The sequence below is a fragment of the Magallana gigas genome, chromosome 9 (genome assembly GCF_963853765.1).
Source record: "Magallana gigas chromosome 9, xbMagGiga1.1, whole genome shotgun sequence".
Taxonomy (NCBI): Eukaryota; Metazoa; Mollusca; class Bivalvia; order Ostreida; family Ostreidae; genus Magallana; species Magallana gigas.
The window spans coordinates 31428239-31500327 of NC_088861.1; the positions used below are offsets into that span (position 1 = coordinate 31428239).

The following is a 72089-nucleotide window of genomic DNA, read 5'->3' on the forward strand; positions in this document are numbered from 1 at the left end:
CGATATCAACTGTATCACTTTTACGGGCATTTGTATTTTTATTAAAAATCATCAAAAAGTAATGGAAGCAATACAGACTACAAAAGCTAAGTTTAATAAAGCATTGTTTGATATAGAAATACATTAATTGGTTATGTGTGGCCATGGGTAGACTGATAATACGTAATAATTAAAGTGACTAAGATATATTTATATCATATGCATACTGTTTGCATTGATATCGATATAACTATTTTGCAATTGCAAGGCACAGCCACATAAAGGTTGACATACTTTTTAAGAAATAGTTGTCCGAATTAAACCACTATATACAACCGTTTACAAAGTACATTGTACAACTAACTCTGGGTTTAAACAATAGCGAATTGCAATTTGATAGTTACCTTTATGATTAAACTAATCCCCCTGTCAAGTCACCACGCTTTTCTGTTTAGCAGTATCTAAGGACATCGAAAATGAAAGTGAAACTGTTGTTAGGTAGACAAAGTTATTCAATCCCGACTTCTTGGACCTATCCGGTAGGCTCGTTTTTTTAACAGAAAGGAAAGACATACTTATATTTACTTAAAAAAAATCATTTAATTTTACATAGAACTCTAAAGTTACCCCTATTAAGACATGGAGACATATGTATTCCGGAGGCCGATTTGGGATTTTTTTTTTTTTTTGGAAAACTACCATAGCAAAACTCGTGATTTTTCAACAATATGTCATTTAATTTAACTCTAGTTTATTTGCAAAAATTCAAGAAAATCGACCTTATGGTTCAATTTAGGGACCATCTAGAAATAGAGGTAATTTTACAATATAGGAAACTGTCATTTTCTGCACTTTGAAGCAGATTTAAAACAATACTACACTAGCTTATTTCTCAAATTCTTATAAATGATTAGTAATATCATTTCCTACCTTTTAGGTAAATATATTATATTCTACCATCTGGGTTTAAGCGAGAGCCATCTCAAAATAATAAAATGAACCAAATTTTGCTACATATTGGGAGCATTATTAAATAATGATGATTTGTGTAACGGATTCATTTTAAAAAAAAGTAAAACCCCCTCGAGGATAGCACCATTCTGTTATTTCTTATAACGTACTTCTACAAAGCTTCGTTATATCATAACTCAAAAAAAAAGCGCAATGGCAACGCTTCCCTACTGCACAACGAAAATTAAAACTTTCTTTAACAATTCTAAATAGTTTTATCTGTATTTTGTTTAAAGTGTTCAATTTTATAAATGATATCGAAAAAATTTCATAAGAAGTATAATGCACTGTATTATACTATAGAATGCGCAAAAACATGCGCAATTGAAACTAAAGTCGGCCTTCTTAATGCAATTTACAAGGTTGGTAAACGCGATATTAATCCCTGATAAAAGAAATCAATGTAAACTTTACAGAGGTATTGTTTCATTGATTTTTCTTTGAAGTATCATAACGGAAATTCTACACAAATTTGATGAAATTCAAGAGCATGCATTATACATATAGCATATCACTTTTTCCGCTAATGGCGAAATGGGTAATAGAGTCCAGTGATGAGCCTATTGACGCCGTTCCTAAGATATGAATAAACTTCTACCGCTGACGACGGTGCGTCAGAGCATTAGTATGGACTTGATGGCATTTACAAAATTAATATACTTATTAGGATGAGAATGTTGTAGCGCATTGTCCGTGTGTATAATTTGGGAATGACGGAAACACAGCTTTCCAGTGGTTAAATGGAAGCTGTAATACTGCCTCATCTTTTTAAACATTACACTTGCGCGCATTCTCAAATGTATGTAGAGTTAATAGATTCAAGGGGTTCAACTAATATTTTATTTTCAAAGGTTTTTGTAATGAATATTAATGTTGATAAACTTCATTGTAATTGATATTGAAACTGATTTTTAAAATTTCATATAAACATGTTATGCTTTGAATAAAGAGTTACTGTAGACAATTGGAAGCTGTCTGTCTGTTCACTCTTTTTATACCGACTGAGACACAGGCTACTCCTCATGTAGAGGAGGAGACTTTCCGTTATAACAACTTGGCTAGGGCACGCGCCAGGTGTAGACATTTTGAGAAATAAGATCTTCAGGATCAAATTGATAAATATCACAGCATGCACTCCATATGACAAACCGTAATGATATAGTCTAGATCGCTATGATAAAGGTTAAACTTAAAAACATTATTTTTAATTTCTGACCTTTTATTTCATCTTTCTGAAAACCATTCTGTTGAAAAAAATATTTTTCATGAAATACGATATATAACTAATTTGAATTTGTTGAAAAAGACATAATAGTCACTTAGGTTTACATTACCTTAATCATAAATCAATAGAAATGATTATTTTTCTATTTAGAAATTAAAAAAGCTATATTTTAGAATATTTTTAGCAGCTAGATAATTTTTTTTTATTCGAGAAGAGCTATATTCACTGAGCTCGAAGAAAAGTACATGTATAAATGTTTAAATGTTGTAGCGCAGTGCCGTGAATATAAAATTGGAGTGTGGGAAATACAGCTCTCTAGTATTCATCTAGATCTTTCTTTTTGATTCTTCTGTTTATACAGGTATGCTTTAAAAATACACTTGCGCGCATTCTCAAAGTTAAAATTATTTAATTTAGAAGGGTCCAACTTATACTTCATTTTGAAATATTTCTATTATGGATATTAATTGCTGATAAATGTTATTGTTATTAAGTGCAATATAAATTGTAATATTTTAAAGTGTTATAACTTAAATAAAGAGCTATACCGTTTCAGACCCGGGTTACTTCCCATGAAGAGAAGACTTTCTAGAGTAAAAGCTTGATTGAGGCACTATTGTTTGTGATGTTCTAAATGAAACATCAAAATGCTTATGACATTAAGTATATTTTATTGATGGCAATTAAGTACTTTGTATACCTCAAATTATTGTTGTTTGCAAAATCAGAATGAGGATTAAGTTGTTTTAACCAAAAATAAAAAGGTGGAGATCTTACTTTTAAAACAAATTAATAACTATCCATTTCTTAAAAATGAAAAAAAACATCAGTTATTTTAAACTAATTCAACCCTGAGCTATTAATAGAACATATGACTAAATTCTTCCTCCTTACAACAAACAATACAGGAAATAATAAGCATTTTCAACATTTTGTGGAAATGTTGAAACTCGTTTGTGCTATTCCTGTGCTTGTTTTGTTGTGTCTTATGAAGTTTAATGTTTTGGGATGCGATGGGTAAGATTGCCAATTTGGTTTACTTTCGATTTTGTAAAAAGCTAAATTTTTCAGTTAAATTCAATGTTAAAGGACGATTTTTAACGCTTTACTTCCTGAAACATACAGTAAATAAACAGAAGGAACTGAATGGAATTAACAAAAATGTGTTTTCTTCCGTATTATACATTGTGATCTATATGTTACTATATTGGCAATATAAATATTCACATGATTAAATTCTTTACTCTGCACATTTACTTTTTAATACAGATTTGAAAAGTGTTGTGTCGGATATATGTGGAATGAGTTTCTACAGAATTGCACAAGTATGTAATTATCATCCCAAACATATATTATAGATAGATAGATAGATAGATAGATAGATAGATAGATAGATAGATAGATAGATAGATAGATAGATAGATAGATAGATAGATATATAGATAGATAGATAGATAGATGTACGAACGTAAACTATACAAAATTGATAATTGTAAAAAAGGTAGCGGTATGTTAGGCCATGAAATCAAATGACTGTATGTATAACAAGAGGCCCATGGGGCCACATCACTCACCTGGGCAACAATGACTTTAAAGTGGCGTTCAAAAGACATGGCCCATCGGTAGAATAACAAAAAAAGGTATTGTGAAGTATTAGAATTTTCTACATTTTTGCATACACGTAATCTTTGACATTGTACCCTTATGGGTTACTTTTTTTTAAAACCGAGAATAAGAAAATCCTACGCAAGATATAAAACTAAACATTTGGTAGAGGTACACTGTTAACTTCCAATTCCTTATAATTTCGTTCTCTCCCCCCCCCCTCCCCCACTTTATAAAGCGATCAAAATATATGAGAGCATATAGGTACATGTTCTTCCTCAACTCTTTACTAGTTATTGTATGTTTTGAAAAAAAATATTATGCCTGAATAGTTATTGTATTTTATTACAAAATGCCTATAAATGTGAGGAAGAAAATTGTACCTCAATTCGCTTAATTTCTCAAATTAAAAACATTCAAAAATTTAATTTGACTTCCCCATTATAATTAAACGATTGTGTTTTCCGGGCGTAAACTCGTGTGACTTTTATAACCCTACTCACACTTGATTGAAGAATACAATGGAATGAAAAATGTTGTCACGTGACATGTTAAAGAGCTATAAAAATCAATGTATTGACAGGCATATAACTCTGTTTTACGAGGGCCCAGGCTACCCATTATTTTCATCTTTATTCCAAACTAACAAATGGCTACAAACTAGGATAATTTCCGCTGTAATATTTTCTTAGGAATAGCGAAAATGCCTTTATCACCGTAACAGAAATGTGTCAAAACTATGGAGACTGTTTTTTTAACTCGTGTCTGAAATACTTTCAAAATTAATGTAGATATCATATTATTCATTCTTTTAAGAGGGACCCCGGGAGTAGAACAGCATATCATCATTTAATTTTTTTTTCTACAAGTATTTAACGTTTAGCGAGACATTTCTAATGATCAACCAAAATTTCAGCGTCAATCGTAGAATCATAGGCAAGATACAGAGCTCACAATTCCGTTAGGTTTGAGTGATATTTTGTACACATGAAATTATTACAGTCAGCTGAAGTTGTTTACTTGGTATTAAGTTTTGTATTCATCATTTAGAATGGTAACAAAAACTAAAAACGGCCTCAAATCTGTGTACAAACATAGAATTGTGAGCAAAGCTATGTATCTTCCCTATAATTCGAAGCTTAACACTCCACTATGGTTAGTAAATAGAAATTATAACAATTAAACACAAGAAACATGCACTATAACAAATAAAGAGCACATTTTTTTTTCAAAATGAATCATATACAGGTAACTCTCGATAGCTCGAAGTCCATGGGACCAAGGAAAAAGTTCGAGGTTTCAAGAGTTCGAGTTTTCAAGAGTTCGGAATTTTCCGGGTTGACCGATGGGTTTTAAAATTAGTCTTACCGGATGTTATGATAAAGCCATTTATTTAGTGCTAACCTTATGCACGTGCTTAAACAACGTTTTCTTTTCAGTTAAATATACAGACCTGTATATTTTAAAAACTAAATAAATAAAACTAAAAAAAACAAATATTGAATTAATTCATGGTACACTGCAATTATTTGTTTAATGCATCATATTATGATCAGATTGCTCAATACTACTCTACTGCGAGACGACATGTGAAAAGTTAAATAAATGACTATCACCATGATCACCCATTGTTCCCATTGTACGAGTCCTTCACCAGTTGTAAGAACTTGTTAAGCAATAATCAATATAATGCCAATGATGCTGATAAGCATAATTTCTACAGTTTTATAATTCTAAAATTTTCACAATGGCTCAAAATTATCTTTTCGTCTCAATTAATTTCTCATTTTCACTGCGTCTCCACATTATCTCATAACGGTTCGGGTATATTATAGAAAAGGTATCGATATGGCCAATCATCAAACAATTATCACCTTGCAGGACAAGAGTCGCCTGAAGAAACAACCCGTGACACGGGTCACCCGTCTAACGCCTGGAGCCATTTAAATGACCAAGTAGGTGTTAATTGGGTAACGCTTGGATATACACAGCCACTTCGAGGTATCGAGAGTAAAAAACTATAGATTATGAATAACGGGACTGTAGTTTGACTTCGAGGGATCAAGGGTTTTGAGAGATCAAGAGTTCGAGAAATCAAGAGTAAATTTGCTTAATTATTATTGGAAAAAAATCGGGACCCTAGACTCACATCGAGCGATCAAGAACTTCGAGCGATCGAAGTTCGAGCCATCGAGAGTTCCCTGTATATAAACCTACACATTTCCGTCAGCGATATTAGCCTCTTTTTAAACTGAATAAACTCAAGAAAATGCTGAGCATCTTAACAAAACACATTTCAGTACTTTGTTAATATATCAGATGTTGCTTAATATGCGCAGGTAAACAGTCAACTATCTGATTTACCAAAGTCTATGTTTGATTTGCTACGTAAAAATTACAAAATACAGGCGATAGGTTACAATGCATAAATAATGAACACGAAACGAAAATCAAAAAAGCAAACACCACCGTCATATGTGAAAACTGGCAACGCATTGAATAATTCAACCTCAATTTACTTCACAAAATCGGTACCAATGTATGTTGCATGTTTCGAAGATTCCCTTCGCACGCGAACCGTTGCGCAACAAACAAATTCATCTTTGTCGGATCGAACCATTTATCATGCGCCGTGGCTGCTCTAAACAAATAACCTCGTTTTAGAACTTTGGAGTTAAACCTGAATTATTTAGCTTCTTCTTAAATAAATCCACAACCCCGTAAAATGTCGACCCGGGTTTGACTACCCACTTTACCAACTCCAAAATACGCATTGTTGTCTATCAATATTTACAGCGAATACAAATATAGCGGTCTGTAACATATCCTGAAAATTTTAATGATATTGGTTAATTATTATCGACGTACATATAAATTAAGAAATCTCGATCTGCCCCGGCTTTTATTTTGTCCCGGCCCGGGTTTGCTTACCCATTTTACCAAGACTCGTATGGAATACCGAACCTGAAGCTATAACCCGATTGAAACACGCCATTATTTTCGTAATAACTTATATTTGAAACAGAATAAGCCCTTTTGCAATTTATGTTTTCCTTTCCATAAGAATTATTTATACTAAATTACGTTGGATTTGATAAAGTAGTTGTAAAGAAGAAGATGCACCCACACCTTTTCTGCATTTTCAAGGTTTTCTCCGCATTGAATAAAGATCGGTCTTTAATTTTTATATCTATATTTGCCTTTCAATAAGGATGCTTTTTGCAAAATTTGGTTGAAATTGGCAAAGCGATTTTAGAGAAGAAGTTGAAAATGTAAAAAGTTGACAGACGGACAGACAGACGGACGGACGGAGAACGGACAAAATGTGACCAGGATAGCTCACTTGAGCGTTCAGCTCAGGTGAGCTAAAATCTTTAAAAAAGTAATGTTGGATGTATGTTATTAGAATGCAGCATTGGTTACACTGGAATAGATTGCAAAGAAAAATGTCCATATCCAACATACGGGGAAATCTGTCAGAAAATATGCAAATGTGAAAGTACTTTGTGCGACTTTTCAACGGGTTGCACAGCGAATCGTAAGTAGTTTAAATGACATAATGATTATTTTTCATTGTGTTTACCAAGAAATAGAGCACCTAATACACTCTATTAATCAATGCTTTTGTTTTAAAGCATCATTCTTAGAATTTATATCTCAAATATCAAAAATATGTAGGTGCCTTTTATTAACTAGATCTTGACTTCAATACAAGTTAAGCTCTTCTATTCATAGCTGAGTTTGTCATTGAAAAATCATCAATTTATTCCGTGTAAAGCTTACTTAATAAAGGATATAAAATATTAATTATAACAAAAATGTATTTGCAGGTACTCTGAGAGCAAACGTGACCATGACATCATCGATGACAGAAGTATTATATTACATCAGTACTACCGACCTCAATACATATTCAGAAAAATCATCATATAAACATCATACTGAACCTTACAACTTTTCACAATCGAAAGAAAACAACATCTTATTTCATCCGCTTGTTTTATCATTGTTTTCATTCAATGTGCTATTCATCATTATTATTTTGATATTCATATTTATAATTTCTCGAACGTTGTATTGCAAATCAGCACCGTCTGAACTTTGTGAACAAGAAGCAAAACGAAAAATTAGGATAAAGCGAAGTAGTTATGAGGGGAATACTGAAAATGAAAGTGAAGACTGTCTTTTGCATTCAGGCTTTACGTCCGTTGCTGTTACTAGCAACACATTGATTTCTAAGATAAATAATCAGTATGACAGCAGAAATCCTTCTGAGAATGCAGAATATACTGACACAAAATCTGTTTATACTGAGATGACAGCAGTGTCCCTAAGCAACCGAGGTGAGAGTTTACAGTTACTACGGCAACCGTGTCAAAGCGTGGATGACCATGTTTACAGTGCAACGGATACTCTGCGGTTTGAAAGTGAAACAGACACTAAAGAGTTCTTCAACGAATAATTCTGATGCAAAAATGATACAGTGTGCCATACCCTGACCATTACAACTTCACAAGAGAAAAACATCCACTAAACATTTAATTATGGCAGTTAAATAAAGATCTAGACTACAGATACACAAATTATTATAACATAAAATGCAAACGATTTTTTTTCATACAAGGAAATTAATACAAGGGTTTTACATCGTGTGATGAAAAAAACGAAGTACAAATTACATGTTGGTTGTTATAAATTGATTTTATTAGATTTATATCTAGGGTTTTTGAAGAGGAAGTACAACAAGTAATTGATTTAATTGAATTATTGCTAAGACCAAGGCAGCGCCAAGCACCAAATACTTAATTCTGGAATCAAATCAATTATAACACACAGAAAAGCGGATGAGTTTTGTAAAACTTTTTTGTTTATACACATATCGATGCAAATTATTTCCGCATTATATAATTTCTTATTCGTTTTATGATCAAATTACAGACTGAGTGACTAATGACTAATATACTGTCTGATGCATTAAATGCCTTTTTTAAAAAGATGCGTTGCTTTATTATGTTATTTTCTTAATTGGATAATTATGAAGTCTATATTTTCTTATATAATGAAGATTTTTTAAACATCAATTCAAAAGTAGGTGGAAAAAAACCTTAAACAAAATAGATAAGTCCAAATATCTTTTATTCCATACCACATATACATATCATAGAACCTGCATCGTAAACATGATGAGGAAATTACTTGAAAGTACTTGAAAAGGTCGAGGCTGTAAGTGTTTTAAGCAGTCATACAGTTCATTTGTTACCAGATTTGTCAAAATCTGAAACTATACTTTAATGCATAATTTACCTCCAAACTGTGTTACAATTTAGAAATGTACAATGTAAATGTAGGAATTCCATACATTTATAAACTTGTGCTATCCGAATTAAAAGTTCTATATCAGCTGGACTATTTATAAGTTATATGTAAAGATCAAAGCAAAATTGACTAATATTATTTTCATCCTATTGTCCATTACTTTTTTATGGTAATCATCTCAATGATGTCTAGTTAATCGTTGTTTCTTTGTTCCCTGTAATATTTACAAGAACGAAAAGATTTCTAACGGAGAGTCATGCGGATTAAATATTTTATGATAAATTATCTCCTTTGGGTAGTTTTCAAACACCTCGCACAATTTCTCAACGTTATCATATGAGCGTTTCATATCTATTGCAATGCAAAATATCCATTATTAAAGTTATAACTTTTATTATTTCTAGCCTCATTGTTATTTTGATACCCTTTAGTGAATCCCCTGACGCACGAAAGACAGTTCCGAGATGTTGAGATGGTGTTCGTAATCATTAATTATTTTAAATAGGGTTACTGCCCTTGCATTAGCTTCAACAAATATCCATGGTGACTTAACAAATTTAAAATCAACAGAATGATATTGAAAAATACCGCTCATTTTAGACAGCCAAAAAAAAATGTTTCGTGTTTTTAAATCGGGCAATGCTGTGACTAAACAGAGTCAGTACTAAAGGATATCAGTTAACGATTGAATGAAAAAATGACAATAACAAACCGTGAACCATCTCAAAAATCCATAAAACGAAATACAAAATTCAAAGCAGAGCAACTCGGACCTCCAAATAGATAGTGGGATGAGGTTAAACATTTTTCTAAGACCAAAATGCATCCCAAATGCATCGATATTTATCATAATAAATGAAGATACATTCAATTCTCGCCATCATCAAAAACGAATTTCTTCAAATCTGTGCCGCTCACATGTCATTTGTCATAGACTGGCCGCCGGCGCTTCCCCTATGTTGGAGTCTGCATGTGAAGTGTCCTGTACTGTGGATATGATCTGCTTCTGCGAGAAAGCGTCGGGGCGTCAGGTTTTAATTACGCAGCTCATCTGGTGCATTTCCGTAATACGTTATAAGTGTTTGGCTAATTTTCGCATACACTACTTTTAACTACCCCCAATTTTCATTTGATTGTCATTTTTCGCATGTCAAGATGCCTTCCCCTTTACATTTACTTTGTTTTGGTATGGGTTCGAAGGCAGTGGATTCTGTGAATGATTGTTTATGAAAATAACATGTAATGAAAATTAGTAAGATGTCCTCCTCCAAAGCATTCTCTTTGCCAATTGTTTATAAAATTAGATTCTTTCGAGTTTTAGTTGTGCATGTGATGCACTATTATATCAATTACATGATATCAAGAGGAATATTCTGTGAACGAGGATACACGACCAACTGCACTTGTACTGGGATGTTAAGCAGCAATCACGTGCACAAACTAGTGATATATGCAATTAAAACAGAAAATAAAGACAAAAGTTCCTTCACACGTTTGTTATATGAATTTCACTTCTCAATTCAATGGTTTATTCACATCACCATGTAAGTATACAATCAAAATGAAATCAAAAGACAAAAATATATATCATAGCATAAAGGCTATAGCATGCAAGACAGTTTTATACAATACTTCATAGGCCCTGGAATTGTTTTCTCTGCATAAAGCATTTTAAGTAGATACAGAGACGTTTTGTAGTATTTTAGTCACGTGGATTAACAATTTCTTAAATGGGATCAATACCACAGTATAATTTTTCATTGAAAATATCAATAATGAAATCGAAGATTGTCAAACTTAGGACAGTTAAATTCAAAATGATGTTCATTTTTCACTTATAATTTACGATCATTGCATAAACGTTTTTTCTTGAGGATAATTTTTTTTTAAATCCTGTTAGCTGGGATCTTTCATGCTCTTTCAAGGCAAGCTTTTAGTAATCTTGAAACTTACAATAGTTGTTATTTTACTGTAAAATTGAAGTTTTCCTAAGTTAGAGGATGAGGTTTTGTTCAATTGTTAAAAGATCATATTAACAAAATTTTAATTTTCAATTAATTCCAGGAGTTTTTGAATATGAAGTAGATAAACTCCGAGCAACTGTTTATTTAGCGTCTAAAAATTACATGGAGTTTCTTTTCGATTTTACTATACATGTATTTCAATATAGTAAACACGAGCTGATTCAAAATTTCATAATGTATGTTCATCGATAGCCTTATAGATCTTCTATCAATAATTATAACAAAATTAATGGTTATTTTCCCTCGAACTGTTTGCTTTACATAAAACATTGTATATCAAGCAGAGTGAATGAAGTTAGTAGGATTTGCTAAAAACACTGATTAGAATGTGATCTTAGTTCTACTCAAAATGAATGATTAGTTTTTCCTTATTTTTTTTTCAGATTTGATGCAACAGTAACGTAAGATTAAAATCTATATTATATTGTGTTCTTTACTAGTGTACACGTACATGGTTGTGGATTTATTTTTCTTCAGTTTTTGCAAATATTTCATTATTTTTACGAATCACACAACACCGTCTTTGACCTTTAATTTGTATTTGGTACCTCAGACATAGTTGGTTAAATATCTAGCGCGAATATAAACTCTGGCTCGTCTCCAAACTAAGATGTTATATTTATGTGAATTTGCATCTTATCTTGAAACAAGTTTAAATCACAAATATCCAACTATTTTTGTAGTTCTATTGAGCAATTCAAAGCCGTAGAGAAAACTATTAAAAGACAAATGTATTGTAGATACGATGACATAATCTATGGGCTATTTAAAATATCAAACAAATGATAAACGAAATTTACCTGCGTAAGCTCAGTAAATTGTACGAAGCTTATAAATAAACAAGATAAAACAGGAAAGTTTCTTGTATAATAAATAAAAAGACTTTGCATAAATGAATGTATTAGTTGGACAACTCTTTTTTTTTGGGGGGGGGGTGTTAGGTTTAAGTACTTTAATACAGTCTCTGATTTAACAATTCAAATAAATGACTTCTGATAATTTCAATTCATGTACTGCATTTCATGATATACAAATTTAACAAGTTAAATAGAATGATTGTATTATAAACAGCATATGGCTTAGTCATGCTAAGTTCAGTTGAACTTATAACCAATGAAGTAACATGGTTATTACCGAATTTTATACAATGTACATAAAATCGTAATAATTTTTAAAATTATAGAGAAAAGAATCCGTTGTACTGTTTAACAAATATGTAATACCTTCATTTCTATGTATATTATGTTGATGAACAAACTTTTTTGACTAGTTACATGTACATGTCCCATTTAATTCACTTTCTCGATAAATACAGATATAATTTAATGCCTTAGATAAGTCAGTAGTTTTATGTGAATGAGTTTTTTGGCAATATCTGAGGCCTTTTACTCAAAAGCGATAATTAAAAATTTCGCCTTTAGACTTTTTAAAAGAAACTATCTATAGGTAGATGATTAAGTAATTCTTTTTATCAGCATACACATGTACATACAACAGTTTTGATACATTATACACGAGTTAGAAATCCTTCACACTCTTTACAGTTTACACTGTATCATTCGCCTTGTGTACATGTTGATTGATCAACTCCAGAGATTGAACATATTTAATTTAATTTTTAAAAAAACTGGGAAAATATCAAGGTTTCTGGTTCGTTTAATATTTAAAATCCCACTAACCTTAGAAAACATTCAATGCTAAATGCTGTTGTATCATCTTTAGTTTTAACTCTTTGCTTTTGAAAGAACATAATTTGTGACCAAAAAAGAAAAAGTTGATAAATCAATGAGATAACATTTTTCATCAGAAGTTATATTTTAAATACATCACTGGTATGAGACTGATTTATATATACCATATTGTGCAAGACATTTTCATACCTTTAAGTAACTTGATTTAAAATATAGGTATATTTTTGTATTTTGCATTAATGTCTGTATCACAATTCATTCGAGAACCAAACTTGTTGAAATATTGCAGATTTATAGCGACGCAAATGGAAATAAATTTTATTGTATTTATTCATTACGCCTGTAAATTATCTCTAAGACATTGTTTTGTCGTATTTCGTAGGGATAATAAGAGAATAATGTAGTTATGCGCAAAAAGTTATACACTGACAGGAAATAAAATTAAGGATGAAATTTCACAAAGTTTTTGCAATAACAACATAAGCATCACGCAAAAAATGCAAACCTGATTATATAGTTACTTTCGTTTTGAACCAAAAAAAAAAGAAAAGAAAACTCTGCCTGGGGATTTTTTTTATAAATAACCGCTGTCACTAAGAAGTCCACATTTTCTTGCATTGTACTCACATAAATACATGCACGAGTTTAATTTAATAGGTAGGTACTTAAGGGTTTTATACATTATTTTATTTTTTTACAATTAAAAAAAAGGTTAAAAATACACGTTTTTTGCAGATGGAACAGTCAAACGAATGAAACAAATAATACCATTTTAAACGTTTCAGGTTCTTTTTAAATATATTTCAAATATTCTATATTTTTGATATTCTAGAATAAACATCCAACTTAAATTTTATTTCATGTAATAAAAACCCCGTAATATTGATCTAATACACTATCATTATGCAATAGACATATGTAGACTGCATTCTCTATTCGTTAATGAGAAATGACACTTTGAGTTTAGTATGTTATACATTGTATCTGATATATCTAAAACAATGAAACCTATTGTTCGTTAAGTCATTACCAAGTTATCGGGCCAAAAACTACATAGTGACACATTACATACCACTTCGAAAACGACGGCAGCACACTTAATTTAGACCAGGATAAAAAAATATATTAAAAATAGAAAGAATGGGTTTTGCTAAAGAACATTTCATTTTTACTATCTGTAACGTGTTGCCATTTCACGCATTTAGAGTTCACACATTGATTATCATCTAACATATATCTGATTGGCTAAATCTTGCAAGTGCTTAACGAAAACAAAATATGTTTGGTGTATCTGAAAAAGTTTAGTTTTATGTATTATGCAATTGATGAGAGTTGACTGAAGTAGCTCTCTTGTTAAATTAATGAAAATGTTGTCAAAGAAGTATCGAACAACATTTATAGAAAATAAATCCACAAACTATAAATATACGTCTCTCTCTCTCTCTCTCTCTCTCTCTCTCTCTCTCTCTCTCTCTCTCGTTTCATATTGAATATAGCTGCAGTTGATGAAGCAGTACACTATATTGTAAAAGCTGCATTGTTCATTTGTTTGGTCATAAGATATATTTTTGATCCATTTTTATTAAAAATATTATTTTGAATTAAAATTTCCTTCATGAATTTAATCTCAAACCATGAATTACAAAGCAATAATAATGTCAATACCTTAATCGAAAAAGCTGCGTCATTATATCTGTTTTGATTTCATCATTCTAATAAAATACACGATTTTTTTTTTTATAAACAACTAATTTTTATTGTACGTATCGTACGAGATCGAGCTTTAAATAACTGACATATGTCATATTATTTGATATGCATATTGAACAAATACAATGTAGCTTGCGACAAAAACCAAGCCAAAAAAACAAAATTAAAACAATTATGATACATGAACCAACCAACTTGTACACAGGTGCCTAAAAGTAATCAGTTTGTTTATCCGTCTGTTCATCTGTCCGTCTGATATCTTTTGTTAGGAGCGTATTTTTCCCATTCGCCTTTTCTAGCTACTACTTTACTCAGTGGGTGTTTTGGGGTAATAATGTGCATGCCCATAACTTAGTTATCAGGTGTTAGGTTAAGGTCATATCAGATTATTCCAAAATAATCCTTGTCAATATTTTCTTTACCTTTCCCCAATCGGGTTCAAACCTAAACCAATTCGGATGCTGGTACAAAGGAATAACTGATAATCAGCAATAAATTGAGAGTGGCGTAGGGAATCAACCTCTCCGAATCGGCGACCACAAAATTAAACCTTTCTCATATTATGCAACCAATGCTGAACTTGAAATTTTTACTATTTTAATGTATGTTTTACTTTGTATATAAGATTGAAATATGCATTACGAGTAACCAAAACACGAAACAATAACTAAACAGTGCAAACAACTACATCAAAAAAAAACACCATAATAATATATATAAAGTCATACGGAACTGGTTGGTGATAGTCTTGAGAAAAAATGCCGCCGTTAAGATTATCAATATCCTACATTTTGGAATTCCATACATGTATGCATATTATGCGAATATATAATCATAATTACATAGTTAGAACGGGATGAATTATGATTATTACATGTATAATTCCACGATGGAATGGTTTTGTCAGTTTATATACACAAGATGATATGCATCTGTTCCATTATGTTATTAATAACTTACTCAGGTTTGTAAAAATGATTAAATGCAAGTGATATGCAATACTGTCAATACTAAGCTAAATGACTGGCAAGGCTTCTACATCTGAGTATCATCTCAACGCTAAATACTTTCTAAAACACCAAATAGTTGCACCCCCCCCCCCACCTTGTCGGATATGTACAGTTCAAGAGCACGTCGATCGATTTCATAGTTTTGAGAGCATTTGATGTTTTTCCTAAAATTACCTATTACATGGCAAAGAAGAAGAATTGAAATAGCTACATTGTAAATTAATGTAAAAATCTAGCATTTATCTTTTTATATGAAAATATTTACAAGAACGAAAAATTTGTTAACGCAGGTTCATAATGAAAAATCATGACATATTACATGTATTTCCACATTTCCATGACCAACTCATTTGTGATTCAGGGTGGTCCAAAAAGATGATTGATAATCGTTAATTGAAAATTAGTCTTTCATATGGCAAAAAAATATTCAACTTAATAAAACATGAAAAACTGAAATATGCCTAAAGTTTCTAAAGTCACAAACGCATATCAAAAATTAATTTAAAATGGGTAATCCTCCTTTTCAAAATAATACTATAATGATTAACGGTGACATAATCTGGAAGCTATTTAAACGACCAGATAATTGATAAACGAATTTACCTGAGCAAATTCGGCAAGTTATATATAAACCTAAATATCCACCAACAAAAACCTTGGAAATTTTTGGCGGTACAAATATGGATATTCTGAAAAAATCAAGGTATTATTTGATTGTTTTCTTTAGATATCAGAGTAAGTACTTTTAAACATTTTCATAGTAACAGTTTTAGTATCTTTCTATAACTGTTAATAAGTTGATTCATAAAAAAACGTTTTGTGATAATTATGCAAATCAAACGAATTTACAGAAAGCAAAAAATATACCATATATTAATGTTAAATAAACTTGTAATTCAGATGCCTAATACATGTGACTTTGAATATACCTGCATTTATTAAATGGATTTATTCGGTCCATATTTCAGGACAATTTCGTCAATTACATTTCACTTTGGAAATTACTACCATAAACAAAAAGTATAAAGAGTTCACAGGTGTACAACGAAATTCTAAATGTGTTTGAGACATCTTTCGTTTTAACTATTTTCAACTTAGGAAAAACTTTATCGTATACAATTTGGAACCAAAAAAATGAAATATAATTAATCAAATAACTCATTAAAAGGATTTCATAATTTAAATTTCTGTAATAAAAAATCCTATTTTTCATTCCATCTCCATTAATCTTACTTTTAAAAGCAATATCTTAATTTTAATGATTCAGTGTTTTAAATAAATGAACAAATATCAAATAGTTATTGTTTTTATAAATCACCGATCTAGTTAAAGCTAATATCAAATTTAAAAGACGCAAATGAAATAAAAATCTTTCTATTTTTAATCTTGTAAATTACCTCTGTATGATATTGTGGGTAGTATTTCGTAATGAAAAGATAAAAATAGTTTAAATATGCACAACAATTAATATTAAATGTGTATGACAGCAAATTAAAAATAGCACTATTTGGAAATATTATTAAGATTTATTCAGTAATTATCTGATAGACATTATGTCTAAAACGAAAAGATGATTACTTTCGTTTTGTGGAGAAAAAAAAATGAAAATTATCATGCTTTGGAAATTTCTTTTTGTTCAATTACAACAATGTGGCTATGAAATTCATGCACCTTTGCATTCTATCGATATTTTTTAGAAGCACATGTAATTGGTAGGTATTGTATACTGTCTAGTAGTTGTCTTTTTTTCATCATTTTTTTAAATCTCAAATACAGATACTATCTCATTTAACGAATACAATTATTATATTGTTGTTTTTGGTTACGATATTTTACAAATAAGTTAATCAGATAAATTGTTACGACTAGGAAGCTTTCTTAACAAGAAGGAAAGCTCTTACATATATGCATGTACTATGATAATTATAAAAGCTTAAGGAAAATAACGAATAATGATTAAACGTTGTGGAAATAACAGAGTAGGTTAAGCGGATGGTAGTGAAAATTTTTAACAAGGACATCACTAAGTAGATCATCCTCTCATCAGAGTAAATAAGACATACATATTTATCTTCTTAAATTCTCTTTGAATTCATAGTATATAATACCATTTTATCCCACACTTCAAGCTCTTTTGTGTTCATGTACAAATTGGAAGGGAAAATGGGGATATACTTACATCGACAAGGACATCGCTGAGTAGATCATCTCCTCATCAGAGGAAATAAGACATACATATTTATCTTCTTAAATTCTCTTTGAATTCATAGTATATAATGCCATTTTTATCCCACATCCCAACCTCTTAGGTGTTCACGTACAAATTGGAAGGGAAAGGGGGCTATACTTACATCGTACAACTGCTACATTTACATCAGACTCAAAAGACATTTGCCTTTAAATTTAGTCATTTAGCTTTATCTAGTTGCTTTCATTTAGGATAAAGTATTTTTGGAAGCACATTTATGATTCATCTAAATGAAAAGTAGCTGAGTATCTAGCGACATGTTGTCTGCTTTCACAGAAAATTCGACTAGCATGGCATGTCGTATTTCAAAACAAATTTTTATGAAACAATAAATGCAACATTTGTTGAAGTCCCTTCTGTATCTTTCAATTAAACCATAATTTTGCCTGAAATGGGACTGTTTGTTTCGATGAAAAGGGGATGGATTTAATTTCCTATCCACATTTTTCTAACGCTACATTTCTTCAAAACCTTTGTTCCTTACTTTTCGAAAGTCTAAATCCAAAATGATATCAAGTTGTTGATTTGAACTTTTTATTTTCACTTTAGTCATACAGTGGAGAACCGGAAGTCAGTTTTGGCAAGTTGTACGTAAAGTCTATGTTTTTAAATGTTATTTAAACGATCTTTAAGAAAAAAAATTCAACCAATTGTCCCGAAAATTAAAAGGCTTTGCGCGAAAGTGTACGAAGTTTGATAAATATCTGTGCAAGGAAATTCTTTGAATATTGCCTACAAGCTGAAGTGGACACAGTCATACGCACATCAGGAATGTTATAACTTCTTCTTAACAAGTTGCATGATGGGATAAAAAAAAAGTGAATGATACTTATTTCAACACCTGAGCTCTTTATGAAGAATTACTATTTCGTTAAGTAGTCGATATCGATATACCGTTTGAACAACTTGAAGAAAGTATTCCTATGAACATGAAATCAGTCATTTATTTTAAGCTTTGATTAATATGAAGTAAATAGATAGGTCAGCTACATGTACTAATGATTAACCCTCTCTCTCTCTCTCTCTCTCTCTCTCTCTCTCTCTCTCTCTCTCTCTCTCTTCAATTCATTTTTGTTTCCAATAAGACTGTAATTTTATTATACTTTTTATTTTAGGTAAAGAATGTTACAAATTGGATCCCAAAATACCAATTTTGCTGTTTTTACATTTGTGCTGTTATGGGCTACGATCACAAGCAATGCTGTAAAATTCATGTTTCCCCTCTTATTTGATATTTAATTTAATTTATGTACAATCATCAGTATATTATAGTATTATAAATTTAAATCATTAAATCGATATATATTGTTTTTTTGTACAGCCTATGATGTCATGTGAGGCTTCACGAGGAACGGTAAAATATGTTGACAGGTGCCCCAGGAATAAGTCTGAGTGGTTGGAATCGGCAAGGAATAAGAATTGTTCAAGAATAAATCAGAATTGTTCCTCAACAGAATTTGTTTACCACTGTCTGATTAACCAATGGGAAAACGCTACAGTGGAAGTTTGTGCTCTACGTGTAAACATAATTGGTAAGGTATTTCATCTCACAGCAAATTCATAAAATGTCCCAACAAAGTACACATAAGAATCTGCATCGTAGGTTGACTTGATTTAACGAGGCCGGGTCTAATTTTTTCTGCCCTAGATTTTTTAATGAAATTTTTTACATGAATTTCTACTGATATAATTATTGTTTTAAGAAAAAAAAATCAGACATTTACCACACCGTTTGTTCAAGGGGTCATCTCAAAGTTTGTTAATCTTTAACATGGGACCCTATTGGATTTTGCCTGAAATGTATCAATTCTGCATATTTTTTACATTTTTTTTAAACTTCTGCCCTAGGGATTTCTTTTTCTGTTCTACATATTAAAGTTATTGCTTAAAGACATCAAATGGTCAAATAAAAAAAACTGTTTACCTCCTGGTTTGATCCAGGGGTCTTATCAAAGTTGTTTTTTGTATGCCCAATTTCCCAGTGTGCCATATAATGGCTATTTTTTTATTTGACAAAGGCGAAAATGGTGTTCTTTATAGTATTATTAAAACATTCAGACACATTTAATAAATAAATATATAACATCGCATATCAAGGGTCATTAATATAAAATACATGGTTACTGTCTTGAAATATAGAAATCAAGCTATATTTAGGCGGGTTAAGAAAACGTGACAGAGGGCTCGGCTTGCTGAACCCTCTTCACGTTTTCGAACCGAGCCCAAATATAGCTTATACTTCGAGACATTTATGTTTATTCCACAATATAATATCAATTTTACGCATCAATCGAGCTATTTTCAACAAATTTCTCTGAATATCTGCAGTTGAAACTATTACGCCATGGCGTCAACAAAGCAAAAAGATGACGTCACAATACAAATGAAACGCTGCGCGAAAGCGTGCGTACTCGTTCTTTACTCGGCCTCGTTAAGACAGTTATGAACGCACCAATATTTTTAAAAAGCGGTTTTTTTTTATTTTTTTTAACATGTTTAGGTAAATGTGCAGAATATAATATCAAAGGAGCAGTCGTACAGGAACATGCACGCAGAGACTGTCGATCATTTCAGAATCCATGTCCAGCCTATTACAAATCAGACCAGGCGTATCTGTGTAAATAAAAGAAAAAAAACAATTCTTCTCTCATTCTTATCATTTATGATCAAATGTTATAATACTCTACGTGTTTGATCTTAGCTACGCTATAGAAAGCAAATTATGATTTTATAGATCAAGAATGTTATGATGGAATCGCAACTACAAAACAAAACACAGCAACTTCAGCAGCAATAAACAGGTAAATCACAATAAGATAATTAAAAACTAAATTCTTAAAATCAAACTTTTAAATATTAATTTTTTTTTATTTTTTTTTTCAGATACATAATCGCAGCAAAAGAAAAACATTGTTATATTATACTGATACTAATCTTTATTCACGGTGTCATAAGATGTGTTTTGATATGACATGTCATGTTTAATTTATATTTTGTAAACATTTTTTGTAATTTAATTCATGTTATGATAATCAGCTGTTTTGTGTGTGACGTCAGAGTGCGCACGCCAGGATGAAAATGTATCATTTGCAAGCAGAGAGACGCTGGACATCGGATATGGAGGACACTGTGAGAAACATCGATAAATCGACAATGTTGTGCGAGATGTGACTGTAAATATCAACAATGCTCCATGTTCTTATGAACTGACTGTGGATATATGAGCCGTCTTTACGTACACCGTCCCATTAAACTGTCCTTTGTGTTCGATCAATCATCTCCGTCGCCAAACAGCTGAATATGATTATTTGTTAATTTTAGAGCTGGGAAAGTTGCCTCTAGCTATTTTTAGATTTACAAACGACTTATTTCCACTACGCCAACATTCTGAAATTCTAAATTCCTATCTAGCCAACATTTGAATTTAACACTTGAGTAATTATTGCGTTTACCTGTACATAGTCTGTTCTTATAACTAGCATACAATTCTGAAATTGCTAAAGATAATGAAACTGATTATTTACATTTTTTTTTAAATGTCTAACATGCATTGGGGAACATGAATTATGAAATTTTTAATAATTTTATCAATAATGAATAAACCATTATAACTGATTTCTTCACTTCGCTTCTTCTATTTTACAGTGTATGTAATTATGACTGACTTACAATTAGTAATGATATTTCAGTGATTGACCCAAGTATGTACCATTGATTATGCAACTGCGCATGAAATGTTTATTTCTCTAAAACCATGTCAATGGTACAAAAAAAACTTACAAACATACAAATGCAAGCTCAAGTTTGGAAGAGTAATTCAAATAAATCGAGCTTATATTTTTTAAAAACAGAAATGGAAAAATTCTTTTATAAATCAATTAATACATGTGGTAGTTATAAGATTGGTAAGTTTATAAGTGTTTATATTTGACAAGATGTTTTCGTTAAATAATTTGTTGCAGACTAAACAAGCCTGACATTCCATATTATAATGGTATTCGTCACCCAAAGTCTTGTTATTACATATTGAATATGTTTCAATGTCACTCCATCTTCCAGCTTAAGATCAATATACTTAGTACATGTTCTAAATCATGTAAAAAAAAAATGGCTCTAAAAATCATTTGGACAATTTTCCAAATGATTTAAGAGCAATTTGTTTTTTACAAATTTAAATTCTTAAGATAAATGTTTTGTCCCAAGCTTTTTTTTTTTAAAAACTCTGTAAACATTTGGATGTAAACGAACCCTCAGTAAAATGTCTATAAAAATAGAGACACATAACATGGTTAAGTTTACTTCATATGCCATAAAAGTTTGGCCCAATAATTACCCGATACATGAACAAATTATATATTTTACACGGTGTAAGGCGGAAATAAATTCAAACCATTGACGATAGGGCATATATAGGACGTGGTACACGAGAATTTCATTTTCTTATATTAACTAGTATGACTTAACGAGGCAGGGTCTAATTTGTTCTGCCCAAGATTTTTTAATAATATTTTTACATGAGATTCTAATGAAATAATAATTATTTGAAGATGAAAATTTACCACCTCTTATGTTTAATGGGTCATCTCAAAGTTGATTAATTTTTAATATAGGACCCTATGGGATTTTGTTTGAAATGTACTGGTTTTGCACATTTTTTTCATTTTTTTAAAAACTTCTGCCCTAGGGATTTCTTTTCTGTTCCAACTATGAAAGTTATTGCTAAAGGGCATCAAATGCTCAAATAAAAAAAACCCTTTACCTTCTGGTTTTTTCTTTGGTTCTTACCAAAGTTTTTGTATGCCCAATTTCCCAGATTTGTCGGATAATGGCTATTTTTTATTTGGAAAAAAAGCGGAAATGGCGAACTTTATAACATCATTAAAACATTCAGACATATTTAAGAAATGAATAAATATATAACATCACATATTAAGGGTCATTAATATAAAATACATTGTTACTGTCTTGAAATACATGTATTAAGCTATATTTAGGCTAGGCTTGCTGAACCCGCTTTAGCCAAAATATAGCTTATACTTCAAGACATTTCTGTTTATTCTACAATATAATATTGATTGTAAGTCTCAAAGGAGCTATTTATTTTCTACATCTACATTATTAATTAATGTGAATTTAAATTGAACTCAAACGCATATCAACTAGGAAGTTACTGTATTAATGATAAAGCGTTTTATTTTTAGTCAATCATACACATGTTTTTGTTCTTGCATATTCAATGTTTATTAAAATACACAGGTCAATCAAATTATTTAGAAATTTGCGATATATTTTTGATTTTAGTTTGTATCTTTTCATTATATATGTATATACATACATGTATTTATATCTAAAAATAAATATAAATATGTCAATTTTGCAGAATATCCGATGAAGACAAAATAATATGTACGATAAACTTTTCTTCTATTATCAGAACCAAATTCATTAAAAGATCAAAGCAATAACAAGTCAAAATATTACCAATCATCAATTTTCATCACATGATTTAATCATTTTTGTATCGTTAACTGTGCATTTGAATAATTACCAGAACATTTAAATACTTGCGTTAATTTAAACAGAGTTTTATGGAAAATGTATTAATAACATTGAAAATTTTCAGTCAAAAAGTTATCATATATTTTTAAGTACAGCGCTATTGATGTCATGTAAGATTCCAAATTTAAAAAAAAGCATTATGTCATCTTCCACAGACTACTGAATTATGTATGTTTAATTCATCTTTGTTAAGCGTTCATCATTTTCGTTTCTGCATTATTCGCATTCATAAATACCATCCACAGTATGTATACATATATGTTCAACAATTAACAGTTCTGACAGTGGATAAGAAACAATAAATCTAATATGCTCACATATACTACTATTATAATAATAAACTCATCAAACTATATGTCGAATTTAACTAACATAGTCGTATTGTTTTGTAAAGAATGCACTACGCAAGAGTTATGTTAACATTTCATCTTTAGTAATGAATATTCTAAGGAATGTAAAAATTGACATTCAAAGTTTTGTCGATTACTTCAAAATAACTCTTTATTATCTTTTGCATTTCAAATAATATTTAAATAACATAATAAAAAAGAAAAGTTAACGTATTTTTTAACTCAAATGTTGAATAATATTCTTAAAAGGCATGGTCACGATTTTTGTCAAATTCTACTTTTTATGTTTTTATTATTTACAATGTTTTAAAAATGCATTTCTAATGAGGAAATAAAATTTGAGAGTCAGTCGTAGAGTAATAAGCTAGATACAGGGATCCGATTGTTTGTCATGTAAACAAGGCTAGTGCCCTGATGTTGTTTACATAGGTTCAATATATCAGTATATAATCTTTTTCAAGCTGACTTGTCTACCTTTTTATTCATTTTAAGCATACATAAACAGTTCCTAACGTTAGATTTATTCATTTGTGGTCTAAAACTGCAATTTTCACTTCAACATCTAAAATATAAACAAAAGGTTTGTTAATATAGCGAAGAATTGTAAGCTCTGTAAATCGCTTATAACTCAACAAATGACACTGAAATTGTGGTTGCCTATTAAAAATGCCTTACTGAATAATTTTATACATTCAAATCGGGAAAATAACTTTTGAAAAAAAAACCTGTGGCCTTGCTAAGCTCTTTAAGAGTGGCATTAATCATGTAAACCATAATTATATAATTATATCCATAATTAACATTCTCTCAAACTATTATATTTATATTTCCTCATTAAAAGAACATTGATGGAAAATTTACAACAAAAAGTTAAAGTTACTGACCATACAAGTCTTTCTTAAGTCTAATTTAACTTATCTTAGTGTGCTCTTTAAAAAAAATTGTGTGTATGTTTGAAAACATTCAAGAATTGTAAAGAGCAGGTATTAACATTTAATTAAAAAATTCAGGATATTGTACACAAAAACCCATTAAAACAACATAAAAGACATGCCTACGTCTAGAACTGTACGTACATGTAAGTGTGTAGATATCATATGCCATATTGAAACATCTTTTTAAAAAAGTAATGCACGATACATACCGTTGGAATAAATTAGAGAAAGAAAGCAAGGGTATATACATAGCTCTTACACAATAAAAGAATCCACTGCCGAGTGAAACCCAGTGAAAGATTTTGAATCTGTGGCTGTGTGTCTGAATTTAAATGTTAAAGAGTTTTATGAATGAACTTAATCTAAATCGACCTATATGCGCTTGGCCTATCGCTGTAATTTTAAATGCACTTTACCATACCACGCTACTGTTCACTGTTTTAAAAAAACGATGTAACAACTATTTCATAAATTTTGATTAAAACGGAAAACACGATACTGTCACTGTAAGAATAAAATAGTCAGGTGGTTGATATAGTCATATGATCAAGAATACTCTATTAATATCATTCAAAAAATTACCTGTTCTATTTATATTTGAGCGGCAAACTCGGGATAACTAAGTCAATGTGAAAATTTACAGCTTTCAAAAGCTGATTTGCAATAAGTTGTAAAGCTTATGAGGTGTACTCTATTTAACCTAAATCTGAACAATATCGACATGTGTTGCCTTATTTCTCTTAAAGCTGTACAACAATTAAAACAATCTATAATTGCAATTCATGCAAGTAAACCATCATAACACATTGCATTTGCCATGTCTGTGGTAACTTCAAAAACTCTGCGTATATTTTGATTTATTGCAATATAAAAATATCGTTTGTTAAAATTCATTTCACCTTTACACAATACATTTTGCGTTCAAATTCCTGTATTTAAAAAGAAACGATTTCCAAGCATGTAATTGGAGTTTCAAAATATTTCAACATCAACAATTCTTATTTAGCTGCCTCTTCTTGGTAATTTTGTCATGCACATGTTAGTTTAAGCAAATGAAAATTTTCAAAGGTGTTGAGGACATTATGCAATAAAAATAGATCAATGACATCAACGTAAAACTTTTAAAGGTATATATTTTTTAGCAAACTGTTCATTTTATCATTTTGGAGAAAATATTTACAATATCAACATTGTTTCAGTTCGATAACCGCTAGACGAATAAGATGAAGAACACTGTCAACTTGCATGTAAGTTGATACTAAATCTTACATTAATGACAGTAGTTGTGTTTATGGTAGATGATATGCTTTAATGCAAAATTTCAATTATAACAAACCATTAACATATCACCTTTTCAAATGGTTGTCGACATTATAGTTTCTTTGTGTTGTTATACATGCAGTTACTGTTTTGTTGTGTTATTATACTTACTGAAGCTACATGTGATATATTTCTTTTGCTTATAGAAAAACTACATTGACCTTCTTGGATTAACTTCATGCATCTACCCTGCTGCTGTCTTCACTACTGTTTTATTTCTCATTTCTTCTTGTGGACTGACGTGCGGTGTTGACCACCACGAGGTTGGTGAAATGAGATGAAAGAACAGTTGTACAAATACATGAAAAACTAATCAAATGTCACAACTATAGTATCAAGTATATATAAAAGACTTATACTTGTTGTCTTTTTAGAATGTTTACGGCATTTGCAAGCAGTCTAAGTTCACGATTAAAGAAGTTTCAAACTGTCCCAGGAATCACTCGGAATGGACAGAGAGGGCTCAACAATTACAGTGCCATAAAATTCAGCAAACCTGCACTAGTCGACAGCGCTTTGTATATCACTGTCTTCTAAACTCTTATTGGAATAAGACAATTGAGCTCTGTGCACCACGAAAATATATAACGTTTAGTAAGTGTAAAAAGATTAAAGACAGCAATTTTCTTAGAATGTTTCTAAATCAAAATATATTATATGTACATTGCATTTAACATGGTACGTCATTTTATTTTTAAACCGAAACATGTTACATGTTCACAAACGTTGCATAAAACCCTCGTAGATTTTGCAATTGCCCATTTTATCTTTGATGACATAGTACTTATAGATGTGTAACGTAATTGATTTTTACATGTTGTTACTCAATAGATTACTGTCCAGAGTACAACGAAGAAGGCATGAGAGTACAAGAGAACTATGCACACAGATGCTCATCAGGAGTCATACCATGCCCTATTACTTATACATCAGACAAATCGTATAAATGTAAGTTAAAATATACATCTTTTTATCAAAAACATTGCAGTTATAAAATGAAAGGTTTTTTTCTTCAAACATATGAAATTATTGCTTTCTGTATTACTTTAGTCCATTGCTTTAATTGAACATTTCTATTATCGTGTATAGTAAAATGTACACGTGTAAAAACGACTTAGTTGATCAAAGCCAAGTTTTATAGTAATTTGATTATAATATCTTTATTCTTTTTTAGATCAACAATGCTACACAGATATCAAACCAAGTAAACAAAATCTATTCAAAGACCAAACAACTACCAACGGGTAACTTAGTTCAGAATATGCAATATTGAACTATATTGTTCCTTGATTTATGCGACTAACGTTTACTTAATAATTGTTTCATTTTTATCTCTTCAGATTTCCGTCCAGTGCATACGGAATGAAAGAAATGATTTCAACTACATCATGTGCTCTGACGATTTTTGTGATTATTACAATACGTGCATATATCACAAACTAGATCAACATATCGTTTTGTGTAAAATGATGTCATGATTTTTCAATTTATATGTGATTTAAAAGATTGTATTAATAAATAATGGTTGTTTTAAATAGTTCAAAAAGTTTGTTCTTTGCCTACACGTGATCTTCTCATTCCTAAATAACAAATGTATTGATTCACTGACAGGTTTTATGCTAAACATTAAAAGTTTGACATCACCTGACACGCGACGCATTTTTATTCTTATCGTGGGAATTTTCAGTCAGGTGTATTTAAGTGGGATTTAAATTTATTTTTAGCAAGAATCATCCACGACATTCCAATTTCAGTCCATTCATGAATGAACTGACTGCCCATGTTATTTTCTTTTTACGATGAAGGATTTAAATGTTCACTGTGCACAATTTTTTTAGAATACAAGCACTTACACAGTATGACCTACTCAAGGACGTCTCCTTATCGGCCCTCGGAATGTATTCAAGTTGTGTCTTTGCACGTGCTTATTATATCACAACTTAGCTGCGGTGCAACGGGGTCATTCCCTGCGGTTATTAATATTAATAAATGTTGAGTATATTAAGTTGTGGTAATAAATGATTGATAGGGTTGCGAGTGCACGATGCAGGCGTATAGTAGCCCTGCTTCCCAATAATACCATTTTAGCTTGTAAAGAAATTGAGAGCGAACAAGCATGAGATAATAGCATATAAGTTAACTCTGTAGTTGTCATTTATAATCCATTGTGTATGATAGAGTTCTGAGAGATGGAAGTGAGTAGTTCATTGAGCTATTGGATGGTGTGAGTGGTGAGAGATAATTGGTTCGACCATACCAAGGAACACATGAGAGAGAGAGAGAGAGAGAGAGAGAGAGAGAGAGATGAAAATAAACTTAGTATGGATGTCACCGAGTAAGGACGTATCTATGTATGTGAGGATATATACATGTCCTACTTGTGTGCTTTAGATACTGTGTTTGTTATACATGTAAATATGTAAAAATCCACGTTAATATAAATATTTAGTTCCTGATGATCATGAGCGTCAGAGCCAGGAAGGGCACTCGTCTTAGCAGAACTGTAGCTCCATGGTCCGTCAATCCGAATTTCTCGTTGAGCTACAGGTCCGCCAATCCGAATTTTCCTAAATCTACAGTTCTGAAGCTGGTCACAACTGAATTTATGTGCTGTTTTCGATATATTTTAATATCTGTCATGAAGATCTGTAGATTGTACAAATGTATGAAAGTGTCTAGTACTATCTACTTCATTTATTCGCATCGTTGATTTGTGTACCTCGAACAAATGTTGTTGTTTTTTTTAAATAAATAACTTATATATTATTAACACCTTTAACCATATACACATGTACTTATATTTATATTAGTATGTTCATGCTTTTTTATGTGCCACTGTTTTTTATATTTTCCCAGAACGATAATGTCATTGTTTTTCATTTCCTTTTTTATTCTCTTAGTTTGTAAGGCTATGTGGTGTACTCCCTCGTAATAAAAACTAATATTTACATTTTGTAGTGTCTTTGTCCATAAAAATATTACCAATCAATTTTGTAAAAAATTACCATTTTAATATTGAATTGTACAAATGCTGAAAAATATTAATATTAATGTAAGTAATGAGGAACTATTCTTTGAAAATTATAAGAATGAGATCGAGTGTGATCAAATCTATCATAAAGCCCTTCAGGTTTTATTGATTTTGATCACTAATACTCCCGACCGAATTTGGTCGCCTTTTAATACTCAAAGAATGGTTCTTTTGAACAACACATGCAACGTGTTAAACGTGCAACTGGAGACAACTCCATGTCTTATCGCGTACTATGAATTACGTTGTTGTTGTTCTTTAAAGATATCACATAGGATTGTCATGTTCATCACTCCTGGTTCTTGGTCACTGTGATAAAATATGAGAAACGCTATGAGTAAAATTAATTATTTATTTTCTGAAAAAAAAACAAACATAAGTACAATGTACACAAGGAATGATTCAACATTAACACTTATTTAAAAAAAAATAAAGCTTGCTCGATCTTACAAATCTAGTTTAAAGAAGTTTTGAATTACAAATTAACTTCTTTAATAAGAAATTATATAAATAAATTTAAAGCATTAGGATTCAAAACGTATCAAAAAGATTCCAGCACCAGCTTATACCCGTCACATTTAGATATAAATTAACAGGTATAAGACATATTCTTTAATGTCGTAAAATAGTTCCGGTTTTCTATTTAAAAATACAAATACAATTATAATGCACATGCACTATTTGTTTTCTTTTAAACGTGTTCCGATATGTTTTTGTGGGATGACAAATGTTTACATCATGTAAGTATCATCAAGATATAAGATGACGTCACAAATTACAGGCTACCATTTTATAAAGCCGATGGCCACAATGCGGACTTTCTTTCTTCTTCTTTTTTCGTTTATAGGCCTTTTTCTTTTAAAAAAGCAAAATGAAAGAAGAAAATAGGCAAAACGAGAATGGCACGAAAATCAAATTGAGCGTGAAAAGCTGCGGAAGAACACATCTTGCTCCCTCGTAAAATTCATTCCACGACAAATAGAATGGAAAACCTGTCACTTAAAAAATGAGCACTAAGTCGACATCCGTCATAAACAACATCACTTCGTCAATGTAATGTATCTGAGCTGAGGAACTGTTTTCACCTCATTAAAGATAGGTTTAATCATCTTCCTAAGGTGACTCATTTGGTGAGGGGACATTTCCCGCCAAAAACTGAAAACTCGCCCGGCTGATGCGTGATCCTGGACAAGTTCGTTGGAGAAGACAAACCTTATATTGCTGTTATATTGTGTGTGGCCTGTCAGCCGCTTCGATTCTTCATCATTACCGATGATCAATATCGGAACAGCTGTAGTAAGATAGTGAAAATTACTATTTACATTGTAGATATATAGGCTTAGAGAAATAACGAATGCTTTGAATACTACTATAAATTGGTGTTATCATTATGAATAAAAAATTAAATGCATGATAGATAAAAGCACTTAAAGGGTTTTCCATCTTTTACATTATCGAAATTATTCCGCAATATATTAACATAATACTTAGTACGTAAATATGCAGACAAGATAGCTTGCCGAAGAGATTAGGCAAAATTGATACTTATATGTGTTACAATATGCAAAATATGAAGTTTTCGTCTTATTTTCTAAAGGATACATGTTGTCAATTACATTATTGAATTCAAAATTTTAATTATAGGTCAATCGTCTTTAACCACAAACAGTATTATTTGATGGCTTACCTCCCCAAGTTTTGAGTACTTTTAAAGTCGCAATCCGAATATCCTTACTTCCGCTCCCGTAGTAAATCGTGCTATCACAAACTAAGATGAACAATTTCACATGAGGTATTTTACTGATGTCACTAATGTTCTCAATGACGTAATAAGGTGCTGACGCGATCTTGATCTCCGTGAAGTATGATAAAAGCGTCTCAACAACCGAATTATATATGCTAATACATTCCTTGCGAAAGAGCACAATGCACATTTCGTTTCTGAGAACGCCATGTTTCGGAGTAGAGGGCGCTGTGTGAGTTGGCGTCCCGTTCTGAAATGATGAAAAATATATACCATTATAGCTTTAAAAAAAATTATGGATTATCAATTGGTATTTACAATGAAAAAAAAACCCAACGCATCTTCTTAATGACACAAATGCCATACTCTTTACCCTGTAATCACCATAATTATACATACTAATTTAACCTCGAAAATAAAATAAATTACATGTAGTAACGTTTTCTTTACAACGTTCTCCATTTGAAAAGTTTAAGGTTTAATAATAATTAAAACAAAATTTGAATAACATGTTATTAAACGTGATTTTGGGTTTCAACTTTTAATTTTTTTATAATATTCATTTCTATGACACCTCCCCGTTCAAAAAAAAAAAATAATAATAATAAGCGCACGATTGTCAAGCAACACGTTCTAGCTGTTCAGACTGCTATATGCAAATTACCAAAAACTTATAACCAACACTGCAAAAAATAATACACAATCAATATAACCGCCAGTGCCGTACTGATAAAGTAGAAAAAATAAAATAATTTTTAAGCACCTTCTTTTCTTTTCCTTCTTTAATTATGCCGTTCGGTATGGATTCAGACCCATTGTCTGTGGCGTCATCAAGTGTAGATGCCGTACTTCCGGTCATGGCGTCAGATGGAGCCACTGTAGGCTCGGGTTTGTTTAAGTACCCTCTGATGGTGACCTCTACAGCGTCTTTCCATTCTTGTGTATGAGGTCGAACTCTCGTAAAAATCTCGAAGAGTACAATTGTTAAAAGGAAGTATAATATCATCTCTGCAAGTAAACACATTAAATTACATTTAAGTACCGTTTTAAGTGTAATAATTAACTAAATACTTTGGTTTCAAAATTATTATAAAAAGGTTGAATTTACTTTTTGAATTCAGGAATTAGAATTGCTATTTATCATGCCTAAAAATGTGTTTATGCACATACGCAAATAAAGAATTTAAAAAGGACATTCACTTTACTACTGCATGTAAAAATGGTAACGAAAGCATCAAATAAGTTATAACACACCATCGAAATATAACCTGGCATAAATGTCTGCTGCCTGGGACTCAGCTCTGCTGCAGTATAGAGTAATATTATCCAATTTCTTAAAAAACAGTTTTAATTTTTCCGTTAAAATGTAGTTCAATTCCGATTGGTTCATAAAATCTCGTTCTAGGGTTTCGCGCTGCGAGACTTGCTCTTCGTAACTTTTCTCTAGATTCTTGATCTTGTCTTTCATTTCTGTGAACACCATGAACCAGGGACACGATTCCTCGTCTCCTATCCGGCATCCTTTCGTCGGGTCATGGGTCATTACACTGGAACCGGAAGTTACGGCTGACCACAGCCAATGAAGGGAGGCAATCACACCAATCACCGAAAAAAGTGTACTGTAAAAAAAGGACAACATTGCTGGAATTAAATATCCTTTAAAATGTAGGTCCCAATGTTGAAATGTTACCCTTGAATAAGACAGTCTCCTTTCAACATTAAAAAAATATTAATTAAATATTGTGATGTAAATGCTATACAAGCAATACAAATGTGTTTAATGAGCCATACATATCTGACGAATCTGTACTTTGTGAGATGCTTATTGATTGAGACGGCGGCCAATATGCTACATGTACTTGTTCAACATAAATCGACATAATAACTCGGTATTCTTCGGGGCGTTTTACAATTTGGAAAAAACAACTGTATAGACATAAGACATGGTTCTCCTTTATTTCTAGAGACATAGTGTGTGAAAGTTGTACAAAGTATTAAGAAATTTTGGTCGGCCTGCAAATTTGAAACATGGTTTTTCATCCAATATCATAAAATCAATAATTAAACTTTCGTATTTTACGTGCATGTACGTGGTATATTTACACAACCTCGTGGACTTGATGATACACTTTATATAAATGTACGAGAAATTCAAATATCAAATTAATTAGGCAATTCATTAGTAAATGTTACCTTTGCTCCATTGTTTTATTTTATGATGGAAAAGAAGTGTTGTCAGGGAATCCAGGTAAAAATCCACTAATCATAAGAAAGCCTCCATGATGAAAAGGGGACCGTGCAATCAATAGTAAAAATAATCAGATGTAGACGAGCAGATGTTACCGCGCCGTCACAAATCATGTGTGAATTGTTACTAGCGACTCGGTCTTATAAATAATATGTGAGGCCATTACAGTAGCCCCTTTTCTTACTTTTTTTTATACTCTTGTGTACATTCTCTCTTATTTTAGTTTTATTTAAAAGAAAATTTCCTTGTCAAGGCTTCTCTCCTTCTGAACTCAAAATTAAATTTTGTAGCAAACTTGAAAACAATAATAATGGGTCTTTTCTTTCATTTTATAATTTCTTATACCTGTATTTTGTGATCATGAACATTTTTTTTTTATTTTATACATGTAAATATGAGTGAACAAGGAGTATGGAGTTAAATGATACCATGAAATCCGTCATCAGATGGGGCGTATTGACAAATAGGTTCTCATCGGCATACACAGTTACCGTAGCAATTACGGTAAGTCATTGTGTTATAATTATTGACAGGTGAGAGCGTAAATAAGAAGACAGTCTTCTGTTTACATTATCATGTTGTAGTTGTGCATTTATTGTATTAAGTTTGCATTAAAAAAAATAATTTTCTAGTGATTTTCTAGAGTGGTTATAAGAACAGTATGTGTTCGAATTTGTGCATGTACATGTACCAAGTTTTACGTTGACTAGTTTTGTTCTTTCTTTAATCATCTCACGTGTAAAATAAATCCTTACTGAAGCATTGAAAATGTTATAAGTATCTGTAGGTCAGTTCTAACTAAACAGCTATTTACTTAGAGCAACGTTTTTACCTTATAATTGGGATAGAAACACGAAAACAGGAACTAAACCAAAGTTATCTACCTTGCTATGCTCAATGGTGTTAACCTCCTTTCCTGGCCAATTTTTGGAAGCTGAACATTTACCGCATCGGTTAGTCTTTGGAAAAACCCACCCGTCCTTTGCGTTCCATCTGAATAAAAGTCGTCAGCTCTCGGCATTTCAGAATTTTCAGAAAACGGTTCCTTCATCTTTGATTCGCCATGAACCAAAACAAATCGATAGAATTATGCAGAATCATGGTTTTATTGAGTCTTTCGGAGCAAACTTGTGGCTCACAGGAGAGCGAGCAAAACCGATTCGATTATCATGAAGTGTATACACCGTATTAACTATAGCAAATATTGATCGGATAATCCCGAACTGGTTGCGTTGTTGTAGTAAAATGATTCTTATATATAAAGGTAGCGTAACAGAATACCATTGTCATATTACACTGTATATTGTTAATCGAAAAAAAGTCGTATTTGTGTTTTGTTTGCTTGCCACTTTTCTTATACGTGTAATAGTAAAATTGGTAAATTTGTGTTTGTAAAAGTTCAAATTCCAGAAGATTTAGCCCCCTCCGTAATACATGCATCACCTCTTTGAATTTGTAGAAAATAATGAAAGTTAAATACTCTCTCTCTCTCTCTCTCTCTCTCTCTCTCTCTCTCTCTCTCTCTCTCAAGAGCGTTACAGAATACCATTGTCACATTACACATTTAATTAAAAAACGTATTTGTTTCTTGTTTGCTTGCCACTTTTCTCAAACGTGTAGTAGTAAAATTGGTCATTTTTTTGCTCAATTTATTGTTCAAATTGAGAATAGTTAGCCCTCTGCGGAATTGCATGCATCAGCTCTTAGTATTTGAAGAAATTAATGTAAGTTAAATGCTCTCTCTCTCTCTCTCTCTCTCTCTCTCTCTCTCTCTCTCTCTCTCTCTCTCTCTCTCTCTCTCTTCATGAGCGTCCATTGTCACTTGTCCATATGTTTATACTCTAATACCAGCGTCATCTGTCAAACAAATTTATTACAATAAAGACAAGACAAGACAAGCATCACAAAAAGAATAACTTTATGTCCTAATAAAGAGGAACTTGTAAATATCCGTATGTTTGGAGTTTTATCAAAACCAATATTTATATGACAATATCCGTAGTTCTTCAACAAAGAATCCGCAAGATGCCGCTTTACATAGTCTCTCTGATTACTTTATGTAGAACGTGTAATGAGCCGTAAACTGACTGCGCTTATCTAAAAGAATGTAGGAACAATGTTTTCAAAAATAATGATGGTTTTTCATGCTCTTTCAGATGTAAAATAAAAACCTTGTAAATCCTTTCCCTTCAGACAAAATTTAAAAAAGAATTAATCCCTGTTAAAAATCAAATACAATGTACATGTACATGTAAGTATAATTGCAAAATTTTAATATACCAAAAAAATCTATCCATGAATATATTATAAACTGTTTATTTCCTATGTAATCTGTTTTATATGCATTTAGTATTATGCAATTGTCAATTAGTTTGTTACATTATAAACTTAAATTGGTTTTATCTGATATCAAAATTGAATGTGTTTGCTATCGAAAAAAGTTTCAATTTGTTAGTTTAATTTGAAAACAAGTAAGTTAAAAATTGAATTATTCATTTTTATGTTTTATATATTATGCTAGCAAACATAACTAGCGAATTCAGCATAATGAACGCAGATCAAAAGTATTCATTGGAAGTTGAGGTAAAATACTTTACTTCATACATGTATATAATCAATTAGGACTTGCTCTACAAAAAGGAGGTAAAAATCCTCAAGATTTTATAGAACAAAAAAAAATACATTATGTATGCTTTATTATCAATCATTGTCAACTGGTATATTCTCGAAGGTCGGGTAAAATTCTTTAGGCATGGTCTGCGAAGCTCTGTTAGGCGGTAGAGGAATCGCTGAACTCTGTCCAGCTCCATCCAGGGGTTCATTTTCATACGTCACAACAAATTTTCCAATCTCAACATCATCATAGGCCTTGTCTGTGACCTCGGTCTCTTCTATTGTGTGTAGGGTGTGATAACTCCTGCTATCCCCCGCTAAATCTTCATTGATGTCGTGGTATTGAACAGCAATTGCAGAGTTATCTTTCTTGTTTCTGTTGTGTTTCCGATATTTCGCGATCCAACGGTACATTACTATGACAAACATTACTATGAAAAAGAAGGCATTAAAAACGGAAATACCTATCAGGATTAGACTCTGTCCGTTTTGTATAACAACAACGACAGTGTGCTGTTTCGTATTAGCCGCCGTTGACATCGTGCTTGGCAGTGAAGTTTCCTCATATAAAGCAGCGTTAGTTCGATTAAATGAAAGCGGATCATCTTCTTTATTCGCGCCTGTTCCATTTCCTAATAAAGAAAATATAAAGAATATACATTGTAGTCAGCATCATTTACTTTTGTTTTGTTTTTATTCTTTTTTTGTATCTAAATATGTTTTTTTTCCTTAAAAGAAAAGATGCTTGCTTAAACCTTCCATCAATATCTAAACATGACAGCTAAAAATGTGTATATAACTAGTTATTGACGAACATAATCAACTAGAATTATATTAAAGTGAAATAAACGAACTTTTTTTTGATTCCTGACGGTGAATATGATGTTTTGGCAGCGTTTCGAAAGTACTGACCCTCGCTTAACAACAACGGGACATTGTTTAAATGTGTAACATGAAACTAAAACAGAATTACTCTTCAAATAATATTCTCATACATGTACATGTATTTTAAACCGGTTTTTCCAATGAAAAACTCTGGGTAATGAAAAGGAGAAAATCGTGGGTGAGAGGCGGGGACACGAATATGATGGTGGTATGGTTTTACTTTAATGCATTGTATGGATGTTTAGATAAGCTGCTACTGCTTTAACTCAAAGCTGAATATAAAGCTGCTTGATGTTTTTTTATGGGTAAATCCGTGTAATATTTGTTTAAATTTGAAGATTAATATTTTAACATTCAAATTGAACTTTAATATTGTTATGTTGCGAATATTTTATACATACTGTAAGAGCTAACACACGTACACTATCAAGGCAATTATAGCGACGACTGCTCTCCAATCAAACATCACATTTTTTTTTTATAATAAAGCATTTTTAAAGGAAATTAATCGCAATCCTTTATTTTACGTATTTACACATTTTAATGCCATTTAAACTTGCCAGTATGAAAGCTATCACATTTAGAATGCATTTAGATGCACTTTTTCAACCATAAATAAGTACAGTTTAGCAACATAAATCGTATTTAACTTTTGCAATAATGGTTCCATCTCACTGACAATTGGTACGTTTGTGACTCAAAATAAATCCTATCAAAATCTGCAAAGAAATATTTACATTGCCAGGTGAAAAATTATGAACTGTTGTCTTTGCCAACTTTACTAATGTACGGTTTTGTCAGTATTCCATTGAATTAAGCGATTTCAACTCAAACTACTCTCTATAAATTGTTAAACATAAGTGTCATTTCACTTTACATAGCTTAAAATTTGTTAAACACAAGTTAAATAAAAAAATATTGGCAAAACCTTGCATCACATAACACTAATATTATAACTAATAACGGTAAAATATTCCGGAAGTCTCCTTTTACAACACATTTACAATTTTTGCTAAGATATGGATAATGTGAGATTCCACCGTCTCTTAAAATTGAATCCCCCTCCCAATTCTCATTAAAATGCAAACACGAACCTTTCTGACACTTCAATCCAACGGCCATTGTACTCATGTGACCATCAATGCCTGTGGGCTTCTTGTTTTTTTATTAATTTTTTTTATTTACCGAAAATCAGAAGCTAAGTATATACACAATTAATCTGCAAAACAACAACCCTATCTTGAAAAATGTAGAAACGTACAAGAGGGATACCCTATATTCAATATTAGGCAAAAAATGACTGTACAACTTATCTGCAAAACAACATCTTTCAATCTTGTAATTATAATCCGTACAATAGGGGTACCCTTTAGGTAGCCGCTCACCATTTTCAACATAGGGCCTGTAATAGGGCCACATAATTCACAATTTAGTTTCCTCTTATCCTAGACATGCTTCATACTACAAATTGTAGTAGAATCTAATTAGCCTTGTAGTTTTCAAGAAGTTAAAAATGTATAATTGTTAACGAATGACGCACGGTGGACTACGGCGGACGAAAACTAATTGCAATTATAGTCACCTGGGTGACTCAGGTGACCTAAAGAAACCAACTGTTGACATTATTTAGTTTTTGGTAAAATAGATGCATATAGAGTACCCCATTTTCTGGATAGGTATTGTTTATCAATTAAGGGTTGACAAATGGATTATGGATACTCACAGTTCACACAAAAGATAAATCAGTTTGCTGTTTCATTAACAGCTTTTGTGTTTGTTTGTTTTTGTTTTTTTATTTAAATGACAACACTATCCTTTCAATATACCACAATTGTATGTATGTTAAACGCTGGTATCAATTGTTTAACCAGAAATCGAAATAGATTGAATTTCTATACATAACTAGTGATGATTGATTAGCATACACTATTATTTAGCTTTTAGTATATGCAGTACATGTGCATATCTACTATTCACCGTTTACCCATTTTGTTACATCACCCTACCTAACAATGTGACGCATCCTCTAACTATGTCACAATGCTTTTGTTCACATAAACATTGTAGTTGGCACCTGTCACCAAATGTCGGATATGGACATTCTGTCTCGCAGTATTTACCAATGTATCCAGTACGGCATGCTACAATACATAAAGCAATAACAACATTAATGGACATTTTCATGACGATGAATTTAAGTCACAAATGTAATATATAATGTAATTAGTAATCTACAAATTTTTACTTACGAATGCATAAACTTGTGATGTTATCAAATGTATATCCAGCGCAGCATTTGGATCTATATAAGAAAAAACGTATATAGAACTTTTCCGGAAGCACCCCGACTTCTTCTCATTATACATGTAATAATTTATACACTTTTCGAAATTTTGACTCAGTCGTAAGCTCAAAATTTAGATCCATGTGTTAAAAATTGACCAATATGAATTGTCATTACAATCGATATATCAGCGCTTCAAGTCATATCAAAATGAAAAGAAGCAACACTAAAGTTATCTGTTAGAGCAAATTTTCAGTAAGCACCAATCCTCAATTTTGGAGGAAAAAAAGAGGGTAGTAAATTGCCATAGAGCTATGAAATTTCAAAACAGGCACTCATCATATGGTAACCAGATTTTACAACTTTTATTTTCGTATTTGACAAACATACTAGGGATATAATTGAAGGGCTAGGTTGCCTGATACATGTATTTGTTTTCTTGAATCTTTGGCAAAAATCTGTTATAATTCGTTTTGTTCTAATACATTTGATTTTATGTAAAAATGGAAAAGGAACCAAATATTTATCCAGTAGAGCTTTTTTTATAGGTACAATGGTATTATCATGGCTGAGATATTACATCTAAGACATTTTAACAGATTTGAATTACAGCCACCGTAATTAAAAACATATTCTCAGCTTCCGGAATACCTAGATCTCATGCTTTTATCCCTAGCTACACCACTGCAAAATTTCACTAATTATAATTCACAGAAAAGAGAACAAACGTCTTACACAGATTTATATAATAACAAGAAATCATATTGACGCAAGCATCAAATGGGCCGCGAAAAATATAATTGTTGTATGAATCATTCGTTGTTTACATAAAAACACACCACAAAGAAGAAAATAAAAGTTGGTTGTACTAATTTTTATGGTAAATTCTAATATACTTTCAGCAACTAATTGTTTTGAAGTTTAACATTTTACTATCATCATAAAGAATCGGGTTCATTACTGCAAGCATTTCTTACGGTAATTGTATGGTCATTGCCATAGTATGAAGTAATGGAGAACACATTGATTTGTACATTACTCTCATACAAAGTTTAACTCATCATTTTTCTCTTGGAGATTATGTATTTCAAACCATTTTTTGTTGCATTGTATTGAAGAAAAACTTAATGCATTAGTTTATATGATTTTAAGGGACCACATGATAAAATAGTAATGGATTAGTTTAAATTTTCCAGTGAATTCAAATTTTCATTTCTGTCATATTTTTGCGTAATTAATTGATACGGATGTCATTTCATGATAATTTCTACCACAATTTACATGGAAATATAATAAATGCTCAAACAAAGTCATTTTGTTTGACACGGTAATTTAATTTTATGGAGGAAGATTTTGGATCTCAGAATGATGCATTCCCATCAGCAGTTAATGTGACATGTAACTAGAATGGAATGTCCGTGGATCAGAGTTATTGTGACCTATTTTTTCTTGCACTCGGGAATTTCTTGTTTATGAGTTTGAACATTATGTTTGCTACATAAATGAGCACACAAGGTGCTTTGCTCAGCATCCTGATTTTTAAAAAGTGTCTTAATTCTGTTATTCTTCTGACAGCATAAACAGAACCGGCGTACATATTATCAAGATCTTATCTATTAAAAAAGATAAAAGCAAATCAGAAAAAATTCCAGGGCATTTAAATAAAAAGTAACGATAAGAATTTAAACCACACAAAGAAAATGAAATTACATTTTTATATTTATTTAAATTGAAATCTACAAACAGCATTTTATTTATGTAAACATTGACTGCCACTTCTCCTTACAAACATCTGGAATGCGATGGTCTCATATTTCACAAATTAATTTATCTATTCATTTTTTGCACAAATCATATATAGTTATCTGAGGTTCTTTTATAGAAATGTACTAAACCCTTGTCCTCTCATGACAGTACAAAATTTTTCTTCACATCAAGGCATATTTTTTCTTTGTAACTTTTATCAACTCTGTACATAAACACTGGCCTAGTTCCAACATTGACCCAGTCACCAGCAGCAATGTGGCTTATCTACGTCAGAGAACAGATGCATGCTGGGAGAAAATGGATTACCTCCTTTTAACATTTTTTAAACAACAATTAATTTTTTCATGTTCACTTCCTTTAAATGAGCACGAACTCAAAGGACTTGTAAGGACCGACCTCGGACTCCCACAGTGGTTTTTAGACATGGAAAATTGGCTACTTGTTTTGTGTAACTTTCTTAACGACAATCATACTAATTTACATAGTTTCACTATTTTTTTTATGGATAATTGATTAAATAAGTTAAAGGTATATGTTAACAATGCGGGTTATGCATTTCTTCTGCAATAATAGCTACGAAGCTATGAAGAACAAAAGAAAATATTTCATTGTTTAAATATAATTAGATATGACACAGTTTGTATATCATCATTATTTTCTATGTCTTTCGAATTTACATCGCTTAAGCGTTTAGTTCTTTAGATAGCAAATTATCGACTTGTATCCTTCTCTACCGTATTTGTCAATACAATTTAAAAAAAAAAAACCAAAATACCAAAACAATAATCATAATCATTAATGGAGAAAAATGCATGTACATGTATTAATATCAAATAGCAGATTTCTTTTTACTAACATTTTCAGATTACCAAACATATCTAAAACAAAACAAGAAAATTTGCACAATCACAACATACATTTATGTGTTGATAAAATCACTGCAGATCCATGGGTAAAAATAAATAGTTTAGATATTTTCCTTAACATTGGTAAAAACTATAATTGTTTATTTAAGCTGTCCATTATCCTTTTGTTATTCAAATATCGACTACTTACCCTCTACACCTGCCTTGAGCATAGATACAATCAATAATTTCTACGAATAAGAACACTGAATATTTTGTATCCATGTTATATGTATATACATGTGTATGTTTATATTGCCAAGTACAAAAATCGAATATCTGAAATCAAGGTGACAAACAATTTCCGATAAAGAAGGAAGTAAAGTTTATTACATCAGGCATGTATGTTTATATTGACAAGTACAAAAAATCGAATATTTAAAATCAAGGCAACAAATATTTCCAATAAAGAAGGAAGTAAAGTTAATTAACTTTGGCTATTTGTTTCCAATCAAATCTGATATTTAAAGGAACACATGACTCTGATGAGTGACTTTTGTTGATCACAAACATTGCAGAATGATGTCAATTTGATTGACACTCAAGTGATGTGAATAAGTCTTCGCTGTAGGTTAATTCTCTATTTCATGATGTACACACTTTATTACTTAAAGCTGAACACCGCTCGTAAATAGGCACTGTCCGCCATATTTCTCTTTCAGCACCGCTCTTCCTACACCCCTGTATAAGCCATAGACCTCTTAACAGTTCAAAGTATATCGCTGTAGAGGTCTCACCTGTGTGGACGTACATCTTGCCTCGCCATGTTACTCGGTCGCGATGAAATTGTCAAGTTTTACGCACTTTTTTTCAAACCAGGAGAGTACTTACATCAAATGAACTGGTCATTGCATTATTTACAGACATAATGTGCACATAAATATCAATTAAATGCATAAAAATCCAAAGACAACGAAAGGAACACTACACGTCGGCCACGAGTTTCAGATGTGCAATCGGGTGTAACGAAATCGAAGGGTTTATATACCAGGTACCTGTGTGACGGTTCCTATTTACGAGCGGTGTTCAGCTTTAAAGCTGACATGAATTCATAAAAGCGTTTGGTCGCCATATCAGTTTTGATCGCTCCTCTACTGCCACTGGGGTATATATACCTTTCGAGAAAGTAACGGTCGGTTGCTTTCCGATCGAGGTATTCAGGTTACACGGACTTCTAAATGCATGAACTACACATTGTAGTAAAATCTTTGTAGGAAAGAATAAAGAAAACAGCAATCAATAAAATACAAAATATATTTATTCTTTGAAAGAATTTCCAAGGTATCCGTACTATTTTGCACAAAAGTGCTGCCTTATTTCACATGCACATCGAACACGTGTGTCGTTCATACAAAGTGCATAACGTCTGCATCTTTTTGAAAACCACGGCGGCATTCCATTCAACACAGTAGATGAATGATAGTAAATCCAAGAAGGTAACAACGTAACATCGTTTCCATCGGTTTCTACAAAACAAAATCCATGCGATCATTGACAATGCTCGATCTGCCACAGTGTGTGATTGCGCATGTGCAATGTTATAACGGTCTACAATTATCGAGGATTTTTGAAGTATCTGTGTCTGAATTTCAGTTTGTCTTGTTTCGTCGTTCATTGGATATTCCTTGCCAGTGCAGTGGTTGTTTTTTTTATTTTTGTTCAAAACGCGTTTCTACAAGTCTTTTCGTCCAAGGTAACGTGTTCGGGTGAATGAAATACCTGAATGCGGTAAAGCATCAATACTGCTTTCGGCCAATATAGGGGGTGTGTAGCGATGAGCAGAACAATAGAAATCGACAACTAATATGGCGGTAGTCGGAGATAAAAGGGAAATAATGGTTATTTATGAATTCATGTCAGCTTTAATGTTGAAACATTATATCGTGATGCGAACACAGATATCCTCGGCCTTTATCTGTTAACAGAAACGGTAAGATGATTTACCTAAATATATCCAGGGGCTTTTGGCACTTTGTGGAACGGAACGGAACCAGTAAAGGCTCATTTAATTTGGAAATAGAAACTTAAAAAAAACTAGCAATTTTTTTTATTCATTACATTTTAAAATAATATTTATCTTTTATTTCAATGTTTAAATTCGTTGTTTAAAGAAAACAAATGAACAAAAGCACAAAACAAATGAACAAAAGCACAAAATTGATACAAGCTTGATATAATCTTTTATTGATGATAAATTGTACGTATATCGGTTAAAAAATGTAGTTTGAATGAAATAAGTTTAACGAAGCGACCGTGGGTCGAGTGAAACAGACATGCATATAATGTAAATCAGTGCAGAAAAGGTTTAGATATATGTATGCAAACATATACCATTACATATGTATTACATGATATACTAGTAAACGTATTCAAATGTACAGAGTGTATGCATCCAAGAAATCAATTAAGTTAAGGTATCCCACTCCTCAATGTTGATGTATCAAGAATTTCTTGAGAAGTATATCATTGAAATCTGTATACAAAACACACTTACAAAATACAAAGATAATAGGAGGTAAATGCTCATCCCTCTGAGTTATGGCCAATTTAATTTGACCTTTTTGCACATAAAATGTGATTTCAGCCTGATTAGGATTTTTTGTCTGTAATTTTGATTAAGCAAACCTTTTTCTTGAAAAAATTGTATTTAATTATGCACAAACGTCTCACTAAATAGAATGATTGCGAAATTTTTTTTAAGAAGCTGCATAGTTTTTGGTGTGACCTTTTTGCACTTAAAATAGAAAATTTCTATAATAGTTACAATTTGGTTTGAAATAAAAACATTTCGGATATGAAGAATTTTATAAGATTAACAGTTTGCCTAGATATGTATTCAGTATCATTCTTACATAATAAAACACGGGGGGCAGTGATGTTAAATTTTAGATATACATGTATGGCTATAAAGGTAAAATTCTTGCAAAATTTGGCTTCAAAAATATTCAGACATATGCTATATATTCGCATGATTTTATGCTAAACATCTATCATTTTTTGTACAAATCAGGCTTGGGGTAAATTACAATCATTTGTAAAGTAATGCATTACATTACCATTACTTCATAAATTTTGGCATTAAATTACCATTACCATATCTCAATATTCTTGAAGTAATGCATTACATTTAGCATTACTTCAAGCCTGGTACAAGTCATACAGGACCTATAGAACATGTAACAGTCCTGTCAAATGTTAAAATTGTGAATAACGAATAACGTATGATAAAAAGAGAAGTATATTGAAAATTCATAAAATTGTTTGTTTCTGTCATGTTTGACTAAAAAACCTTCTGCACGAGAAAAAAGTTCCCCCTTAAACTGATTTAAAATGGATTTTCTTTATGAATGTTGTGAAATAATGCAATGATGATCTTTCTGTGATGTTTAAATTAATAAAATCATATTCCTTTAAAATACAATGAACATCTGTGCAATGAAATCAAAACGTTAGGAGTGAGATACCTGGATAAGTTAATTACTTACCATAAGTATTATATACACTTTATGTACATATATTTTAATTTTACCGAGTTTATGCCGCTAAGAAGTTAATAACAATCAAAATTGGCTTTCATTTCATAGTAGTAGTAGTATTCATTTATCACAATCACACTAATAAATAATTTAGAATATAATTACTTGTGTGGATATTGGTATTCACCGAAACAGAACGTAATGAGCGTATATTTCATTCTCAGCCTAATTACACGCTGATTCTATACTCATCGACTAAAATATATGTATCATGAACAAAATTGTCTACAATACATCAACACTCATGCAGTCAAATTATTTCATTTAATTAAAGATCAGTAATATATATCAGGCAAAAGCTGGAGACAATGCCGATTCTACCAATAGTGTTGACCTTTCTGAATAATAAATTCTAAACTCGGCAAATACAATTCGACATATTTCTGATTTATACCCTCTATCAGAAAAATTACCTAAGACAAACATTTTATAAACACCAAACCAATCTATATCAAGACGGAGAAGATCTTTAAAGGGGGTTAAAGATCTACTGTAATTTATTTTTTAATGTTTTTTTTTTAAATAAAGTTATCAAGTGCCCTCTTGAATAAAGACATTTCATTCATAGAAGCGTTGCATACCCTCTCTCCAATCATTATTCCCACCCCTTCTGAAAAAAAAGAATAATAGCATAATAAATTTGTAGTAGAACGGCCATGCCCATTGAAGGTCAATGTCTTTTATTTAAGATACCAATAGCAACGTATATTTTAACTACTTAATAATTTGATACTTAATTTTAGAAAATTAGATTTGTACTGTTTATCCGCGTCGATCACGATATTCAGGCTTTCGAATGATAAATAACCCTGAATGCTAAATGATTTAGTGTGTATTAACAAACTTAATCTGAATATTCTTCGAGTAAAAATATATCAAACAAAAATCAAATTCATATATTTTATTTCATTTTAAGAATTCAAGGGCCGGTGAGCACGAGAAGACTAATCTTGCATTTTAAGTCTTATTCTTACATGTATAACTAAGGGCTATTTAAACTGAAAATTAAATGTTTAAATACGTAAGTGAACATGTACATTCAATCTTGGGAAATTAAATTGTCTTAGACTGTGATCTAAACTGTTTAATATGTAGTTGTTGTTCTGTATATAATTTATTGGTAGTGTTAGTTGAACATGAGGTGCTATATTTAAATGTCTTTGTTTTTACCCTTGTAATTTATTTCTTTTGTCTTGAATAATGGAATGGTTGTCTTCGCACATATGTCAAAATGTTCACTGCAAGGAGTGTTTTTAATGCTGGGATCATTTATCTATTGGCGATGGACGCACATGCGAGTGGTAAGATGTGTTCCGGTCTGGCCGATGTAATCTTTGCCACAGTTCTTACAAGTAAAACAATACAAAAGAATTTTTGATTTATACGACCTATTTTCATTACACTGTTACATAAAGAGTCTTGCCACATTTGAAAGAAATAGAAGCCCCTGTCTTTAGATAGGAACACGTGCCCAACCTTGAATCTCTGCATTTGGAAACACTTTATTTTTCTGGTGTTGAATTAAATTTAGCTCTTATTAATATTTTCTTCAGGTTAGGTTGTTGTCGTTGGTATGGAGTAAGTCAGGTTTTTTAATTAGGTGTTGAAGTTCTTGTTCCCGTTCAATGATAGAGATTTTTTTTTAGCTTCTTGAAATATATGAAAGTGTTTGGGATTGTAGGTTGTAACAAAAGGAATTAAAAATTGTTCTTTTTCTGGTTGATCATAGTATATTCTGTGGTGTTATTTTTCTTTTTTGCTTCTTTTATGGCCTAATATATAGGGTTTTCGGGATAATTTTGTGCACTTATGTTTATTCTAAATTCCGTCAATCTTTGATCTTTGCTTTTTTCTTCACTAACAAAAGTGCAAATTCTTCTTGATAAATTGTGAGGGATATTTCTTTTGGTATGCGTAGTGTGACATGATTTAGAATTTAGATACTAATGAGTGTCCGTGGTTTTGTAATAAACTTCTGTTGAAAATTTTGATTGGTGTTTTAAAACCATAATGTCAAGAAATGAAAAAAGAACAACTACTGAATTCCATGGTGAATTGAATATTAGGATTTAAAGTGGTATGACAACTATGAAATTCATGAAGATCCTTTTCGGATTTTTTTTAAAGGGAGCAGTCATTTTCGTTTTCAGGAATGTTTAAGTTATTCACCAATGTTTTGGTCTAGTTCTATCTCACTTTTTCCTTACAAAATTTCTTCAAAATATCCCATTACCAAAATACTATATGTAGGCGCCATATTTTTGTCCCGTTTGCAGTTCCCTTGATTTGCTTTGATTTGATTTGATTTGTAAAATCAAATGTGTGGTTCGCCAAAATTAACTGTATTGAATCTAAACTGAGGTTTGGTGAAAAGTTTCTCGGAATAAGCTCTGGGTGTTTTTCTGTAAAAATTTCATAGCTTGTAATCCAAAATAATGTAAAATATTTTTATATAAACTAGTAACATCCACTTTTTACTTTTATTCTTTAGTAAGATGTGCTAAGGGAGATTATCAAGTATTCCCGTTCTATAAACTTAAAACTGATTTAACCGCTAGCGACTTGTGAAAGGAAACTATTTTTATTAAATTATGTTCCAAACAATAATATTTGTATATTTTATCATTTTTATTCTAACCAGTCTCTGTATTTGTACATTTATTGGTGACGTTATTATCATATGTTTTGTTTCAGTCAATTCTCCCGAACTTCCAGAAAGCGCTTGTGAATAGAAACTTTTCTTTTTTGATTATTTATACTACGTAATAAAATCTTTTTGGATTATGTTACGGGTTTACACATAGAAGACATGGCAGCACCAAATAACACAGATAAAACTATAAGTAATAACATCGAGTTATTACTTAACGAGATTTCTGGAAAAAAAACCCTTCAAATTTTGATTGAAAAGATTGATAGACATCATGAGACTATTAAAACAATCTTGACGCCACCAACCTCAATTTAGAATTTATCAATGATAAACGTCAAGGCGTCATTGATTTCAGAGCAAAATCCACAACGAATAACATGCAGCTGGGGAAAGAAATCAGCTTGAAGAAAAATATCATTATCTGCACCTGGAAAAGAAATCTAGACAAACGGAAACAAACATTTTGGAATGCATTGAAAACTGAAAATATTGTCAACATCTATTAAAAATGGCGACAAGAGGAAAATTCCATTATAATGCCAAAAAGTCACATAAAAAATAGCAGGGGAAGGTGAAACTGAAAGAACAATAAGAGAAAATTTAGCTCTACAAAAATTTGATGCAGAAATTGCATTATTGGAAACAGGATCAACTGGGTATACTCAACGATTTCAAATATTGATTTCGTATTGAAAGATGAAATAATTTCATCTGGAGAAGTCCAGAATCAGTTACCTAAGAAGTGGAAACAAGACGCTGATGAGGAGGAAAAAAGTCAAAATATACATCTGGACAAAGATAAAGGTCTTTCATGACGATTATGCAGAAAATACGAGACCGTTAGATTAGACAGAAATGAAAAACCTGCTCAAAATAAATCGTCAAAACCAAGATTAAGGTATCAACATAGAAACGATATAAGATATGCAGATGTAACCATAAATAAAAACAGTCAACCGGCGAGACAAAGGACCAACAACCAAACACTAATATTAACACGAAATAACCAACGACATCATGGAAACGGGAATCAAAACCAAAGGTATCCAAAAACAAAAAACGGTAGAACTCACCAAAGAGACCAAATCTGTAATCCCATCAGCAACAGCGCGGGGGTGTTAAGGAAGCATATGGGTAATTTAGCTTCTTATTTTGACTGTTATATTCAAAATCGTGAAATTAAATAATTATTTTGAATAAGATCGAATACTTAGTATTATCCTTTAAAATAGATTTCAGTGTAATAAAATCGGGTAGTACATAACTGCCACATTGGTGCATTATCACGTGACAACTATAAATAGCTTACGTATATTCCTTAACATAAAATGAGATAGAACAACACTACCCCGCGGTTTCAAAAATAAAATAAACATACCAAGTGAAAGCAAAACATCTCCGTTTAATCAAAACCGCTGCTAGAATCCTATGTTTTTCCTTATTAAAAAGTTATTTATCCGGTTCTCGTAAAACCTTACCAACTTTTATATAGTTTGCACGGAAAACGGCAAATTGCATCAAAACAACACACAGCATGGTATTCTAGCAGCACTTTTCAATTTAAGCATTGATCAAACTAACGATACGTATAAAAATTTCAAGTTCAATATATACGGGGTAGTGTTGTTCTAGTCGGATTTTTATATCGTAAACAACGACAGAGGAAAGCCTGGCCGAGAAATAAAAGCAAATTTACATACCTTTTAGCGAATGATTGATAAAACTAACATCTCCCCCAGTGTTCTTATGTTCAATTCTCAATAAATCACACCACAATACTTTATTAGAGTTCTTAGATTAGTTATATTTTGAATATGTTTACAATGCTTTCCGATCAAATTCACACGACATTCAACTTTTAGTCATGACGTCATCAATGTGTAAATCTACGTAATACAAGCTAATTTCTGGAAAAAAATTGTCTTCAGTATTTTTTATTTGTGTTTGATCGTTTAGTTGCTTAGATATTTGAATATGTACATAATAATTAAGATTTGTGATTGCACGGAATTACATGTAACTCAGATTCCATATGCTTCCTTAACACCCCCGCGAGGCAACGTGACGTCCATAATGTTGATAACAGCAACAACAACAACTAAAACAACAACAGCAACGACAAAAGGCCATTTTGTGGAGGGAAAAGTAAAAAAATACCGATGGAAAAATTAGGCATAGATTAAATTGACCCCAAACTAATCACTTTGTCTAGTAAGACCTTTTACAAAGAAGAAAGTATTAACTGTTTCTATTAAGAAAGAGGATTTTCTATTCGTGTCCTCTTTTTTTCAGTGCAAAATGAAAAATGAACGCAATGCAATAACAGAAATGAACATGAATTTTATTCATTTTTGTTGTTGAACACAACATAAATTCGTGAACCCGCCATCTTTTTCACACAAAAGCACATTTTACAATACCTTCAAACCTTCATATTCTACTATAACAGTCAAAATATTGGTGACTCCACCAACTTATTTCATCGAATATCTCACTTACAAATAAACTTGGTAGGTCCACCAATGATAAAATATTGGCGATTCTATTTTTTTAAACAGAATCAAATATCTCATTCACACAGGGCCCTGGTGGTTCCACCAAAATTCAATTGTGAATTTGTCCGCATACAGTTTTGTATTTTATTCAAAGCTTTGGTGAACCCACCAACAAAGCAATAAAAGCAACACCTGTTATCAAACATTTCAGTTTTTAAGAAACCTTACTTGGTGATTCCACCTAAATACAAATATGCAATAATCGTTTTGTCTTATACTTTACTGATTAAATTTGGTGAACTCAGACTTTCATTATCCAAATATTTGGTGGATCCACCAAAATGAAATTATACAAACATAGAGTACAAAGTTGGTGCATTCACCAAAAGTTTCTAAACATTCATCGATGGCACTAAATAAACAGAAACACCGCAACACGTCAGTTTATATACAAAACAAGAAAGTTGGTGAAGCCACCAAAAAGATTGACAAAATTCAAAATACCCCTACTTGGTGGATCCACCAGATATCAAGTTATACGAATTATTACAAAGTTGGTGGATTCACCAAAGAAACTCCAGGCCGGTAACAATTAGTCTATCGCTGCTATTGAATACATAATTGGTGGGCCCACCAATATGAATGTTATGCTCAGTTTACAATAAAGATCAGAAAGTTGTGAATCGATCAGAAAGATCAACATATCATCATAACTCATAATTGCCTTTGGATTTACAATGCCATCAAAACAAGAGGCCCAGGGGCCACATCGCTCACCTGAGCAACAATTGCCTTAATTCTGATCAAATTAGCATTACAGTATCAAAATATCTTGACAACTGAGTACAGTAGATCTTGCTAAAAAAAAATTGAAAATCTGCCAATTTTTATCAACCTCTTATTTTTTAGTAAATACCAAGCCCCTTTTGTTGTTGTACCTGTAAGAAGATTTTTCTCTATTCCTATATCCCCCCCCCCCCCCCCCAGGGAATCATGGTTTCACCAGACTTAAATCTGCATAACCTTTGCTTTCACACTAAGTACTGAGTTTTGAACCGAACACTTTCCCAGAATAGTTTTAAAGATTTTCTCTTTATATTCCTATGTAAACATTCAAACCGCCATCACGGTCCCGCCCTACAACAAGGGACTGTGATTTTGCAAACTTGAATTTACACTACCCGAGGATGCCTCTACACAAGTTTAAACCCTTTCTGGCCAAAAATTCTTTAAAAAGAAGATTTTTAAAGATTTTCTCTATATATTCCTAAGTAAAAATTCATCCCCCTTTGTGGCCTCACCCTACCACTGGACTATTAATTAAACAAACTTGAATCTATATGATCTGAGGATGCTTCCACTCAAATTTGGGCTTTCCTGGCCTAATAGTTTTGAGAAGAAGACTTTTAAAGTTTTTCTCTATCTATAAAAATTCATCCCCCTTTGTGACCCCTCCCTACCCCCAGGGACCATGATTTGAACAAACTTGAATCTACACATCCTAAGGATGGTTACATGCCAATTTGAGATTTCTTGGCCAAATATTTTTGAGAAGAAGATTTTTAAAAGGTATTCCTATATAAAACTTGACCCCCCAATTGTGGCCCCACCCTACCCCCCGGGGACCATGATTTGAACAAACTTGAATCTATACTATCTGAGGATGCTTCCACTCAAATTTGAGCTTTCCTGGCCTAATAGTTTTTGAGAAGAAGATTTTTAAAGATTTTCTCTATATATTCCTATGTAAAACTTGATCCCCCAATTGTGGCCCCACCCTACCCATGGGAACTATGATTTGAACAAACTTGAAACTACACTACCTGAGGATGCTTCCATTTTAATTTGAGCTTTCCTGGCCTAATTGTTTTTGATAAGAAGATTTTTAAAGATTTTCTCTATATATTCCTATGTAAAACTTGATCTCCCAATTGTGGCCCCACCCTACCCATGGGAACTATGATTTGAACAAACTTGAATCTACACTACCTGAGGATGCTTCCATTTTAATTTGAGCTTTCCTGGCCTAATAGTTTTTGATAAGAAGATTTTTAAAGATTTTCTCTATATATTCTTATGTAAAACATGATCCCCCTATTGTAGCCCCACCCAACCCCCGGGGACCATGATTTGAACAAACTTAAATCTACACTATCTGAGGATGCTTCCACTCAAATTTGAGCTTTCCTGGCCTAATAGTTTTTGAGAAGAAGACTTTGGCTCAGGTGAGCTAAAAAAGGTTAAGTTTACAATACAATAAGTTGTTAAAGTTGGTTTCTGGAAGAAGAGACTTTGAAAATTTTCTTAATAAATATTGACAATTTTTTTTACTTTTTGAATCTTTAGTTTTTAAGATCTGTGTACAAACATAGAATTGTGAGCAAATCTCTGTATCTTGCTTATAATTCGAAGCTTAACACTCAAATATGGTTAGTAAATAGAAATTGTAAACAATTAAAACACAAGAAACATGCACTATAACAAATAAAGAACACAATTTATTTTTTCGAAATGAATCATATATATACATGTACATGTATATACCTACATATTTCTGACAGCAATATCAAACTCTATTTAAACTGAATAAACTCGAGAAAATGCCGAGCATCTCAACAAAACCTATTGCATTAATCTACCATTACGCAAAATATAATGCCGAATTACCGATATAATGAATTGTATTTCAGTACTTTTTTGATACATCAGATTTTGCTTAATTTGCGCAGGTAAACAGTTAACTGTTTGATTTACCGAAGTTTCTGTTTGATTTGATACGTAAAAATCACGAAATACAGACGATAGTTCCCAGGTTACAAAGCATAAATAATGAAAACGAAACGAAAATCAGAACAAGCTAACACCAACGTCATGTGTGAAAACTGTCAACGCATTGAAATATTTAGCCTCAATTTACTTCACAAAATCGGCACCAATATATTTTGCATGTTTCAAAAATTTCCCTTCATTCGCAAACTGTTGCACAACAAGCAAATTCATCATAGTCAGATCGACCCTTTTTCGTATAATGTCATGGCTGCTTTAAACAAAGAACCTCGTTTTGGATATATGGAATACGAGTCTTGGTAAAATGGGTACGCAAACCCGGGCCGTGGCAAAAAAAAAGCCGGGGCAGATCGGCAATCGTCAATTCCAAATACGCATTATTTTGCAGCAATATTTACAGCAAATACAAATATACTGGTCCATCAAATATCCTGAAATTTTAATGAGATTGGCAGATTAATAACTGCCAATCTTTTGTTTTGCCCAGGCCAAGTCTTGTCTACCCATTTTACCGGATGCCGAATCCGAAGTTATTAAACTGATTGAAACACGCCTTTCCTTTATTATTATTTTCGTAATAACTCAGATTTGAAACAGAATTAGACCTTAAATTTTGCAATTTATATTTTCCTTCCCATAAGGATAATTTATGCTTAACTACGTTGAATTGGAATCAGTAGTTCTTGAGAAGAAGATTTTTTAAAATGCACCCCCCTTTTTCTACAGTTTCAAGGTTTTCTCCGCTTTGAATACAGATCGGACTTTTATTTCTGCAATTTATATTTGCCCTCCCATAAGGATGCTTTGTGCCAAATTTGGTTGAAATTGGATAAGCGGTTTTAGAGAAGAAGTTCAAAATGTAAAAAGTTTACAGACGGACAGACAGACGGACGGACAGACGGACGGACGGACGGACGGACGGACGACGGACAAAAAGTGATCAGAATAGCTCACTTGAGCTTTCAGCTCAGGTGAGCTAAAAAGGGAAAAACGTGTAGAAAGAAATTTCAAAGAATATTGAAATATCATGAAGTATTTTTAAATTACAGTAGTGAAACATTTTATTACTTGCTTTAAACAAAGGGTTTACATGTAACTTTTTCATCATCCATTATCACGTTTTGTATTGTGTCTGCACGTATTTTCTTTTTTACATTTTTCATGAAGAGTTGACTATATAGAAAACATTTGACATATTTCCTGCGCATGTGCGCAAAAATGTTTCTATCTATTCACAGCATTGTTTCTTACTGTTCTTATATACATGTAGCTTAGTTTTTTTCACAGATGATTTGTAGTAATCAATATGACAACTTATTGATTATTTCCAATCAGTCAAGTGGATTAAACTTCTTTCTTCAAAAATGCCGTTAAAGATAAATGGGAAAAGTTTTGGTATTCCTCTTATCCTACGAATTTTGCGACACTTAAACCATGTTTGTTTACCTCCTTTGGCTTTCTTGTTACATGTAGGAGAGTCAGCAATCCCTTTGTAGAACGTTTTCACTATCTAATCGTTGTTTGTAATCTTGTAGTGAAGTGGACGAGAAAATTTTCTCAATTCACACATACTATTTTGCATCAGGATGTTAATGTCATAATTAAATTAATAATCATGTTGACGTTAAGAAGTAGCTCAATGGGATCATCGAACGTTTCGGCATCATTTTCTCCTCAGTTTTTTTAGGCTCGTTGCTGAATCATGCATTGACATCCTCATGTGCATAAGAAAATGTGCGCCTGAAAATACATAATTTTTTTCAATCTTTTTAATTAGATCTTCGATAAAGGCAACAAATCTATGTTTCCTATATTAAAAGTGATAATGCATTTCTCTCCTTATAAATGAATACATTTTGTCAATAAGATAATGAAGTAACTGCTTACACCTTCTGTATTTTAAGTCGTGTTAGAAAATTTCCTTAGGCTATAATTTCATTTTTGCTTGATCAATACATGTAATTATTGTAAAATTAATAATAAAAAAAAAACACCCTACTATCATTTTTGCAATAGTATAAATGGAAGTGAGGTAGTGGTCACGCTTTGGCGGATCCATGTCAGTGGGAGTTACCATAAAAAATATATACTTGAAATGAAAAAATATTGAATTATTTAGCAAGAACTGTTTACGTGGATTAACTAACAAAAAAAACAGAAGATAGTGTAGGGCGAGTTCATCAAGTATCGGGCATATACATTGGATCGGACAACTTAGGTTCAAAATCTATCCCCAGGGGCCCGTTTCACAAAGCATGATTTTGTGAAAAAACAAACTTTTTCTGAAGTCTAAAGCACATTAAAGTGGAACAAAACTAACAAATTACATGCATCAATAAGACCTTTTTCACTTTACTAGACAAAACTAAAACTTAAGAAGTAAAAATATACATAATATATATCGTCAATTAATTTCTTTGGTTTAGATTTTAGATTTTTACATTTTGTAGATTATCTGGTCACACCAGAATTTTTAATTTTGGAGTAAGCATATCTGTATATGTTAACACGGGCTCTTTATAATGGACTAACTATAGACAAACAATACATTCGATCGTAAAAATTTCAGCAGTGACCAATTTCAGTTGATTTATGCGGTCATATCCATATAATATTCAAAACTAAGAAATATATGTACATGTGGCAAAAAATAAGAAAGATACTTTGAGCAATGCGTTAAATTAAAAAGAAATACAGTTTACAAAGAACATACGGGTTTATTACGTAATTTTTATCTGCTTGCTTATACATGTACATGTAAATGGAAAATTTCATCATCCATGAAAATGTCGTATTGAAATGAATTTACACATGATCGGAACTTATTTAGAATTAACAATATGATATGAATTAAGATAAGTCAACTATGCAACGCTAAGAAAGTTTTGTGAAACAGTTATGATAAACCTTAGTAAATTCCTAAGTTATAAATTATGCATATTTCAAGTTCTATCTAATGAATCATCTTTGGAAATCTTTGTGAAACGGGCGCCTGGAGTGAGGGGTTTTTTTTCTTCTTCTCGAAAACAGTCTTTTATCTGATTCATTTAATTTGGGACGGTGATAAAACTTAATAGTGACATTTAACCTAAAGAACAAAATCTAGAAGAGATACGTCCCACTAATCATCCCCTTCCCCTTCTGTAATCAATGTCCTAATGCATGTACAGCTGCATTTATGCGATTATGGGTTCATATTTAATACAATAGATATTGCAAAAACGATAATATTTTCAGCTGCATCATTAAACTGCATATTGAACAGTGGAAAGCCGTAAAAGTTTGTATTTTTTCCCGTCAGATGCAACAAAAAAAATCTAAGCAACATACATGTACATCAACTGAATACATTTATATATGATCAATTTCAGTAAAGGTTTTTAGCATTGTCACCTCCTCAGAATACCACACCAGTTGCTACTTCATTTCATTTTTAAACCATAAGTCAAGGAAAACAAATAAGGAAAAATAATTCGGACACAGTATAACGTACAAAAAATCTTGATGAAAATACAAAGCCCCTTAATGTTTATCATCTAGTATATCAAATACGTATCATTTGTTAAACATGGATTTTATTTTACTATTTCCATCCCACAATTTACATGTAAACTGCCTGTGAATTCATTTGACTATTTATAACAGAAGATGTTGTGAATTGAATAATTAAGATATTTTGGGTTAATCAATAAAATCTGAATTTCAATTCAATTGCGGTCAATTTGGATACAGATGACTTTAATAACCAGAATACATAGAGACTGTCAAGAATATTTTTTTCATTAACTAACGCAAATCAGCATAAACCTAATTAATATAGAACAAACAGATTCTTTATCAGTTGTTATAAATTTTACGATGAAAATCAAATCTTGAATAGGACACAATTTTATAATGTAAAAACTTTTACAAACAGCTGATGCATTAATTAAAATTTACCTTATACGTCAAAATGTCGCAAAGTTTGATATATAATAAGCAATTTGAAAGTACATTTCATTGTTTTGTGTACACGTCATATTTATTTTCTGTTATAAAACAACTAAGCTGGGGAAACAACGCTTTTATTTACATGAGGCCACACGACCTAAACGATTATATGGGTAACTTTAGCCATGCTGTTAAATTGGGGATTTTTATACCTTATGTCCCAACCTTTTTCGTATGTCACAAAATTTGCAAAAATGTGAAAATTTTGTAACTTCTTTTATTATCGTCAGCCATTTTCTGCGATTGAAAAAAAATAGGCAGTAGTAGTTCTGTAGCTTCATGTCCCAATATTGATGCAATATTGTGATTTTTTAAAAGGAAGACTATAAACATAATCTTTACTATATAAAAGGATATATTTATAAACGTTTAGTGTATGACAACCTACCTTCGGGTAATGCTTTTGAATGGATCCTTTCAGCCAGTAGATTCATTAACAGGCGCTTGAATATTAGTATTGTGACATCTGATTCAAACGTAGGATTATGATCACAGCAACTTCCGAGTCCGAGCGTGTAGCATTTTACGTGGTGTTCGAGAAAATTACGGCACATAACGGAGGAGGCTTTTGTAAGAGTCTTCTAAACGGAAAAAAGGAACATTAGAATAATTTGACAGTGTCTTAACATGGTCAATGCAGACGTATTTGACAAATCGCCGCGAGAAATGCCGAGATTACCACCATAGAGTTATTTGCCAACAGGCATGAAAGGTTTTCGAAGCCTTCCGATGTTCTGACACAATCGGATTGTTAACGGCATGACCCGCTATCCAAAAGAGAAACGTGAAAAGTAATCTTCACAATCGTCTGTTCCTTGACCCATTTTTTCAGAGTCCACATCGTTATTATAAATGTAGGGAATTCTTAAGATTATGTTTTTATTGGTTCGAAAAAAAAAAGCAAAATATTCGTGACGTAAAATTTGTACTCAAAGTAGTCTATTTTCTCTTTATATTTTAACTTCAACAATTAAAAAACGTACCTTTTACTTAAGATTTTTCTCCTCTTCATCCATGATTTACATGCAGAAACCAAATACGTTGTTTGTATCCTCGAAATGCAAAGCTTGTAAACATCTGAAACAATTCTATAGCGCGGACCGACCTGTTTATGCTAATACAAAAACGACACAGCATGGCTCCACGGCAACCGTTCTACACTAATTAGGCCGCACCTTAGACCACTCACTCAGTCTAGATTTATTTCCCAATGAACAACAGACGTGTCTTCTTTCGATATGTAACATGCTCTACGATCTATCAGTCTCTCTCTCTCTCTCTCTCTCTCTCTCTCTCTCTCTCTCTCTCTCTCTCATTTAATTCAAGTGTTTTGATAAACGGAAGAGACGTTACTTTATGTCACACACTTTTATATCTCAGAGAGAGAGAGAGAGAGAGAGAGAGAGAGAGAGAGAGAGAGAGAGAGAGAGAGACGGACAGGTACATTTTCATGTAGGCAAACAAACGGACAAATAGACACTGTTTGTACATTGTAATTTGTAAGCATACAGCCATAAGTAAAGTCATGACATTTGACTCACGGGTTTGTAAAACTTTGCAAGGCTAACAGGGTTGTTCACATAATATTTCTTATTAATATCAAAAACTAACTCACAATGTTATACGAGGATTGTCCCAAAATTGCGTAGATAAGTAGCGTTATTCACTCAGTAATGAAAATAAAAAATGAAAAGATAAAATCAGCATAAAGAAATGAATATCGTGACGAAAAGTACTTTTCAAATTAAATAATAAAGAAATTAAAAAGAGGATAAATCTTGTCCATGCTCATTTTTTTTCACCCATAAAAACTGTTTCATTTCGTAGTAAAATGGCGACGTCAGCGTTTGGGGCGACGCAAAAATATCAACTTTTGTAATGATCTTTAAACAGATCTTAAGGCGATATAAAAGTATATGATATTTACATAATTGCTTAGAAATGAAATTTGTGATCAAATAGTCAAGCAACAAAGAAAGTCGTCATACGAGTAAGATGACATCATGTGCATGGAGAAAAACCTCCAGCTATAGACAGACGTTATACAATACTAGTAGTAAAATGTTTGTAAACGAGACATCGTAAATATGCATGTGGGGAACATGTTCAAGGAAAATGTTTTCTCTGATGTTGTTAACAAATAAAACGATTACTCTAAGTTTTCCCCATGTAATTTGAGGATATGTACATGTATCATAAAGCTTCCGTGAATAATATGACTTATACGTTTTAATTACCTAATGTAAGGGATTTTGTTGTTTTATTACAAATTAAATATTTGCGTCTATTTTGAACTGCCGGTAAATAGACTGCGATCCATTAGGCCGCCGGTCAATAGACTTTGATCTATTGGACCACCGATCAATAGACTGCGATCTATTGGACCGCCGGTCAATAGACTGTGATCTATTGGACCGGCAACGTATATCAGAATGCGTGTATGTTATAATGTTACATCCTTTCTCAGGGAATGTATATTCCTTTACATAGACGCTGTTTTCAGTACTTGGTGAAACCAAATTCAATGTTATCAACATGGAGTATATAATAAAGCCTCATATAAGTTAAAAGACTATTTAAAATCTAATGGGTTGAAGACTCCTTTTTTGTGTAAACTAATATTAAATTGAGATGTTGTAATGCATGCAACAGGTTTAATGCATGTAAAAGATGAAAAAAAAATCTTAGTATATTGCATAATGGCACGAAAACCATCTGCAATAAGCAAATTGTAAACCCGGAAAACTAAAAAAGGAATTAGGTAATAAAACAATTATTCAATGCTTGAACAGTCAATAGACCAGATTTTTTTTCCCTTGGTGCAGGGAACAGCTCAGTACGTTGGCCCCGGGCAATAGATCATACTGAGTTGTTCCCTGCACCTCGGGAAAAATATTCTGGTCTATTGACTGCTCAAGCATTAAACAATTGTATAATAATTGATCTGAAGTATCCTAATAATTGTAAGGATGTAATCTCTCTCTCTCTCTCTCTCTCTCTCTCTCTCTCTCTCTCTCTCTCTCTCTCTCTCTCTCTCTCTCTCTCTCTCTAAAAACAATAAATAAGCAAAAGTACGTTGATCCTGGCGGTGATTTAGAGGAACAACGATTCTTCTATATAAGTAAGGTGTATGGAAGGTCTGTCGGCATACCTATGTCAGATGGTACCGACGATGACCAGGGAATAGGCAGAGGCTTTACGAATTAAACATGGATTACGGTTGGAAGTCTGTCATTTGTTCATAGAGTCAACACAGTCCGTGATTTTATAGAAGAAAACATTTTTATTGATTCCGGAAATATTCACTTATCTCCATCTCATTTATTTTACATACACACAATTGTGAACGTATGAACAATGTAAAATCATTAATTATATGTAAATATAAATATTTGTAAATGTATTTTATTTCCCTTAAATCAAGCTACAAAAGAGCAAAAACGTATGCTAAGAAATCTTTTTTTAAGTCTCAATGGTTATCGCGTGAGCGCAAACCATTTTCTACATTGTAACAATTGTATTTCTTAATTGAACAGCAATGATTATTGCAATCTCCTAAATTTGATGAATGATTCAAAACAGAAACAATTTCCGTATCAAAAGGATGTCAAGATATTTGAATTTGAAGACGCTCCTTATTGGCCACTCTTTCTGAATTATAAAGCTTTACTTACTAGACAAATATCTACCTCTTTATTTTTTTTATTCTTTTTATCTCACCCAAAACTAACAGATTTTGATATGTCTATATAATGATCTTATAATATGTAGATGCCTCATTTGAATTTCTCTCTCTCTCTCTCTCTCTCTCTCTCTCTCTCTCTCTCTCTCTCTCTCTCTGAGAGTCTGGATGATGGTTAACCCTAACCCAGACCGACCATGCAGACACAGGAAAATCGCTTTTGTCTTCTGATTGCCCCCCCCCCCCCCCTCCGATTTTGATGAGTGCCGATTTTGTAGTGGAGAATTTCATCAGGGAAAGTGCGATTTCTCCATTTCACGGGGAATGCCCCTTCTTAATACATGTTCATGTATCTTCCCACCGAGCGCCGGGTATTGTCATTTCCTCCGAAGGGTCTGTGGATCCGTGCTACGAGTAAGTCATCGCTTGGAGCACCGGAGCAGACTTGCCGGACCATAGACGCAAAGCCTCTGCGTACAGGCCATTCTTCCCCGTCTGCCGCCGTATCCGTAGCGCCGGCTACGGACAAGACGAGCATCACCATAGAGCCTATGCGGAGTCGGGCGTCAACGGGTACGTTCTTGTGTTCGCTTCGGAGGCGGGCTACCGCACCCGGAGCCGGGCCCAAAACAGCACTGTCTTTGTGTTCCCGGTCCGTCCAGACTAAAGCAAATTTTCCCAGAGTCAGGGTGAGGGTTAAATTGATTTGCTAAATCTGAACAACTTTTTTTCAAGGTCAGGTTAAAAAAAAAATTACATTAAGTTATTCGCGTTCGCTAAATTATTTTCATTCAATTACAATTTATTGTACACGGGATAACAACAACCAATATTTTTATCATAGTAAAACACATATACATGTATATACACTGATGTATCCACATGTGTAACACCTGCGCGCGTGTGAGGGATGGGGTATCTGGCTTTGGTGTGAATAAATGCAACAAGGGTTTGCAATTTACCCATTTACATGAGGCCATGAAGTCCGATGAAATATATATCCAAAGATTGTTTGTGTGGGTATTTTGTTTTATTGCTTACCGAACTTTATCATGTTTAATTATATTTCAGAGAGAGAGAGAGAGAGAGAGAGAGAGAGAGAGAGAGAGAGAGAGAGAGAGAGAGTGAGGGGGGGGGGGGGGGGCTCAACTTCGTTTCTATATGAGGAAGTTCAACAATGCACAGGAAACTATTTAAACGAACGGGATATATACTAAGCTGGTGAACAAAAAATTGGGTTTTCTCACTTGTCATCTTTATATTGCATGTTGTTAAAAGGGTGTTAATTTGCTACATGTGCCTGTACATGTATATTTATATTTTACAGTGGTATTTACTTTGCTTCCATAGTCTGTACTACATTTATCATCCATTTGTCATTTTGCCACATGTTACATGTACATATACATGTAGTTGTTTTTTTGAAAAAATTGTTGAAACTCTTAACATCAGCCGGAATCGGACAGTCGTCCGGTTATCACCGATTTGAATCAAAATTTATATCAGATCTATGATAAATGATGAAGCGCTAATTTGATTTTACTTGGTGAATTCACATTTGGAGGACCACCATTCGATCGAGTGTCAATCGGGTTTTAGTACAGCCGGATCGATCGAGTTGTACAGTGGTCCTAATTGGTGGTGCTGCATGTTATTTTATGTCGGTAATCGTTCCAAATAAATCCTTTCTGCACTGGGCATTACAAGCAAATGTTAAAGAATTTCCAAACGGATTATTGGTGCAGATATGTGTACCGGGTATACGATTCACGCCCATTCCGGTCAAGCGATTTCCCTTAACTTCAACTTACATGTACATGTATCAGGACCTAGACTATCATGCAGTTCCAACCACAATTACAGTGCATGGTAGTTTTCAGCGCCGGTGTGCTCTAGGTCGCTAAGTGTAGATGCAAATGTAATTGACGGCATTACAGGGCACGCAACTTTTTATTTATGGAAAAGAGGAATATTTTGGCAGAAATAATGGATCCTGTGCTTTATGTAAAAATGAAATCAAATGACACTGAGATTTCCAGCGACTTCCTGAAATCCTTTTGACATGTATGCCAGATTTAAAAGTTTCGAGAAATAATCCTGATCCTGATAATGAAAATTTTGCACATGAATTGATTCCCAATGACCTATTTTTTGTAAAGGACAGTATCCACAAATAGAACCTATTAAAAAAGTGAATGTTTCCACAGCAGCAAAGAGTACCGAGGATATGATTCACAACAATTTACAAAAGAGAAGAACAATTTATAATTAAGAGTCCCCGTCTCCATCATTAACAGGAACGTAGCATCGTTTTTAAAAGTGAGGGGGGGGGGGGCAGACTCATCCATGATAAAATCTTGACAAGCACCCCCCCCCCCCCACACACACACACAAAAAAGGGAAAGAAAAAAGAAAAAAGACACCTTTCCATAATCATTAAAATCCCAATCCGTGGATTTTACTGTTCATCTTATTTTCGATTTTATTTTTTACTTGGTCCCAAAATTCTATTTTTTTCATTGTAAATTTAAGAAAAATCATTGTTGCGACAAAAACGCCCCCCCCCCCCCGATACTAAGTCCCTGCATTAAAACTAGATGATATCCCGCACAAGCTCGAATATTATATGTATCACTTACACATTGATATGATGAAATGCTTAATATCTTAATTTCTTGAATAGTTAGTTAATTTTGTAAATATCGTGTCAAATTTTTTTTAATAACTTTCTTAACCTATTCCTTAATTAACGCAATTGCAAAATGAAAAGTTATAGGAGAGGATAGGGTTGAAAAATCTAAACTCATAATTTATGTAATGTACGTGGCCATAATTCATTTTATGCAGCTGACTGAAAAAAATAATTTTTTTATATCAAACCAGTAAGTGGGTATATATTTTGTGCATTGTATCTCAAAATTTTGTGATTTAGGTCCCTTTTATTTTTATCATCCACCCAAATAAGAATTTCAGATAAAATACTGTTTTGAAAAAACAATTTTAGGATGGGGGGTCACCCCTCCCCTTCATCTTCCCCGTTTTGTGCATAAATAATTTATCCATATGCATAAAGACGTATCTACACAATTTGTTTATTGTTTACAAATTATGCAAAAGGTGGACAACCAATCCGTCGCGCGATACATATTTTCATAGCGGGGGGGGGGGGGGGGTACAGTCCCTGAATCTTTCTACTTTCCCACTTGAACGGTGAGCGCACTCTGAGCGAACGGTAAGCGCACACTGAACGGAATTTGGTGAACGCTAATGAACGATGAGCTAAAGTAGAGCGCAAGCGGAGCGGAAAGTGAGCGATGAACGCACGATGAACGATATGTGAACGCTTTGTTAACGCAAGAGATACGATATATTTGGAGTGCCTCGGAGATTTTCTTTACATTGTATTTCGTCGGTAATAAGGACAACATTATGGTGTTCCGATGGTGCCACATCAACCTTCGCACTTTCACCTATTTGGCGAAGATGCGAGAGTGTGAAGTTGCGTTGGCGAAAGTGCGATGGCGAAGGAGCGAAAGTGCGAAGATGCGATGGCGAAGCGCGAAGATGCTAAGGCGAAAATGCGAAGTTGCAAAGGCGAAGGAGCGATACTACTATCGCTCTTCGCCTTCACAACTTCGCACTCTCGCCTTCGCGTCTTCGCACTTTCGCCCTCGCCTTTTTATAATTGTGGAGCTCTCTGTCGTATTAAGACAATTTTAGCTGCATAAAATCATCTGAGGCAGAAGAACTTTTTAGAATTTATTTTCAACAACCTCTGCATTTTGCTATGTCTCGCATTGAAAGACCGTTTCTTTCATTTTGGAGTTCCGAATGAAAACTGACTGAACGATAAGTGAACGCTGAACGAACGGTGACGCTTTGTGAACGCACAGTGAACGCACTATGAGAGCTTTGTGAAGGGTGAGCGCGAACGGAGCGGAGCGGAGAGCGCAAGTGAACACACATTGAGCGCACTATGAGCGCACGGTGAACACACGAAAAAATGGGAAAGTAGAACGTTTCAGGGTTTGTAACAAGGACATTTTTTTGATCATATCTAAATTTGCATTTCTCCAAATGGGTGGGTGGAGGTTCCTAGCGCTAGTTTCAGTAACTTTACTATGTGATTGTATTCAAATTAAATTCATTCTTCCCAATCCACGCATGACTTGTGTTTACTTACATACACTGAGTACAAAATCCGTTTTCTAAATTTTAAGAAGATTCCCCGTCTAATATTTACATGTAGATCTAAGTAAGCCTTTTGCAATTTCCATTTTATTAAAAAAAACTAATATCGGTAAATTATATCTGATCGAAAATAACATTTATATATAGATCCAAATAATCTTATGGTCTGAGAAAACAATACACGCAATTTAAATTTGATATAAACATGATAAGTATTATGACATGTATTCATATATACATGTATATGCATGTACACACCATTGTCTACATTTACCTGGGTAAGAAATGCAAGAAACAAGTACAATTTTAAAATATCAGATCACGTGAAGAATTGAAAGTTTATACACTATGCAGAGACCATTCCTATTTTTCTGCTTTGAAAACCCCTCTATATCCCTATATATGATTTAGTATACATAAGACAGCTTCGGTTTACTTCAGAGTGGTCATAAGATATGTCTTAAGACATCCTACATCTAGGACATGTCGTAATATAGATTTTAAGATACTTTCATGAACATTGCCACTGGTGGTTTTTTTCTTTGCTATTGGCAAAATGTCTAAATTAATAAGTATAGATAAATGATCAGCACGTCATACATTAGTTAACTAGCAGCGAAAGTAACAAAATTATGTGAACTCTCTCTCTCTCTCTCTCTCTCTCTCTCTCTCTCTCTCTCTCTCTCTCTCTCTCTCTCTCTCTCAATATTCAGGCGCGAATGCAGGATTTTTTGTTTTAAAAAGGGAAATACACATGTACATGTATGTGAAAAATGTGCATGTATATAGAACTAAACATTTGGGGTGGCAACGGTAGGAGAAAGCGTTGTATACTATACTGGTATATTCCTATATTCCCGAGGATGGTTGAGGGGGGGGGGGGTTCTAATTCAATACTACATACTGTTTATGTATGTACTCCTTATATCTCTGCAAGCTCAGATGAATTGGGAGGGGGAGGGGACATACCACTATAACAACCCTCTATATTATTCTATAAAACTGCATTGTCTTTTGGAGGCAGACTGCACTTTTTAATTCCGTGTATTCTGTATTAAAAACTTATCACGTACTTGCATATTTCTTATAACATATGAGGTGCGTCAGTCACGTTTTGTCCGCCGTCACATTATGTTCGCCGTTGCCTTTTTTATTTCTAAAAAAAAAAATCGTCACGTTATGTCCACCGGCGGAAGTACGTATACATGTAACTCTGAAAAATACAGTGGCGGAGGACAGAATGCGTTCGTATGTGCGAATTTTTATTAAAAGCATCAGAAACAATTCTATTTTTTTTTGCGAGGGAAAAGGAGATCATGTATCCGTTTAATGCATACCTTAAATAAACATCATTTTCATTAAATGAATAAAAATTAACCCAAATGAATGATTTATTCTCAAATTTGATATTTTATTCAAACTGTTGGATTTGATGCGACGGCGAATAAAAAAAAGAAAGAAATAAGTACATCATTCATGTACATAAAGTATCAGAAGGTGTCCTAAGAATAGACAAATATTCAGCAGCACATGGACCTCCATGTAAGATGCGTCATACCCGCCTCTCGAAAGTTTCTTATTTATAAGATATAGCTTCATAAACATTCTTGTGGGTGCTCAGTCAGTTCATCTCAATCGTATTTTTGTAAGGTACATACTTTTTTTTTACGTACAGACTTTTTAATAATTGCTTCTAAGTTTTGACAATTATTCAACTGAAAAGATATATATTTATATTCATTGAGTTATAAGTCACTTTCCAGGAGCATGTTTCATTAGAACATCGCAACGTAATGTAAATTATGTAAAATTCAGCAATATCTGAGAATTTCAGAATAATTCCGTGCTAGAAGCTCAGCAAAGAGGGAGGTCTTTCATTAGATAATTACAAACACCTGTAAGATCACTCTCTTGGTCGGCACAGCGGGAGGCTACATTCTGTTGAATTCGCTGGGTCTTCACACCAGCGGGAGGATAAACATTGCTGACCTTGTGCAGGACAAGAAGAACCGCGTTTTGTGTCTCCTTATCTCAATTCAAAATATCCTCTATATCCTAGCGACCTTATCTTGTGTGTTTACAATTTGAAAAATATTATATGACCTAAATCCACCTTGAAGTTTTTTCTAAAGATATTTGAAGAAAGTGCTAAGAATACTAAGTATATATTTTGGTTATGTACATGCATATGTTTTCTTAGTGGCATTTTTCAGCAATGTGATATGAGTTTCTCAACAAAAAGCGAAGGAACGCTTAAACATTGCTAACTTATTAATTCAAATAAATACAAGAAGTGTTGATTTAAACAGTGCCCTTCAAAACATGTCTCTTTGTTATGATACTTTGTACTCAAAATAGATGAACAATCCGATTGATATGAGTTACCAGATACTTAATTCATGATAAGCTTTTAAAGCAATTTATGTACGATATGATGACTTTGTCCCCCAAACTCTTCATCATCAAACAATAAGTAAAATTCAGACACCCCCATCCTCAGTTTTTTTTCTCTTTGATGCATTCAACTCTTTCTATTTAACAAGTTTTCATTTGAACGGTAACAAAATGTATTTTAACGAAACGAAAACTATTTTAAAAAGTCGGGTCCGCCTGTGAAGCGGAGAAATCGAACTTTATCCGATGAAATTCTCCGCTTCAAAATCAGCACTCGGTGTCGTAATCGGGGCGGCCAACAGTAGACAGGGGCGGCTTCCCTGAGTATGTATGTAAGGTCATGGTAATAGTTAACCCTCCCCAGAGAGAGAAAGAGAGAGAGAGAATTCTTCACTGCTCTTGGATGTCGTAAAATTCCCACATAGACACATGTTAAAGTCAGCAAGATCGGCGAGAGAGATAAAGAAAGGGAAAAAAAGTGCATAGATAATTTGCAGAGAGAGAGAGAGAGAGAGAGAGAGAGAGAGAGAGAGAGAGAGAGAGAGAGAGAGAGAGAGAGTATTGATCTAATCAAATTTCTGTTTATTCTAGGAGAAGAGTGTTTAGAAAATTTATAACAATTAATTGTTTGTAACGATTTAATCCTAGATTAAGATTAACAAGTTTCCCTTTAAGGTTTCATGTAGTTTATCATTATGAATAGAATGATGTATTATGGACTAGTGTGGTTCATAAAATTGGGTCGGAAAAACTTGTAAAACAGGAACCAATGATCGCATAATTGAAAAATATTTCGCTTATTTTTAGTACTATTCAACAAATAAATACAGTTAAATGTAGCTAGATATAGTATTTTATTTATTTTGAATTTGAAATGCACGGCAGTCAACAAATAAAGGTTGCATAAAGACTTCCTGCTGTGCCTTCCTCTGAAACATTATACCATCAACCAACGGAAGGCTGGGTGAATGAGGCATGCACAGAACAGTTTACAGTACGAATGACCAACATTCTAAAATAGGACATACGGATAAACAACAATGGAATTTTGAATTACCACGAAATATAATGATTCATCTGTTTGAATAATGACCGAAATATTGGATATTGTGTGTGAAAGGGAAGAAAAGAATTATATATAATTATATATGGATGCCGATGGTGGGATAAATGAAGAAAGAAGAAAAAGAAATAGACAACAAATGAAGTCGGCCTAGTTATGGTAAGTAATACACTACATCAACATGAATACTTGGAATTTTTGTGAATATGTTACTTAACCGTGTCCACAATTAACTGCAGAAAAAAATGCGAAGTTATGACGATTGCTAAAATTATGGAAGTATAAACATTACAAATGCAACAGCTATATCTGTACATGTATCATTGTCCTGGCCTTTATACAAGTACCTTGTAGCTAAGGCACGTAGCATCGGGGGTGAGGGTGGAGTAGGGATGAGGGTGGCAGCATCTCCCCTGCTTTTTTGCGCAGTTAACATTTTTTTTTTAACCTACATATAAAGAGGTAAATTAAAATGGAGTTGTCTCCCCCTTTTTGGGAGAATGTAAAAAATTAATTGAAAGGAAGTTGATGTTATATGAAGTTATAGATATGCTATGTTCTGACCCCCCCCCCCCTCCCACGGATTAGGATTTTTATAATTTTGAAAGTTCCTTTTTTTTGCTTGGGATGAGTTTGCCCCACACACTTTTAATAACGATGATGCCTGTAACTGCTGTCATAATGGTTTTTTAAAAATATTAAGTGTTTTTGATTTTATTTGTTCTAAATGTAAGTCTTTAACACGCGCGAAATAAATTTCCATTGAAAAAGAATAGTTAATCACTAGTGTAAGTATACATATCTATTTTTTTTCTATAGTTTCAGTGCAGTGAAATTAATTATAGTATGCCTAAAAAATATTTTCTCATTTACAAAAATAATCAGGAAAATGATGGGAAAATACATAAGGAGAGAGGAATGATCAAACATTTTTCTACCCATTTCACGTCCAACAAAAACCAAATAACCGTTATAATTCGGACAATGTGCAAAATTGATCGATGGAATTTTCATTCTCCGTGTGCGCCCAGATTCCCGCCGAATGTACATCTTTAGCGCACACTTCCTTTAACAGATTTGAAATTGCAGTCCGTGATTTTTCCCATGTCACTGTAGGTTTTGACAAATTGATAAGAGGGTTGGGTAGATTTCAGTTATGTGAGTGTCTACATAGCTATATATTTCATGAAGGATGACTGCAGTTGGCGCCGGGTTTTGGGCCCCTTTTGGTCGCTTCTGTTGCGTTTATTTCTTAACCTAGTTCCACTTTTGTTAAAAATTTTAAAAAGTCTAGTCAATTTTTAACATGACTGTGATACATTAAGCTCTTTCTATGTTTTTCTCATTATAACTTTCGAAAAAAGGAGATGTTTTGCTTATCTGCCCTTGATCAAACATACGATTGATATTAATGTCCATGAGAGGTGGAGCTGATATTATCAGAATGGTACTAATATTATACTAGCATGAATAACAATGCCATGTATAAAATTTATGTGATCACTCTTTCACCATAACCCTATCTATTATATATGGTACAAGAATACTATTTAATATGGTTTCACCCAGATTTGAATGTTAGAAGTCATGTTACAAGCGGGAGACAGAGGAAAGAAATCGTTGTTATGTAAACAAAGCTCGAGTCTTATATTTGCTTACAAATAACATAAAGTAAAGAAATTACAATTTCTTTGACAAAATAACTTGTGGAAACAAGATAAACTCATTCAATTGGCTCATAAATAATTTTACCAACAACAAAAAGTAACATTAGATTGAAACATATCATTATAACACATATTTAAACAATAACAAGGCTCAAGCTTTGTTTACAAAACATTTTTACCTCTTTAACTCGCTTGTAACTCGATATTGGACTGAATATAAGATGCAGAAGAAGTACATGTACGCAGGAAAAGAATATCACTGTGGTATAATCTGTATAATTTGATTAAAATGTAACATAAGGTAGAGAACTGTGCAGTGATAAGTTGCTATAACTTTTTGTTTAAATAAGTGACATCGACAAGTAGAATAGCCAGGCGTTAGATGACAAGTTGCCTTGTCGGTCACAAGGTCGGTTGACGTAAAAATAACCACGAGGCAAACGGAATATTTGTATGTATTGAATGAAAGCTTTTTCGTTTGTCCAAGAGGCACTCGGTGGCTGCCATTATTACGTAATTCTTTCTCGCATTTCGTATAGAATTCGGGTGAAGCGGGTACGGACTGAGACGCCTGGTCATGGTCTAATACAATACAATGTGCTAAGGAAGAGCCGAATTCTGTTCTTAGATATGTTGATACGAGAAGTAATGCAAATTAAGTGAAATATGAAGCATTATATACCATTTTTATTTTCATTTAATCCGGTACAATTGCTCTCCGGCCCCATGATAATTGGAGGGGTTGTTTAGTTAAAATATGTATTCTATAGCCATCTTCATGAAACAACACCTATGTAAAACTATCTTTCCAGCAAACAAATTAGGAAATATTATTTACAATCATGAGAGACTAGCACTTTTTAAAACATTTATTGATTACATATTGATTATTATTTATTGTCATTATTTATATACGAAACTGAAACTGAGTACCTAGTTTTCTTTATGCAATTTTGTTCGTGATATCAACATTTTGTTGAATATTTTAAACTTCAACGCATGAACTCTACATTGACTTTATGTGATTATATTTTCTTTCATTTTCTCTGTACTTGAGCTGACAAAATCAAGTAAAATCATCTTTGTGAAAGTTTATCATATCAAAAAGAAAGTTGAAAATTTCTTTCCATTTTCATAATTATCCAGTAAAGTAATTAGTTTTGTACTTTTTTACAGATCGCTGTGTTGGTTTACACATAAAATCCATGTGGCACCACCTCCATCTAAAAGCCTGAGGAGGAAAGACACACAATGAGTATGACGATAATTCGAGAACTCTTTAAAACAATACCAGAAAGTAGTATTGGTGATTTTCTACGGGATAATAATCAACGAATTATTGAAATGATGAATGGTGACGGTGACTAGTTTATTTACAACACCTACCATCGGTGGAAATCCTTATAAGTTGCACCTAGGAGTTAGTGATGATAATTTTTGCTTTTATCTTTTATAATATAATTCTTTTCTGTCATTAATAATCCTGTTAAAAAGGAAAACGTATTTTGACCCACAGAAAGAGCAGACTCCGACACATCTATATAATTATTATTTGACTGATAAACAAAGTGTTTTTGAGGGAATTTTTTTTGTGTGCATGCACAAGCTATGTAATCTATTTTGGATAATAAGTCACCGTAGATCCACCAAGTATGTAAATCTAAAGTGAAAGTGCTTGTTTTGGTGAGTCCAACAAGGTAAATTCATTCCACTAGTCTGCATCAGCGAAAACTAAAAATATGTTTATGTGATCTTTCTGGTGGATTCACCAACTTTCTTGTCTTGTATAGAAGCAAAAATTTTCATCTTTTTTGGTTGCCAAACCTGCTCTATTTAACACAGCGATTTATTAACAGCTTTTAATCTTTTAAAATTTCTTGGTGAGTCCACCAATTTGGAACTCTAGTTTCATTTCACATTATGCACAATTTTATATTGGTGGATCCACCAAGTATTGAAATAGCGACAGCATTTACAATTTGGACAAGTTCCTAAATTTGTTCAGTGTAGTATTTATATATTGATATATTATTGACATATTAGAAAATTTTACCTCTTTGACTTTTGGTGGAATCACCAAACAATGTTTGCAAAATGCTTTGTTGGTGGGTTCACCAATTCTTTGAATGAAATACAAAACTGTAAAACAGACAAATTCACAATTGATTTTT

At 32.4% G+C, this 72089-nt stretch overlaps 3 protein-coding genes and 3 long non-coding RNA genes across 7 annotated transcripts in view; 4 read left to right on the forward strand and 2 right to left on the reverse strand.

The window, feature by feature from the left end:
* Positions 1-3107: 3107 nt before the first annotated feature.
* On the forward strand, positions 3108-8798 carry LOC105334876 (uncharacterized). The gene is made up of 4 exons (XR_010709279.1): positions 3108-3232; positions 3485-3540; positions 7227-7358; positions 7651-8798. It is a non-coding gene; the product is annotated as an uncharacterized lncRNA (long non-coding RNA).
* An 8768-nt stretch (positions 8799-17566) lies between these two features.
* LOC105334873 (uncharacterized) lies at positions 17567-21372 on the forward strand. Its single transcript, XR_010709858.1, has 6 exons — positions 17567-18406; positions 18935-19022; positions 19141-19351; positions 20320-20436; positions 20554-20620; positions 20703-21372. It is a non-coding gene; the product is annotated as an uncharacterized lncRNA (long non-coding RNA).
* A 4428-nt stretch (positions 21373-25800) lies between these two features.
* On the forward strand, positions 25801-28282 carry LOC105334872 (uncharacterized). The gene is made up of 6 exons (XM_066071167.1): positions 25801-25910; positions 26130-26246; positions 26358-26577; positions 26815-26931; positions 27158-27227; positions 27324-28282. The coding sequence occupies exons 1-6, from the start codon at positions 25887-25889 to the stop codon at positions 27424-27426; spliced, it is 651 nt and encodes a 216-aa protein (XP_065927239.1). The 5' UTR covers positions 25801-25886; the 3' UTR covers positions 27427-28282.
* A 1145-nt stretch (positions 28283-29427) lies between these two features.
* LOC117686064 (uncharacterized) lies at positions 29428-34183 on the reverse strand. 2 transcript variants are annotated; one of them, XM_034460740.2, is made up of 5 exons: positions 32952-33106; positions 32013-32377; positions 31522-31766; positions 30702-31008; positions 29428-30305 (listed from the first exon to the last, which is right to left on the reverse strand). In XM_034460740.2, exons 1-5 carry the CDS (start codon positions 32960-32962, stop codon positions 30055-30057), a joined length of 1179 nt encoding a protein of 392 aa, XP_034316631.2. In that variant the 5' UTR covers positions 32963-33106; the 3' UTR covers positions 29428-30054. The 2 variants fall into 2 exon arrangements, with proteins under 2 accessions (XP_034316631.2, XP_034316630.2); XM_034460739.2 differs by lacking the exon at positions 32952-33106 and adding an exon at positions 33891-34183 and having other exon boundaries at positions 29429-30305.
* Positions 34184-35706: 1523 nt separating this feature from the next.
* On the reverse strand, positions 35707-41761 carry LOC136271884 (multiple epidermal growth factor-like domains protein 11). Its single transcript, XM_066072461.1, has 4 exons — positions 41612-41761; positions 38754-38806; positions 38511-38645; positions 35707-36251 (listed from the first exon to the last, which is right to left on the reverse strand). Exons 1-4 carry the CDS (start codon positions 41683-41685, stop codon positions 35707-35709), a joined length of 807 nt encoding a protein of 268 aa, XP_065928533.1. The 5' UTR covers positions 41686-41761.
* A 26316-nt stretch (positions 41762-68077) lies between these two features.
* LOC109619434 (uncharacterized) overlaps positions 68078-72089 on the forward strand; it is a 4414-nt gene continuing 402 nt past the window's right edge. Inside the window, exons 1-2 of the long non-coding RNA XR_010709252.1 lie at positions 68078-68410; positions 71095-72089. The exon at positions 71095-72089 is cut by the window's right edge and continues 402 nt beyond it. This is a non-coding gene — a long non-coding RNA (uncharacterized lncRNA). The remainder of the gene's footprint in view (positions 68411-71094) is intronic.

Coding starts and splice junctions, on each gene's coding strand:
- LOC105334872 (XM_066071167.1), top strand. CDS start 25,887: ATGAAGAACACTGTCAACTTGCAT. Junction 25,911..26,129: donor AGAACACTGTCAACTTGCAT/GTAAGTTGATAC, acceptor TTTTGCTTATAG/AAAAACTACATTGACCTTCT. Junction 27,228..27,323: donor GACCAAACAACTACCAACGG/GTAACTTAGTTC, acceptor TTATCTCTTCAG/ATTTCCGTCCAGTGCATACG.
- LOC117686064 (XM_034460739.2), bottom strand. CDS start 34,057: ATGAAGGAACCGTTTTCTGAAAATTCTGAAATGCCGAGAGCTGACGAC. Junction 31,009..31,521: donor AAGAAGGAAAAGAAAAGAAG/GTGCTTAAAAAT, acceptor TCATCATTTCAG/AACGGGACGCCAACTCACAC. Junction 30,306..30,701: donor AGTACTCAAAACTTGGGGAG/GTAAGCCATCAA, acceptor ATCTTACTACAG/CTGTTCCGATATTGATCATC.
- LOC136271884 (XM_066072461.1), bottom strand. CDS start 41,685: ATGGATACAAAATATTCAGTGTTCTTATTCGTAGAAATTATTGATTGT. Junction 38,807..41,611: donor GCTCAAGGCAGGTGTAGAGG/GTAAGTAGTCGA, acceptor TTTCTTATATAG/ATCCAAATGCTGCGCTGGAT. Junction 36,252..38,510: donor AGGATGCGTCACATTGTTAG/GTAGGGTGATGT, acceptor TTTCTTTATTAG/GAAATGGAACAGGCGCGAAT.